The 72,089-nt window shown below is 33.4% G+C and overlaps 5 protein-coding genes, 1 long non-coding RNA gene and 1 pseudogene across 8 annotated transcripts; 4 read left to right on the top strand and 3 right to left on the bottom strand.

Moving 5' to 3' along the window:
- Positions 1-6,729: 6,729 nt before the first annotated feature.
- On the bottom strand, positions 6,730-7,951 carry LOC145934133 (uncharacterized). Its single transcript, XM_083034426.1, has one exon. The coding sequence runs from the start codon at positions 7,864-7,866 to the stop codon at positions 6,730-6,732; it is 1,137 nt and encodes a 378-aa protein (XP_082890552.1). The 5' UTR covers positions 7,867-7,951.
- Positions 7,952-27,161: 19,210 nt separating this feature from the next.
- LOC145933936 (uncharacterized) lies at positions 27,162-33,287 on the top strand. 2 transcript variants are annotated; one of them, XM_083034006.1, is made up of 4 exons: positions 27,162-27,368; positions 32,643-32,844; positions 32,939-33,147; positions 33,230-33,287. In XM_083034006.1, the coding sequence occupies exons 1-3, from the start codon at positions 27,339-27,341 to the stop codon at positions 33,145-33,147; spliced, it is 441 nt and encodes a 146-aa protein (XP_082890132.1). In that variant the 5' UTR covers positions 27,162-27,338; the 3' UTR covers positions 33,230-33,287. The 2 variants fall into 2 exon arrangements, with proteins under 2 accessions (XP_082890132.1, XP_082890131.1); XM_083034005.1 differs by lacking the exon at positions 27,162-27,368 and adding an exon at positions 32,089-32,495.
- Positions 29,374-30,567, bottom strand: LOC145933897 (uncharacterized). Its single transcript, XM_083033927.1, has one exon. It carries the CDS (start codon positions 30,508-30,510, stop codon positions 29,374-29,376), a length of 1,137 nt encoding a protein of 378 aa, XP_082890053.1. The 5' UTR covers positions 30,511-30,567.
- An 11,220-nt stretch (positions 33,288-44,507) lies between the features above and the next one.
- On the top strand, positions 44,508-53,972 carry LOC145934015 (uncharacterized). Its single transcript, XR_014424973.1, has 10 exons — positions 44,508-44,582; positions 45,356-45,558; positions 46,352-46,554; positions 47,348-47,550; positions 48,416-48,618; positions 49,484-49,686; positions 50,552-50,754; positions 51,620-51,822; positions 52,688-52,890; positions 53,750-53,972. It is a non-coding gene; the product is annotated as an uncharacterized LOC145934015 (long non-coding RNA).
- Positions 53,973-56,703: 2,731 nt separating this feature from the next.
- Positions 56,704-61,201, top strand: LOC145933548 (uncharacterized). 2 transcript variants are annotated; one of them, XM_083033345.1, is made up of 4 exons: positions 56,704-56,997; positions 58,769-59,004; positions 60,821-60,882; positions 60,966-61,201. In XM_083033345.1, the coding sequence occupies exons 1-3, from the start codon at positions 56,882-56,884 to the stop codon at positions 60,844-60,846; spliced, it is 378 nt and encodes a 125-aa protein (XP_082889471.1). In that variant the 5' UTR covers positions 56,704-56,881; the 3' UTR covers positions 60,847-60,882; positions 60,966-61,201. The 2 variants fall into 2 exon arrangements, with proteins under 2 accessions (XP_082889471.1, XP_082889470.1); XM_083033344.1 differs by having other exon boundaries at positions 60,758-60,882.
- Positions 61,202-64,190: 2,989 nt separating this feature from the next.
- LOC145934310 (luciferin sulfotransferase-like) lies at positions 64,191-64,973 on the top strand. Its single transcript, XM_083034675.1, has 2 exons — positions 64,191-64,368; positions 64,701-64,973. Exons 1-2 carry the CDS (start codon positions 64,279-64,281, stop codon positions 64,971-64,973), a joined length of 363 nt encoding a protein of 120 aa, XP_082890801.1. The 5' UTR covers positions 64,191-64,278.
- A 7,068-nt stretch (positions 64,974-72,041) lies between these two features.
- LOC145933560 (uncharacterized) overlaps positions 72,042-72,089 on the bottom strand; it is a 16,780-nt pseudogene continuing 16,732 nt past the window's right edge.

Below are 72,089 nucleotides of genomic sequence, written 5' to 3'. Positions count from 1 at the left end.
AGTAAGTAAGCTTATTATAGAAAATCCTGAAATAATCATGTAAAACTAAAAATGTCGGTCCTAGACGTTATTTTAAGATGTTATTTCTCCTACATCTTATTTCTTCTATATATTTACTTAATTATTCTCTCAGTTCTTTAATAAAAAGAATTAAAATATAAAGAACTATAATTATATTCTTCGAAGAAGGTACATGTAAGAAAGTGTTCAGAAAATTTGAATGAAGAAAATAGTCCCTCTTCGTCATCCGGATATGTCAATGTTAACCGATTCAATTTTATCACAGTACCTTATAAATATCTTATTCTTTATTTATCGACCAACTACAGTTTTATTTCCGTACGAGCTGTCAGTGATCTAATATCAGAGGAAATAGTATATTGGACCTATATGAGAGACCTATTTTTATTTCTAGCGAAATAAAAATTCGTCATTAAATTCTGAATTTTCTAATTCGAAAAGTTCATCGACGCTATTCGCGAATCTTTTTTAAGTATATACGCAGATGTTTTCGTTCACACATTACATTGTAAAATAAAGAGAGATTACGAGAGTGAGCAGTTTACATTTATGTTTATGCATATATATGAATATGTATGTACATTTATGTTTATGCATATATATGAATATGTATGTACATTTATGATTATGCATATATATGAATATGTATTGTCACGCTGGGTGATCTTCCTTCTCTCTCTATGCCTAGGCTAGTGAGAAAACGGGCGCTCTCTATTTTTGTGAGGCAACCTGCTTACACCGGCTATACCTCTGGGACGCCGAGAGCTAGGACCGAAGTTACGGATCTAGGGAATGTTGTAGGTCACAGGAGTGGGGTATTAGTTACTAGTTGGGAGTATCGAATCTATTAGCGATATCTTCGATGTCGTTTAAAATAGTTATGACTTGATCGAAAGTTATTTTACCATTCAAATATTCATAGATCAAATTGAGTATTAATTGGTAAATTGTATTGCAAATTAAGCCTTGAAGTTGTTTATTCATCTGGATAATAATAATTCAGGGGCTAATTAATAAACTATGAGTTGATCGATATCAATAGTTCCTTAGTTAGTAGCCCGATGATTATATTTATAATTGAATTTGCATCATCGTTTGTTAATCCTTGGACGTCTAATTCAGTAGATCTGGGTAGCATTTGAATTAATTGGTAGAGGCAATGATGAGAATAATATATTTATAATGAGTTAGATAAGGATTATCGTGAGATAACATGAAGGGGAACTAGAGGGAGTGAGATATCAATATCCGATACGTCTATTCATTTGGTTTTAAATATGAATTCAAAAGGAAGGTCTGGGGGTACAGAGAATGTCTTCGGGCAAGTACGATGGATGCCTCGTTGACGATGGAGATACGCAGGGTGTTGATGGGAGGTTTGTCATCGGGCAAGTACGATGGATGCCTCGACAACGACGGGAAGTAGGGGAAAAGGCAGAGAGTTGCTTGTGTGCTTACGGTAAAAGTATGCGTTGCAACTATAGGTAAAATGAGGATTGGACCACGTCCAGAGTGAAATTAGTTCCGGAATTCTGTTTAAGAATCCTTATGCGATATCTTTCTCCTGTTATCGATTTTTATTAGGTGAGAGAAGGTAATGAAAAGTTGTCTTCGGGCAAGTACGATGGATGCCTCGTCGACGATGGAGATACGCAGGGTGTTGATGGGAGGTTTGTCATCGGGCAAGTACGATGGATGCCTCGACAACGACGGGAAGTTGGGGAAATGGTAGAGAGTCGTCTGGACCTACGAAAGGTACGTCCAACGGCTAGAGGTAAAATGCGGGTTTGGACGACGTCCGAGTGATACCAGGAGTATTGTTTCTACGTTAATGTTGCTAAATTCTGATATTGATACCTTGAATAATTATGAAAAGGTAGTTGGATTCTGATTTGATAAATACTGATTGACAACGGGAAACTGTTAGCTGCATGCAATGCTTAACAGTGGATTTCGTTTATTTGTTTTAGGAGAAGGTAGTGATTGAAAGAGAATTGTCAGTCTAGAGTAACTTAGAATTAAAATTGGCGTGTTAAATAGTCTGGGTAATTATAAGTACTTACCTTGTGATAGACTGTGAACTTCAGGCAGTGGATCGTAATATGCTCGTTCGCCTTTTTCCCTTCTCTAGGACCTCGGTCGCGGGATGTTTGGCAAAATCAACGTATTCGAGTTTTGAAGCACAAGAGTTCTTTATTTAACTTTTACTTTATAATTCTATGCGCGACTAACAAATTGGGTATGTCGACGCAGTTGACGGCAAACGCGTGACTTTATACAGAGTATCGTAAGGTTACAGAAATGATGTACTGTAGAGCTACGGTGGGATCTCGATAATGAGATGCCGTAGAGTTACGGTGAGATGCTAATGATGGTATGCCGCAATGAAGTTAAGAATTAAGGGTTTATATACCCATCAAATCGAGAAAAATCTGAGTGTCGTGTGCAATTCCCTTTTGGTGGGGATTTCTAAGAAAGACGTTTTCTTGGAATATGTCACAATAAATTGTACTAAGAGGTCACGATACGGTGACCCGCAGGAGCGAACGCTCTAGGTGTCAACTATCAATTTACGAGTTTTAGATAATCTGGACCGGATATCGAAGTTAGGCGGTGAGCTTGAGATGAGGAGCGACGATTCCAAGAAGTGTCTAATTTATTATTCTTTTGTGGTTTGAACGCTAGCATCCGATAACGCGAGGGAGATAACGGACGGAAGCGGCTTGTCACCTACGATCGGCACTTAATTACTTGCTGATTGTGAGCTGATTTTAGAGGGGTCTGCGCATAGATACATGTTAAAGTTTCTTGTAGTTCGCCAAATATTCATTTGTACGTTTATGGAATCATTTCTTATATAATTTATTTTATGTTATTAATTGGAATTCTTAATGATTGATAATTTATAATAAAACTTGAGTTTAATGCAATAGGGTAAGATTAAGTTATTTCTAAATTATAGAATTATGATTCCATAACGTAATATCGAGACTTTCTTGTTCTCGTTTGACTTAATTCTGTAATAAAATATTCTCTTTAATTATATCCACTTGGGCCTTATTTATAAGTCTCTTCATTTAATAATTTACTCAATAAATCTTAATAATCTTGGGTTCGTTATCGAAATCATTTAATGACTGAAATAAGGCTTCGTAAATATAATTGCGGATGAAATCTTAAAATATTAAGTGTTTGAACACTTTTAGTAATTCATCGAATGCTTGTCGCAGGCTTGTCGTTACAATGCATCGCAAGATAAGGAATTTATGGAACCTTCCTCATAATAATTCTGTCAGTGATTAAAATACTTCTAAAACTCATTACTATAAGTCTTAAATCGTTAAGTAAAGTTCGACAAGTTATTATGTTTCTGATTTCATAAATAATATTATTATATTGTTTAATTAATATTGAATATTCATATATAGGTGGGTTAGTCATGATTAAAATATATTCTTATTGCTAAGGGTTAGTTTCATATAATAATAACTGGTTAGTTGAAGTATACTGTCACGTCTGGGTGATCTCCCTTCTCTCTCTATGCCTAGGCTAGTGAGAAAACGGGCGCTCTCTATTTTTGTGAGGCAACCTGCTTACACCGGCTATACCTCTGGGACGCCGAGAGCTAGGACCGAAGTTACGGATCTAGGGAATGTTGTAGGTCACAGGAGTGGGGTATTAGTTACTAGTTGGGAGTATCGAATCTATTAGCGATATCTTCGATGTCGTTTAAAATAGTTATGACTTGATTGAAAGTTATTTTACCATTCAAATATTCATAGATCAAATTGAGTATTAATTGGTAAATTGTATTGCAAATTAAGCCTTGAAGTTGTTTATTCATCTGGATAATAATAATTCAGGGGCTAATTAATAAAATGAATTTGATATTTATTTAATCGTCTGTGAATTCGACGCTTATTTGAGCACCAGGGATATGAAGATTATCTAAGCAGACTATGAGTTGATCGATATCAATAGTTCCTTCTAAAACGTCAGTTAGTAGCCCGATGATTATATTTATAATTGAATTTGCATCATCGTTTGTTAATCCTTGGACGTCTAATTCAGTAGATCTGGGTAGCATTTGAATTAATTGGTAGAGGCAATGATGAGAATAATATATTTATAATGAGTTAGATAAGGATTATCGTGAGATAACATGAAGGGGAACTAGAGGGAGTGAGATATCAATATCCGATACGTCTATTCATTTGGGTTTAAATATGAATTCAAAAGGAAGGTCTGGGGGTACGGAGAATGTCTTCGGGCAAGTATGATGAATGCCTCGTCGACGATGGAGATACGCAGGGTGTTGATGGGAGGTTTGTCGTCGGGCAAGTATGATGAATGCCTCGACAACGACGGGAAGTAGGGGAAAAGGCAGAGAGTTGCTTGTGTGCTTACGGTAGAAGTATGCGTTGCAACTATAGGTAAAATGAGGATTGGACCACGTCCAGAGTGAAATTAATTCCGGAATTCTGGTTAAGAATCCTTATGCGATATCTTTCTCCTGTTATCGATTTTTATTAGGTGAGAGAAGGTAATGAGGAGTTGTCTTCGGGCAAGTATGATGAATGCCTCGTCGACGATGGAGATACGCAGGGTGTTGATGGGAGGTTTGTCGTCGGGCAAGTATGATGAATGCCTCGACAACGACGGGAAGTAGGGGAAATGGTAAAGAGTCGTCTGGACCTACGAAAGGTACGTCCAACGGCTAGAGGTAAAATGCGGTTTGGACGACGTCCGAGTGATACCAGGAGTATTGTTTCTACGTTAATGTTGCTAAATTCTGATATTGATACCTTGAATAATTATGAAAAGGTAGTTGGATTCTGATTTGATAAATACTGATTGACAACGGGAAACTGTTAGCTGCATGCAATGCTTAACAGTGGATTTCGTTTATTTGTTTTAGGAGAAGGTAGTGATTGAAAGAGAATTGTCAGTCTAGAGTAACTTAGAATTAAAATTGGCGTGTTAAATAGTCTGGGTAATTATAAGTACTTACCTTGTGATAGACTGTGAACTTCAGGCAGTGGATCGTAATACGCTCGTTCGCCTTTTTCCCTTCTCTAGGACCTCGGTCGCGGGATGTTTGGCAAAATCAACGTATTCGAGTTTTGAAGCACAAGAGTTCTTTATTTAACTTTTACTTTATAATTCTATGCGCGACTAACAAATTGGGTATGTCGACGCAGTTGACGGCAAACGCGTGACTTTATACAGAGTATCGTAAGGCTACAGAAATGATGTACTGTAGAGCTACGGTGGGATCTCGATAATGAGATGCCGTAGAGTTACGGTGAGATGATAATGATGGTATGCCGCAATGAAGTTAAGAATTAAGGGTTTATATACCCATCAAATCGAGAAAAATCTGAGTGTCGTGTGCAATTCCCTTTTGGTGGGGATTTCTAAGAAAGACGTTTTCTTGGAATATGTCACAATAAATTGTACTAAGAGGTCACGATACGGTGACCCGCAGGAGCGAACGCTCTAGGTGTCAACTATCAATTTACGAGTTTTAGATAATCTGGACCGGATATCGAAGTTAGGCGGTGAGCTTGAGATGAGGAGCGACGATTCCAAGAAGTGTCTAATTTATTATTCTTTTGTGGTTTGAACGCTAGCATCCGATAACGCGAGGGAGATAACGGACGGAAGCGGCTTGTCACCTACGATCGGCACTTAATTACTTGCTGATTGTGAGCTGATTTTAGAGGGGTCGCATAGATACATGTTAAAGTTTCTTGTAGTTCGCCAAATATTCATTTGTACGTTTATGGAATCATTTCTTATATAATTTATTTTATGTTATTAATTGGAATTCTTAATGATTGATAATTTATAATAAAACTTGAGTTTAATGCAATAGGGTAAGATTAAGTTATTTCTAAATTATAGAATTATGATTCCATAACGTAATATCGAGACTTTCTTGTTCTCGTTTGACTTAATTCTATAATAAAATATTCTCTTTAATTATATCCACTTGGGCCTTATTTATAAGTCTCTTCATTTAATAATTTACTCAATAAATCTTAATAATCTTGGGTTCGTTATCGAAATCATTTAATGACTGAAATAAGGCTTCGTAAATATAATTGCGGATGAAATCTTAAAATATTAAGTGTTTGAACACTTTTAGTAATTCATCGAATGCTTGTCGCAGGCTTGTCGTTACAATGCATCGCAAGATAAGGATTTATGGAACCTTCCTCATAATAATTCTGTCAGTGATTAAAATACTTCTAAAACTCATTACTATAAGTCTTAAATTGTTAAGTAAAGTTCGACAAGTTATTATGTTTCTGATTCCATAAATAATATTATTATATTGTTTAATTAATATTGAATATTCATATATAAGTGGGTTAGTCATGATTAAAATATATTCTTATTGCTAAGGGTTAGTTTCATTTAATAATAACTGGTTAGTTGAAGTATACGCTCAGGGGTCTCGGATGACGTTTGATTGGTCGGATCGCTAGTTCCTGGTAGCGGCTAGTTAGAACTAGATAACTGGAGACCCTAGATTTGGTATGGTTAGTAATTAATAATATAAATGCTTGATTTTAGTCTAAACAATTATATGTAAAGAGGAAAATCATTAATTATCCTTAAATTTTAAGTATTGGCGCAGGAAAAACAGTAGCGCGCAAAAATAGGGTTTCGCGAAAATGACGGGACGTTACACCTCCCCCCTTATTTAAGAACAAATTGCGATGTATTCGAAGGAATTTGTTCGAGATCTTTTAAACGATCTCTTAAATTCTGATATGAATTAATATCAGAAACATTATTAGTAGTTGCTGATTCGATGTTGGATGAGGCATTATCATTTGGTCTTGAAAACCCATTAATGATTACGGTAGGTTCCCTGGAGAGGTCTTCAGGAGCAGAAGGTGACGGTGGTCCCTTGGCTGGTTTTTTATTATCGGTCTTATCGACAGGTCCTCGTGCGAGATGAAGTAGTAGATGAGTGAGAGAGCTCCAAATGGCTCCAACCAAATGCATGCTCCATCCATAGGCGGAATGTAAGGCATAACCGTGAATAGCTGTATCGACGAAGACTTTTATGATGCGAATAATTATTAGAATGCCAAGGATTCCAGCAGTTGCGGATCCGAATGAAATAAATCCGGTCCATACTCGTGAGGCGGCACTCTCGGCAATTTTATTGAGAGAGGCTTTGTCCAATAAATTATACATGGAGACAGCGTCGGAGTTAATGGAGTATCCCGTAATTCCTCTTGCAATTGTATTTAGAAGAGCGGGTTTCTCTGCGGGGAACATAATGTGATCCCTCAGTTTTTCTATATCTTCTTCGGAGTATATTCCGCTGACAGCGAGGGCTCCTGGCGTCAAATAGTCCCAGGTTAATGTCGTCATTGGTTTTAATTGTTGCGGAGGTAACTGTCTGATTTGAGGTTCAGGTGTAAATTGAACCCATGTATCCTCGATACGGTACATAGTTGGTAATTCAAAACTGCATTCCCTTTGATTTCCATATTTAGAAATTATCCGGGATTTCGGGGTGAGAAACAAGGAAGTGTTGCGGGTGGTTACAGGTAATTCCGTGTAACATTCCTTTGTTTTCCTTACTACAACATCTACAGGTATGCATTTGACGATGTGCGTGGTTTCCCCGGTTGTAACTGCCATATAGCCGGGTCCTTTCATAAGGCGATATGCGAATTCATCTGGTTGAAGAGTAGCGAAAGACAGGGCGTTGGTGATTACCTGTCTTTCTAATTCGCATTTTTGTTGCATAACATTATAATATAATGAAGTCATTTGTTGTCGGATGTGTTTTTCCACATACACGAATTTAGAATTCATATATGTGAATATATCCAGGTTGTCCACGGGGATGATACCTCGGCTGGCGAAGGTATCGCCTTGCTTTGTCTCTAGGATAAAGAGCTTAGGGTGCTCTGTGCGAAATAAAGTGTATCCGCACAAGGGTTGTTCTTTTGTCTTCGTAAGTGCGAACGTGACGTCCTGCGTAGTCAGACTATAAATAATTGGAGAAAGAGGGTTAGTTGAATTATCTGTAATTTTAGTTGCTAAACCCTCATAAAGAACGTCATATTGATGGAAATTGCAAGCAGATGTTGGCAAGGATTTCCAATACGAGTATCCGTTTTCGGAATCGATGCAAAATCCTTCGCTCAAGAGACAAATGGTTCCGGATTTTAATATTATTTTTCCGGAGTTTAATTGTACGGGAACGTGCGATGTCCTCAAGGAGATCTTGATGACGGCTTGAACAACGACGTTGTCCCAGGTTCCGTAAGGGTCGGAGTACTGAGTGCCTTTGCAGGTTCCGTCGTTATTAGTGCGTCCGGCTAAGGTGAGACTGTGATAAGTAGTCTGATTAGCTCTTAGTCCGTGAATGATATTGCTATCTCCGAGAGAGAATGTTCCATCTTGGAATGCCCTTCGGCACACTGTATATCCGGTTTCGTGGATATAATCTGCCTTTCCGTTATGGACTATGGAGACATGCGAGTGCATTCCGCAGTGGTAAATTGTCCGTGATATTTCCACCTTGCACTGGATGACTTCTGCATGATTGTAGTCCGAGAGTTGTAAGAGTTGCATGTAGACGTCAGTCGAATTGGGTTTCCGTATATCAAGATTGCATTCTCCAACATCGAGCAACGATACCGAAGTAATATTCAGGTGTTGTCCGCCACAATCGAATCCAATAAGAGCGTGAATCGGATTAACGAGAACGAGAATCGCGAAGTACGACAACATGTCTGTAATAATGCATAGTGAAGTATATATATATAGATATTCTTAATCTAATTGTTCGTGTATGTGATATTGCTTTAAAATTATGATTATATGTGTATGTTTGTATTCCTATAGCTTTGTAATCAAGTAGGATATATATATATGTGATTATTATTGAATATATATATATTCTTATTCTAATTATACGTAAATATATATATATTGTTTTATTATTATTATTTTTTTTTTTTTTGTGTGCTTTTTGGGTTTTTTTTTCTTTATATATATATCTATATATATATATAGTATATGAGGTATCCTTTTGTCACCGAGTAAAGTATGGAATTATAATAGATTATATGCACGTTTTATTCTAAAATTATGAATATGTAAATTATTTTTTTCCTTTTTTTTTTTTATATATATATGCTATATGTCTTATAACTTTATTTTGCAACTGAGTAAGATATAAGAATTGTACTTGGGTATATATGTACGTTCTATACTTAAGATATATATATTTCATTAAAATTACTTTAATTAGATCAGTTAGAACCAATGCGTAGATGTTAATTATTTAGGGTGAAGCTTATCGTAGCGAGGAATATATACTATATTAACTTACATAGATGCTTAATGATAAAAAAAATTCTCTTCTCTCTTTTTGTTATTATTTTTTTCGAGGACGCTTTCGTATTTTGTTAGTTCTCTGAATCAGGCCGCCAAGCTGCGAGGGTCTGATATTGCATCCATATGTGTAGTTTTTCGCTGGGAAAGGTTGTGTTTTAACGTCTTTGGTAAGTTAGAAAGGGCGTGTCAAGTCGTAAACATATCATAGGTAGAAGTGTATGTGAGTAGAGGGGGAATGGGAGGAAAAAGAAAATGGTTTTCCACGTGCAGGTCAACGAAGAAGAATCGCACAGTCGCACTTTAGTTTTTGCAGTGGTAAGAATGTTGTGAGAAAAGAAAAATTTATAATGGAAATTGAAGTCCCGTATTCGAAAACGAGGGTGGTGATCAGGCGATTACCGATAATTCTGGTGATGGAGTTTGATAAGGAGAACGTAAGTAGTTATTCATGAATGTGTATGAGTCTGTTTTATTATTAATGCTATTACCTCTGATATTAATGATATTTGATATTTGCTTAATAATTTGGAACGGGGCGATCGAGATAGGGAAATATAATAATTAAGGGTTTTCTTTCTCAGCCCGACGTTATTCTTTCTGTGTATCAATACACGAAGAAGGATCGCGAAGATCGGCGAGTGAGAGCCGAAGAGAGACGGCGCTGGGAGGCTTTCCTGGAGGAGGAAGGGGATGATATTTTCTCCCTGAATAAATTATTTGAGGAATGGAGCGAGGAGGAGAGATTGTTCAGAGAGAGATTTCTGATCACCGATGAGATGCTCAGTAAGTTCTTTTAAAAAATTTTTTTTTTATGACGCGGTTTGTTAATATATAATTGATAATTCGATGTATGTAACCTTTATTTGTTTGTTAGAGGACGACTGGGATTGTGGACCACCGTGGAGGGTATGCTTGTGGAAGAACGTAGTGAAGATGAGTAGACTACGTGCTGAAAGAAGGGTGCAGAGAATGATCGATTTTGCGGCGCCGGTGAGGAGGTGTGAGGACGCGGGGTACGATGATTTTGAAGACGCGGAGTACCGTGAAGAAGTTTTACGCCAAGCGGGATTCTATAAGAATTAGGTAAGTAAGCTTTCTTTTACTTTGTTTTGCCTTGGGTTTATCTCATTGCTTGACATTACATTATTTTTGTGCATTGTTTCAGAACTGCCTTGATAGCGTCATCGATTCAGGTTATTCTGAAGAGCGCGCGCGCGATTGCAAACGTATATATTTTTAATAGTTCCTTTATAATAATTATTATCGCATGTATTTTACGTAATTATTAAAATTATGCTTATCGAGAAACTGCGTTATTTTATTTCATACTGCCTTCATAAGTACTTTATATACTCGTAAGATTAGAGGAAACACCGTAGAAGCATTTTATTGTTTATGATTAAGATTCATTAATTAAAATATATATATTCTTATGATTTAAATCCATATATATATGATTCGTAATAAGATTGAAAGAAGCTTAAGAATGCACTTTGTTATATTATTATCGTATTAATTATCGTATATATATATTTTATTATTATTTTTTTTTTATTATTTTTTTTTATTTATTAAATAGGACGAGCACTTTATTATCTACGATCAAGATTAAATAAATCAGATATTTGTCAGCCATATTTGCTTAAGACTAGTTATTTGTCGTAATGTAATTGTTTCGCCAGAATAATTATAGTAGTAAGATCGAAGGAAGCTATAAAGAGACATTTTATCATTTTATATATATAAGATTAAATAGATAGGACACTTTATCGTATTAGGATTAAATAGATAGGACATTTTAAAGTTACTTAAAGTATAGTATATTTTCCAAAATGTTTTCGTTCAATGTCTTCATCAAGTATTAAAATACTTAGAGTTAAAAGTAGTAATATAGAATGTATATTTTATATAATTTTAACGATATATTATCATTTAATATATATATATGTATTATCTCTATAAATTTGAACACTAATAATGATTAAATGCTGCGTATAATTTTCATATTACGTTTTAGACTGTACGTTTAACGAAATGTAGTATAACTAGTTACTGTATCTCCTAATTTTAGTTAATTACGCGGAATTGCATTTGCCTTGGACTTAAGTATTTATAAGGTTATAATAAAGATATAATTTATTCTACACTTTGTTATAGATTAGTGATTTATTTAGTTAATAAATGTTAAGCTAGAGACCGTTTATAGAATTGTCTTAGTTATGACTAGATAACTCATCAAGGTTATAATATAGGTTACATAGGAGTATGTAAATGTTAGAAAATAGATTTTGTTTTAGTAAATAGATTATTTGGTTATTAGGTTGGGGTTCTCAATTCAATTTCGAAGCCAGTGTCGTTATCGTACACCGAGAGGTAAAGAACATCCAGGGTAGCAGTGTCCAGAACTAGAAGTGCGATTTTGTTAGAATAGTATGTTTTAAAGGCGTTCATGAATTCTATATAAGCGATAAAGCAATCGTTACATTGTAAAACAGAGCGTTTTTCTATGGCTATTTCGCTGCTGCAGATTTGACAGTCGGCAGGGCTCATATCTCCGTCTATAACTCCGTGACCAATTATATGTTTATAACCCTTTGGGGTTGTGCGGTTATAGCATTTAATACAAAGTCTATTGCCACTTTCTTCAGCTTGGTAGCCAGATATTCGTAGGCATTTTATTTCATATAATTCTGGAAAGTGCTTTAACAAGGGATGTGGGTTGTATTTAAAATTCTTCCCGATGCACATTTTGCAATTAGTAAGTATAGCGTTAGTATTTATTGTTGTTAAAGTTTTTTTTTTATGCGTATAAAGTAGAAATATTTAGTACGGTTGCTGCATTTAAGCAGAAATTAAGATGGTTTATTGGAAATGGAAAATTTGTTAATTAGTTAATTAATAAAAGATGTCAGGTGATCCGTAAAACAGTGTTGATAAAAAGGAGAACTGTTTCCACCTGAAGTTGATCCGGGGCCTTAGGGGCAGTTCGTAGTCACAGACGATGGAGAGCTGTTAAAGAGGATAACTGCTTTAGGCCCTGGAATAATGTTTCGTTGGCGCTGCCAACATCTGTAAACAAAGATGATACATGTTATTTTATCCTGGTTCAACATGTGCAATTTTTAACTTGTTAACGTGAACAATTCTGGGTTTATTTTTGACTAATAATTTGACGTTGCACTGCGGTAGAACTTCTATAATTTCATGGGGTCCGGTATATTGGTCGGCGAATTTTCCTTTTGCAGGTTCCTTTAGTAAAAATACACGTGATCCTACTTGAAAATTTTGTTCGTTAACTTTTCGATCGTAATAATGTTTACTTCGTTCTTTAGAGTTTATGAGGTTTTTGCGTGCGTCTTCTTGTGTGTCATGTATTCTGTTAAATAAATCAGTCAGATAATCTCGATAGGTAGTCTCTAGATTTCCTTCGACAGGTGGGTGAGCGGAGGGTAATCGGGCTATTCTACCGAAGATTAACTCAAATGGTGGGTATTTAGTTCCTTCATGAACACTAGTGTTATAAGAAAACATTGCCATGTTAATATGACTATCCCAGTCTCTCTCTTTCTGGACCTGAATTTTAAGATATTCTGTCAGTACATGATGTGATCTTTCAAGAGAACCGTTAGATTGAGGATGATAGGCGGTAGTTTTAAAGTGTTGTATATTAAACATTTTAGCTAAATTTCGTATGAGACCAGAGAGAAAATTAGTTCCTTGGTCCGTAAGGATGGCTTTAGGAGCGCCGTATATGCAAATGAAATTTCTAGTGAGTGCAATAGCAATGGATAAAGAATTAGCTTCTCTTAAAGGAACGGCTACAGAATATTTAGTCAATAAATCTTGCATAGTTAATATATATTGATTTCCAGAATTTGTTATAGGGAGAGGACCTACTATATCGAGAGCTACTTTGTCGAATGCGGCCCTAGGTGTATCTGTAATTACCATGGGTTGTCTTGTTTTTACACGTGTTAATTTCTTTAACTGACATTGACGACACCTCTGAATAAGATGCTGTATATCTTTTTTCATAGTGTTCCAATGGTAATAAGGTCTTAATCGGTTATAAGTTTTAGTTACTCCTTTATGACCACCGTGAGCGGAGGAATGATTCTCGATAATGAGCGTTTCGCGTTCTTCGGCAGGGGGAATTCGAACTAAGTTTTCGCAGACTGTAATGTGGATGGGTAATTCTCTCAAAAATTCTTGAATTTGGCTAATCACGTATCGCCATGGTATATCGTCGAAACGATCAGTTTTACTGATACTAAAGGAGGCTAAACGTAATTCGGTTACGGCATCTAAAAGGGAACGCATACAATTTTTTAACGTTTGTTGTTCTAAGCGCGAACGATTATTTAATCTTATAGGAATGGATATTAATGTTTTTGATTTAACTGTTTGTACATTTACTCTTTCAAACGTGAGGTTCTCATATACAGGTAGTAAATTTGCTTGTTGATATTCTTTAGCGCCGTTATCATAAGGAGTTCCATCCATTTGAATAAAAATTACGTGATCGTCTTTTTGTCTTAATAAACAGTCGCGGCTTTCGGTTACTAGAATTAAATCTGTTTCCCGTGGTTCTGCGAGTTGGAGTACTTCTTCATATATGTGATCTCCTTCGCGTAGGTCAATAACTGTTCTTCGTTTATTGTCGCCGTCTTCGCTGCTGTCGTCGTCACTGGAATATTCTTCTACTATTACGTCAGGTTCCTGAGGATGTGGATTAGGTGGAGGAGTCTTAATAACTTCGCAATAAATATTAGGGTTACTAGAAACAGGTTCGACTAATGATTCATTTGGAGGTTCATCATACTCGTGATTTACGAATAGAGGAATGGCGAGATTAATAAGTGGATTTCTGGATAAAGCATCTGCATTATTATTTAAACTCCCTTTCTTATATTGTATTTCGTATTCGTATTCAGCCAATTTTGTTCTCCATTTCCATAATCTGGAGGAAGGGTCCTTAATAGAATGTAACCATACGAGAGGTTTATGATCAGTAATAATAGTGAATTTCTTTCCGTATAAATAAGGTCGAAAATGATTGACGCAATAAACTATGGCTAAGCATTCTTTTTCGATAGTAGAATAATTTTGTTCGGCGTTATTTAACACGCGGGAGGTATAAGCGATAGGTAAATCTTTTCCGATTTGCCCTTGACTGAGTACTCCTCCGACAGCATATCCGGATGCGTCGGTTGTTAAAATGAAAGGTTGAGTGAAATCGGGATATTGAAGTATAGGTTCAGAGCATAAAGAGCGTTTTAGAATGTCGAAAGCCTCTATTTGCTTTTGTTGCCAATTAAACGTATTATTTTTCTTTAGTAGGTCTGTGAGTGGTTTAGCGACCTTGGAAAATTGAGGGATAAATCGTCTATAGTATCCAGCTAATCCTAGAAATTGTTTTATGTGTTTTTCATTTTTCGGAGGGGGAAATCTAACTATAGATGCTATTTTCTTTGGATCGGGCCTGACTCCGTCATCTCCGATAATATGACCGAGGTACGCTACTTCGTGATGTAGAAATTCGCATTTATCGGGTTGTAATTTTAAATTCGCGTTTCTTAGTCTTTGCATCAATTTATTAAATTTAATTTCATGCTCTTCTAGAGATCTGGCGTAAATAACTATGTCGTCCATATATACGAATAATTCATTACCCTGTAATCCAGAAAGAACGTTATCCATTAATCTTTGAAAAGTCGCTGGAGCATTTTTTAGACCGAAAGGCATTCTTTTAAATTGATAATGACCGTATGGGGTTGAAAATGCGGTTTTAGGGGCATCTTTAGGAGCCATGGGGATTTGATGGAAACCGGAGGCTAGATCGAGAACAGAGAAATATTTAGCGGATCCTAATTGATCTAAAATATCAGTTATATTTGGGAGAGGGTATGCGTCTCCTATGGTTTTTTCATTGAGACCGCGATAGTCGATGACCATTCGCCATCTTTTATTTCCCTGCGAATCTGATTTTTTGGGTACTATCCACACGGGGGAATTATAAGGGGATGTAGAATATTCGATTAAATTATTGGATAATAATTCATTAACTTGTTTATTGATCTCGTCTTTGTGGACAGGAGGAAATCGATATTGTTTCGTATGGATAGGGATCTCATTAGTAGTGGGTATGAAATGCTGAGTGGCGTTAGTAGCTCCGAGATTATCGTCAGGAAGATGAAATCTGTCGGCATGATTATGAATTAATGATTTGACATTATTGAACTCCTCGGAGTTTAAATGTTCTAATCGTAGAAGCTGCATGGTAGCAGATGTGCGATCGCAAGAAGCTTCGTCATTGCGAACTTCTTCGAGATATGAAGGGTTATTAATATATAAAGGAGAAGTCGTTACGAGCCCTCGGGTTGCAACGACTTGGGTAGAATTGTCTTCAAAATCTAATTGATCATTATGAATCACTGGGTGCCCTAAGGTTGCAGTGATATTTTCGTATCTAACCTTTTCATTGCATTCAGAAGAAGGACCATCGGTCGTCTCATTCCCTCGGGTTTTGACGACACCGTCTGGGATCGTGGATCCAGACGTATCCGCAAAGTCAAAATCTTCTAATTCGGCAGAAGGGACCTCTACGTGATAAGCACGGTCAGAGGTATTAATAATGGGTAGGTAAGCTTTACCGTTAATATTAGAGACTATAGCTTCTCCGAGATATACATCTTTGTTATACACGAAGCGAGGTATATATCCGTATGATTTATCTGGGTTAGTGATATTAATGAAAAAGGGCGAGACGGATCGCGGTCCGACGCGGAGAAAACTTGCCTCTGAGAATGGAATTCTAATATCGTCGTAATGTAAGCATCGATTTTTATAATCGATAGTAGCGGCGCGTGTTTTCAAAAAGGTGTTTCCTAAAATTCCATCCTGAGGAAAAGTGACGGTATCGGGAATTATATGAAAACAGGTAGGGAGACCAAGAAAATTTATAACAACGGAGCCTAAAGTCGGCATCACTTCTGAAGATAGTCCCTGAAGAGCTAGGACATCTTCTTCGCGAATTTTTATTTTTCGATCAAGACAGTGTCGTTTTATGAGATTTACTCCAGAGCCTGAATCGACCATGAAGAGGCAGTCTCCCTGAAGGTCTGGGGATGAAAGGACAACAGTGGGTAAGCTATGGGGTTTTGCTTTTTCTTCTATTCTTCCAATACTGGTGATAAGGTATGAGTCGGGCTTAGAGGTCGCACTGTAGTAACTGGTGCGCGTTGGAGAAGAGAAGGGCGTCCCGGTTGAGCATCGTTCCGGCGGGCGCCAATTGTTACCGGAACGCTCTGGGCGTTTCCCTGATTATTGTTACTGGTAGAAGGGTGAGGAGGGGAAGAATTATTTCCGAGGGAGCGTCTGTACGCGAGCTTGCGACATTCGTCAATAAGATGTCCGGGGTTTTTACAGTAGCGACAGATTTTCTCGGTAGGGTAATTAGGTCCGGGTTGTCCTGGGATAAGAGGTTTTATAAAGGGGATATTATTTCGTGATGATTTTGATAGAGAGGATTGTTGTGGATCATGAGTTATTGTTTGTTGCAATGGTCCGGATCTATTCGAGAAATCAGCGCGAGGAGGAATGTTAGCTCTATGCATGGACGTAGCCCGTTTGCGCGCATTTTCTGCTTCTAGAGTTTTTGATAATTTTATAGCAGTCTCGAGGACGTGGTCGAGTGAGAAGGCTCCTTCTAATTTAACTCTAATCAACAAATCAGTAGGGAGACCGTTAACGAAACTAGTACTAACACTACGGTCGATGGTATCTTTGGTGGATTCGTCGATATCTCCGTAACAGTCGCTTTCTCCGTCGATTATAGCTGCACGTAATTCTTTTACTCTGGCTATATAATCGAAAATATCTTCGTTAGGTTTCATATAGATGTTTGCGAGTTCACCGCGATACTGATCTACAGATTTATTTGGACCGAAAATAGCTTTTAACTGTTTTGTTAATGAAAAAACAGAGTTATATTCTCTTCCTTCTACTGCGGAGTAAGCATGTCCTTGTAATTTATTAATTATAAGTTGCACTAAGTAATGTTCGTGAATATTGTGGTATTAATTCGCGGGCACGTTCGCAGATTTTACTAAATTGAAAAACAGACATTTTGTGTCCGTCGTATTTAGGGATAGAATCGACTACGTCTTTAAAACGGATCGGAGAAGGTATGTCGACGGGACTAGTCGCATGAGTGTTTTCTGAAGGGAGGTAATCAAAATGAGCTCTTCTTTGATTGGATGCATCAGAAGTCAGACTATTATTAATACGTTGGTTTAAAATCTCTACTTGTCTGGGTAAAGCACTAAGGTGAGAGATTTGCTCAACTAAGGTAGTTAATATTGAGTCATGCTGGTCGTCTGATTTTTTTGTTTCGATTTCTCGTAATAGTGCTTTAAATTCGTCTGTCTTTTCCTGCAGTAATTTGTGTTGTTCTTTGAGTGATTTTTCTTTTTCTGTTAACATTTGACTAAAAATTTCAAGTTCGGATCGTGATACACCTTCCTCAGCCTCGGAGGGAGGATTAGAACTTTGCGATCGTGTAGTCGGCATGGCGCACTTACCTTAGAGAGAAATAAGAGGCTGAAAGAAAATATATTAATAAGATTAGTTACAGTGTTCGGTCGCTTAATCGGGACCGAATAGATGTCGAATTTTATAGATTTTGCGACGGGGATCTGTACGTTCAATTGTTTTGTAATCAGGATATTTGCATTCGAATTCTATTGGCGTTGGGTTGTAATCGATACTCTTATTTTCGTTAGATAGTGGTTCGGGGTCGTTTGTATTATTAGTTAAATTGTATAATTTGGTAAATAAGAGAAGGGGATTTTGGAAAGAGGAGATGGTTTCTTTGATCTGGAAATTAATCCTTTTAATTTGAACTCGACGCCCGCCTTTCCTGGGCATGAGGGAAAATAAAATGTATTTGAAATTTTAACTTATTTCTCAACTGTTGCCACACTCTTCGTCAGCGACAGTTGGTGTTGTTGCCACACTTCGTCAGCGACAACTAAGTCAAATCTCAAATCAAGATAATCATTTAGGAAAGGAATTGAATATAATTGAAAATTCAATCGTAATCGTCTGTTGCCACCCTCTTCGTCAGCGACAGCGATAATTGTTGCCACACTTGTCAGCGACAATTTGATCAAATTTCAAGTTACACTCGTTATTCACTTTCGATTTAAATTTTTAGAATTTTAACGCGAAAGAGGATTAATTCTTGAGACCTTTACACAGGAGGATCCTTATCAGTCCTTTAGGCAATCCCACCGCTGCCACCAAAGTTTTTGGATTGTCACGTCTGGGTGATCTCCCTTCTCTCTCTATGCCTAGGCTAGTGAGAAAACGGGCGCTCTCTATTTTTGTGAGGCAACCTGCTTACACCGGCTATACCTCTGGGACGCCGAGAGCTAGGACCGAAGTTACGGATCTAGGGAATGTTGTAGGTCACAGGAGTGGGGTATTAGTTACTAGTTGGGAGTATCGAATCTATTAGCGATATCTTCGATGTCGTTTAAAATAGTTATGACTTGATTGAAAGTTATTTTACCATTCAAATATTCATAGATCAAATTGAGTATTAATTGGTAAATTGTATTGCAAATTAAGCCTTGAAGTTGTTTATTCATCTGGATAATAATAATTCAGGGGCTAATTAATAAAATGAATTTGATATTTATTTAATCGTCTGTGAATTCGACGCTTATTTGAGCACCAGGGATATGAAGATTATCTAAGCAGACTATGAGTTGATCGATATCAATAGTTCCTTCTAAAACGTCAGTTAGTAGCCCGATGATTATATTTATAATTGAATTTGCATCATCGTTTGTTAATCCTTGGACGTCTAATTCAGTAGATCTGGGTAGCATTTGAATTAATTGGTAGAGGCAATGATGAGAATAATATATTTATAATGAGTTAGATAAGGATTATCGTGAGATAACATGAAGGGGAACTAGAGGGAGTGAGATATCAATATCCGATACGTCTATTCATTTGGGTTTAAATATGAATTCAAAAGGAAGGTCTGGGGGTACGGAGAATGTCTTCGGGCAAGTATGATGAATGCCTCGTCGACGATGGAGATACGCAGGGTGTTGATGGGAGGTTTGTCGTCGGGCAAGTATGATGAATGCCTCGACAACGACGGGAAGTAGGGGAAAAGGCAGAGAGTTGCTTGTGTGCTTACGGTAGAAGTATGCGTTGCAACTATAGGTAAAATGAGGATTGGACCACGTCCAGAGTGAAATTAATTCCGGAATTCTGGTTAAGAATCCTTATGCGATATCTTTCTCCTGTTATCGATTTTTATTAGGTGAGAGAAGGTAATGAGGAGTTGTCTTCGGGCAAGTATGATGAATGCCTCGTCGACGATGGAGATACGCAGGGTGTTGATGGGAGGTTTGTCGTCGGGCAAGTATGATGAATGCCTCGACAACGACGGGAAGTAGGGGAAATGGTAAAGAGTCGTCTGGACCTACGAAAGGTACGTCCAACGGCTAGAGGTAAAATGCGGGTTTGGACGACGTCCGAGTGATACCAGGAGTATTGTTTCTACGTTAATGTTGCTAAATTCTGATATTGATACCTTGAATAATTATGAAAAGGTAGTTGGATTCTGATTTGATAAATACTGATTGACAACGGGAAACTGTTAGCTGCATGCAATGCTTAACAGTGGATTTCGTTTATTTGTTTTAGGAGAAGGTAGTGATTGAAAGAGAATTGTCAGTCTAGAGTAACTTAGAATTAAAATTGGCGTGTTAAATAGTCTGGGTAATTATAAGTACTTACCTTGTGATAGACTGTGAACTTCAGGCAGTGGATCGTAATACGCTCGTTCGCCTTTTTCCCTTCTCTAGGACCTCGGTCGCGGGATGTTTGGCAAAATCAACGTATTCGAGTTTTGAAGCACAAGAGTTCTTTATTTAACTTTTACTTTATAATTCTATGCGCGACTAACAAATTGGGTATGTCGACGCAGTTGACGGCAAACGCGTGACTTTATACAGAGTATCGTAAGGCTACAGAAATGATGTACTGTAGAGCTACGGTGGGATCTCGATAATGAGATGCCGTAGAGTTACGGTGAGATGATAATGATGGTATGCCGCAATGAAGTTAAGAATTAAGGGTTTATATACCCATCAAATCGAGAAAAATCTGAGTGTCGTGTGCAATTCCCTTTTGGTGGGGATTTCTAAGAAAGACGTTTTCTTGGAATATGTCACAATAAATTGTACTAAGAGGTCACGATACGGTGACCCGCAGGAGCGAACGCTCTAGGTGTCAACTATCAATTTACGAGTTTTAGATAATCTGGACCGGATATCGAAGTTAGGCGGTGAGCTTGAGATGAGGAGCGACGATTCCAAGAAGTGTCTAATTTATTATTCTTTTGTGGTTTGAACGCTAGCATCCGATAACGCGAGGGAGATAACGGACGGAAGCGGCTTGTCACCTACGATCGGCACTTAATTACTTGCTGATTGTGAGCTGATTTTAGAGGGGTCGCATAGATACATGTTAAAGTTTCTTGTAGTTCGCCAAATATTCATTTGTACGTTTATGGAATCATTTCTTATATAATTTATTTTATGTTATTAATTGGAATTCTTAATGATTGATAATTTATAATAAAACTTGAGTTTAATGCAATAGGGTAAGATTAAGTTATTTCTAAATTATAGAATTATGATTCCATAACGTAATATCGAGACTTTCTTGTTCTCGTTTGACTTAATTCTATAATAAAATATTCTCTTTAATTATATCCACTTGGGCCTTATTTATAAGTCTCTTCATTTAATAATTTACTCAATAAATCTTAATAATCTTGGGTTCGTTATCGAAATCATTTAATGACTGAAATAAGGCTTCGTAAATATAATTGCGGATGAAATCTTAAAATATTAAGTGTTTGAACACTTTTAGTAATTCATCGAATGCTTGTCGCAGGCTTGTCGTTACAATGCATCGCAAGATAAGGATTTATGGAACCTTCCTCATAATAATTCTGTCAGTGATTAAAATACTTCTAAAACTCATTACTATAAGTCTTAAATTGTTAAGTAAAGTTCGACAAGTTATTATGTTTCTGATTCCATAAATAATATTATTATATTGTTTAATTAATATTGAATATTCATATATAAGTGGGTTAGTCATGATTAAAATATATTCTTATTGCTAAGGGTTAGTTTCATTTAATAATAACTGGTTAGTTGAAGTATACGCTCAGGAGTCTCGGATGACGTTTGATTGGTCGGATCGCTAGTTCCTGGTAGCGGCTAGTTAGAACTAGATAACTGGAGACCCTAGATTTGGTATGGTTAGTAATTAATAATATAAATGCTTGATTTTAGTCTAAACAATTATATGTAAAGAGGAAAATCATTAATTATCCTTAAATTTTAAGTATTGGCGCAGGAAAAACAGTAGCGCGCAAAAATAGGGTTTCGCGAAAATGACGGGACGTTACAATACGCTCAGGAGTCTCGGATGACGTTTGATTGGTCGGATCGCTAGTTCCTGGTAGCGGCTAGTTAGAACTAGATAACTGGAGACCCTAGATTTGGTATGGTTAGTAATTAAGGGTCGGCAGGCGACACGGTGGAGACGCCTGTCGGCCGGCCGGGAACTACGGATTCTTTCATATAAGATATTAGCCAAAATACTGAATGAATCTGATTAAATTTGCGATATTTCTAATCAGTAGAATTGTCCGCAGCCCGCTAAAGAGCTATTTTTTGGAAAAAACGTAAAAATAAAATTTATAATAAATTTGGTGAAATATGCAGCTATCTACGGGTAAGGTTGGGTTAGCCAGGAGTCCGTATTTAATTTATTATAAATTTTTCAGAGCAAAAATGCAAAATTCGACTCTTAGGCGGGCTGCTTTATTATATAAAGAATATATAAAAAAAATTTAATGAAGCTACGTGACTTCTTCGATGCAAAATCTTATATGAACGAATCTCACTAGATCTATATCTAAGAGCAGCTCATGGGGACATTTTCTGGTAACATACTGACAGCTTGACAAGGAGAGAGATAATCGTTCTGTCTTTGTCTCTCTTGCATTACGTATGTAGTAGCGTCCATGTAGGCACAAATACTAATATGTTGAGCACACGGATGCGATTATTGAAAGATAATGTCAACAAGAACCGGCTATCGTATTACCTTTGTTTCTCTGTATATGTAAAACGAGGTTAACGATATCTTAGATCTTGCTCCTAACAATATCTTCCAATAATTGTATCTTATTGTATGCCGTATCTCGCATATATTATGTATCTCAAATTATAGAATAATGATTTATTAAATATTAAAATATATATTTTTTTAAAGGATTATTATATGTATAATTTAGAAAGAATATTTAAAATATTTATAAGTTTATATATATATGTATATATATATGTATATATATATATGTATATATATATGTATATATATATGTATATATATATTATATGTGATTGACAAGTATGTGTTATCTTGATTTCTTATTGATGTTACTGTATAAAAATATCAGCTGCATAAAGAATAATATAAAGAACTTATGAATAACATATAAATAGCTCAATGCAAGGTGTTCGGTCTATCACCCTGAAAACTCGAGTTCAAGTCTATCGGTATATATATATATTTTTTTATATTTATTATTATTGGAATATATAGAAATTATTAAAAATATATATTTTTAAAGGCGATACTTAAGAATTTTTAAATATTGAAAATATTTCAATAATTTTACAACTACAAACACATTGTATATATAAATGCAAAAAATTCGGTAAATAAATTAATCCAGTAATAAATCTATCTCTCTAAATCAGTAATCAATATATATATATATATATATATATATATATATATATATATATATCAGGGATCCGGACCGAAACAAAATTAGGGTTCGGTTTCGGTTACGGTTTAATAAAATATTGAATAACTGTTCCGGTTCTAGTTTCGGTTTTTTGATAAATAAAAAAACCGAAACCGTTTAAATTATGATTTTTTCGGTTACGGTTCCGGTTTTTAAAAATTTTTACTTTTTGTTTTTCTAATTAAATTAATTTCTAAATTATATTACTTTAAAAAATTATTATTAATTTTTATGACATAAATAAACAACACTTCATATTATACATAAAAATATATTTAGATATAGGTATATATAATATAGATACATATATAAATATATTTTCATATGTCATAAAAATTAATAATAATTTTTTAAAGTAATATAATTTATATATACTTTATATATATATATATATATATATATATATATATAACAGAAAATATAATATCTTCACAGCTATCATTATTGCGATAATACATACACGTTTCAGAACACTTAAAAAATAATTATAATTAAGCAATTATTGTAAACGACCCAACTGGCTTAATTGATCTTTCTTAATTCGATATCATATATAAATATACAGACTACGTTTCGACCTTTGGTTCAGGTCCTTATCAAGTCTAAAATTAAAGGATAATACTATATAGAAGGAATCATTTTATAAAAGCATAGCGCAAACCAAGTTGAAAACAACAATTATTATAAAGTAAATGATTAAAACATACCTTACTTAAAATTTTTTTCTTTTTTCAACATGTTACAATTCTCTCATCTGTACTAAACGTTTCGTATAGATGGTAAAAAACGAACTAAGTTAGACTTCCTTTATTATTCTATCATAAATAGGGTTTAAATTCTCTGTGTCTTTATGTAGATTAATCGTGTTGTTAAATTTTTTTATATAAAACATTTCAGCTATCTCTCTTTTCCTAGTATGTGTTTCACGATGTAAAATATTAAAGGTTGTCCATTTAAAGTCATGTAAATATTCATTTCTATGTTTGTTTTAGCAATTATTAGACAAGATTCCCTTAACAATATGTAAGTTCTTATTATGGAAATGTTCATCAGATAACAAAATAGCGTGATCGACTAATTGTAAGTTGTTAATGATGTAACCAAAGCGTTATAAGCAAACATAGAAATGAATATTTACATGACTTTAAATGGACAACCTTTAATATTTTACATCGTGAAACACATACTAGGAAAAGAGAGATAGCTGAAATGTTTTATATAAAAAAATTTAACAACACGATTAACCTACATAAAGACACAGAGAATTTAAACCCTATTTATGATAGAATAATAAAGGATGTCTAACTTAGTTCGTTTTTTACCATCTATACGAAACGTTTAGTACAGAGAGAATTGTAACATGTTGAAAAAAGAAAAAAAATTTAAGTAAGGTATGTTTTAATCATTTACTTTATAATAATTGTTGTTTTCAACTTGGTTTGCGCTATGCTTTTATAAAATGATTCCTTCTATATAATATTATCCTTTAATTTTAGACTTGATAAGGACCTGAACCAAAGGTCGAAACGTAGTCTGTATATTTATATATGATATCGAATTAATAAAGATCAATTAAGCCAGTTGGGTCGTTTACAATAATTGCTTAATTTTATTCTTCACTGGCGACACAAAAATACTCTTATAATTATAATTGTATAATATTGCACTTCGAGGAGACAGTTATCATGACACTTCCGTCATTTGCGCAAAAACAGAAAAAAATACCGAAAAGAACCGTAAACCGAAAATAATTTAACGGTCCGGTTATGGTTCCGGTGTTATAAATTTATCAGAATTTCAATACGGTTTACGGTTTCTGTTCTACTAAAAAACCGGTTATGGAACGGTTATCGGTTTTGGTCCGGGTCCCTGATATATATATATATATATTAGTTATTGATTTATTACAGGATACATTAATTTATTCACGGAATTATTTTGCATTTTTATGTATATGATGGTTGTAAAATAATTGATCTTTTCAATATTTAAAAATTCTTAAAGTTAATCGCCTTTAAAAATATATTTTTTAAAATAATTTTTATATATTCTAATATATTTTTTAAAAAAATCATATTGATAGACTTGAACTTGAGTCTTCAGGGTGACAGACCGAACACCTTGCATTGAGCTATTTATAATATGTTACTCGTATGTTCTTTACATCACGATTTATATGGAGCAAGTATTCTTATACAGTAACATCAATATAATCAAAAAGTAATTAAGTAATACATATTTGTTAGCCTATAAATCTACAATTGCCACTACATGTTAGACAAGAATTAAAATACTCGTTCTCTCCTTGTCTCTCTATCGCGCTGACGATACATAAAATATCGATAAAAAAGTAGAAGTAAAAAAGCAATAAATTGCCAAGTCTAATAAGCGCCCGTGTCTTACATGTTGTATATTAGTTCACTCTGCGAATTATTATTTTATCATTATTATTTATCATTGTACAATTTGGAGACATATATATAAATTTTTGACACTATTTGTTATATATACGCACATATGTGCATAAGCATATATAAAATTTACAAAAAGTGGGTGCTTATTAGCCTTGCTACATTCCTGCCTTCTGCTACGGAAGGCCAGAAAGCATTTTCAGGCCGTATCTCGCGTGTAGCATGTCACGTGATTAGCACGGTAGAGGAACAAGGATAACGTGATTATCGATCCTTGTCTCTCTACCGTGCGTCCGCGTGAGCAATGCAATAGTGTGTACGTGTACGGATATACACCACTACATAGAACCTGAAATTGGTTTTTCAACGTGGTAACACTGAAACCGGAGTTTCGCGTTGTCACCGCGCGAGGTCTCCAACATCAATTCGGAGTTTGCCTGTGTCACGTCTGGGTGATCTCCCTTCTCTCTCTATGCCTAGGCTAGTGAGAAAACGGGCGCTCTCTATTTTTGTGAGGCAACCTGCTTACACCGGCTATACCTCTGGGACGCCGAGAGCTAGGACCGAAGTTACGGATCTAGGGAATGTTGTAGGTCACAGGAGTGGGGTATTAGTTACTAGTTGGGAGTATCGAATCTATTAGCGATATCTTCGATGTCGTTTAAAATAGTTATGACTTGATCGAAAGTTATTTTACCATTCAAATATTCATAGATCAAATTGAGTATTAATTGGTAAATTGTATTGCAAATTAAGCCTTGAAGTTGTTTATTCATCTGGATGATAATAATAATTCAGGGGCTAATTAATAAAATGAATTTGATATTTATTTAATCGTCTGTGAATTCGACGCTTATTTGAGCACCAGGGATATGAAGATTATCTAAGCAGACTATGAGTTGATCGATATCAATAGTTCCTTCTAAAACGTCAGTTAGTAGCCCGATAATTATATTTATAATTGAATTTGCATCATCGTTTGTTAATCCTTGGACGTCTAATTCAGTAGATCTGGGTAGCATTTGAATTAATTGGTAGAGGCAATGATGAGAATAATATATTTATAATGAGTTAGATAAGGATTATCGTGAGATAACATGAAGGGGAACTAGAGAGAGTGAGATATCAATATCCGATACGTCTATTCATTTGGTTTTAAATATGAATTCAAAAGGAAGGTCGATGGTTAAGGAGAATGTCTTCGGGCATACAAAGGATGCCTGTCGTCGACGATGGAAATAACGTAGGGTGTTGATGGGAGCTTTGTCACCAGGCACTATCGCTGGGTGCTCGACAACGAAAGGAAGTTGAGGAAATGGCAGAAAGTTGCTTGTGCCTACGGTAAAAGTATGCGTTGCAACTATAGGTAAAATGAGGATTGGACCACGTCCAGAGCGAAATTAATTCTAGAATTCTATTTAAGAATTCTTACGCGATATATTGTCTCTTGTTATCGATATTATTAGGCGAGAGAAGGTAATGAGAAGTTGTCTTCGGGCATACGAAGGATGCCTATCGTCGACGATGGAAATAACGCAGGGTGTTGAGGGGAGCTTTGTCACCAGGCACTATCGCTGGGTGCTCGACAACGACGGGATGCTGAGGAAATGGTAGAGAGTCGTATGGACTTACGAAAGGTACGTCCAACGGCTAGAGGTAAAATGTGGATTGGACGACGTCCGAGTGATATCAAGAGTACTGTTTCTACACGTTAATATTGCTAGTTTCTGATATTGATACCTTGAATAAATTATGGAAAGGTAGTTAGATTCTAATTTGATAAATACCGATTGACAACGGGAAACTGTTAGCTGCATGCAATGCTTAACAGTGGATTTCGTTTATTTGTTTTAGGAGAAGGTAGTGATTGAAAGAGAATTGTCAGTCTAACGTAACTTAGAATTAAAATTGGCGTGTTAAATAGTCTGGGTAATTATAAGTACTTACCTTGTGATAGACTGTGAACTTCAGGCAGTGGATCGTAATACGCTCGTTCGCCTTCTTCCCTTCTCTAGGACCTCGGTCGCGGGATGTTTAGCAAAATCAACGTATTCGAGTTTTGAAGCACAAGAGTTCTTTATTTAACTTTTACTTTATAATTCTATGCGCGACTAACAATTTGAGTATGTCGACGCAGTTGACGGCAAACGCGTGACTTTATACAGAGTATCGTAAGGCTACAGAAATTATGTACTGTAGAGCTACGGGGGGATCTCGATAATGAGATGCCGTAGAGTTACGGTGAGATGCTAATGATGGTATGCCGCCATGAAGTTAAGAATTAAGGGTTTATATCAAATCGAGAAAAATCTGAGTGTCGTGTGCAATTCCCTTTTGGTGGGGATTTCTAAGAAAGACGTTTTCTTGGAATATGTCACAATAAATTGTACTAAGAGGTCACGATACGGTGACCCGCAGGAGCGAACGCTCTAGGTGTCAACTATCAATTTACGAGTTTTAGATAATCTGGACCGGATATCGAAGTTAGGCGGTGAGCTTGAGATGAGGAGCGACGATTCCAAGAAGTGTCTAATTTATTATTCTTTTGTGGTTTGAACGCTAGCATCCGATAACGCGAGGGAGATAACGGACGGAAGCGGCTTGTCACCTACGATCGGCACTTAATTACTTGCTGATTGTGAGCTGATTTTAGAGGGGTCTGCGCATAGATGCATGTTAAAGTTTCTTGTAGTTCGCCAAATATTCATTTGTACGTTTATGGAATCATTTCTTATATAATTTATTTTATGTTATTAATTGGAATTTTTAATGATTGATAATTTATAATAAAACTTGAGTTTAATGCAATAGGGTAAGATTAAGTTATTTCTAAATTATAGAATTATGATTCCATAACGTAATATCGAGACTTTCTTGTTCTCGTTTGACTTAATTCTATAATAAAATATTCTCTTTAATTATATCCACTTGGGCCTTATTTATAAGTCTCTTCATTTAATAATTTACTCAATAAATCTTAATAATCTTGGGTTTGTTATCGAAATCATTTAATGACTGAAATAAGGCTTCGTAAATATAATTGCGGATGAAATCTTAAAATATTAAGTGTTTGAACACTTTTAGTAATTCATCGAATGCTTGTCGCAGGCTTGTCGTTACAATGCATCGCAAGATAAGGATTTATGGAACCTTCCTCATAATAATTCTGTCAGTGATTAAAATACTTCTAAAACTCATTATTATAAGTCTTAAATTGTTAAGTAAAAGTTCGACAAGTTATTATGTTTCTGATTCCATAAATAATATTATTATATTGTTTAATTAATATTGAATATTCATATATAAGTGGGTTAGTCATGATTAAAATATATTCTTATTGCTAAGGGTTAGTTTCATTTAATAATAACTGGTTAGTTGAAGTATACGCTCAGGGGTCTCGGATGACGTTTGATTGGTCGGATCGCTAGTTCCTGGTAGCGGCTAGTTAGAACTAGATAACTGGAGACCCTAGATTTGGTATGGTTAGTAATTAATAATATAAATGCTTGATTTTAGTCTAAACAATTATATGTAAAGAGGAAAATCATTAATTATCCTTAAATTTTAAGTATTGGCGCAGGAAAAACAGTAGCGCGCAAAAATATGGTTTCGCGAAAATGACGGGACGTTACACCTCCCCCCTTATTTAAGAACAAATTGCGATGTATTCGAAGGAATTTGTTCGAGATCTTTTAAACGATCTCTTAAATTCTGATATGAATTAATATCAGAAACATTATTAGTAGTTGCTGATTCGATGTTGGATGAGGCAGTATCATTTGGTCTTGAAAACCCATTAATGATTACGGTAGGTTCCTTGGAGAGGTCTTCAGGAGCAGAAGGTGACGGTGGTCCCTTGGCTGGTTTTTTATTATCGGTCCTATCGACAGGTCCTCGTGCGAGATGAAGTAGTAGATGAGTGAGAGAGCTCCAAATGGCTCCAGCCAAATGCATGCTCCATCCATAGGCGGAATGTAAGGCATAACCGTGAATAGCTGTATCGACGAAGACTTTTATGATGCGAATAATTATTAGAATGCCAAGGATTCCAGCGGTTGCGGATCCGAATGAAATAAATCCGGTCCATACTCGTGAGGCGGCACTCTCGGCAATTTTATTGAGAGAGGCTTCGTCCAATAAATTATACATGGAGACAGCGTCGGAGTTAATGGAGTATCCCGTAATTCCTCTTGCAATTGTATTTAGAAGAGCGGGTTTCTCTGCGGGGAACATAATGTGATCCCTCAGTTTTTCTATATCTTCTTCGGAGTATATTCCGCTGACAGCGAGGGCTCCTGGCGTCAAATAATCCCAGGTTAATGTCGTCATTGGTTTTAATTGTTGCGGAGGTAACTGTCTGATTTGAGGTTCAGGTGTAAATTGAACCCATGTATCCTCGATACGGTACATAGTTGGTAATTCAAAACTGCATTCCCTTTGATTTCCATATTTAGAAATTATCCGGGATTTCGGGGTGAGAAACAAGGAAGTGTTGCGGGTGGTTACAGGTAATTCCGTGTAACATTCCTTTGTTTTCCTTACTACAACATCTACAGGTATGCATTTGACGATGTGCGTGGTTTCCCCGGTTGTAACTGCCATATAGCCGGGTCCTTTCATAAGGCGATATGCGAATTCATCTGGTTGAAGAGTAGCGAAAGACAGGGCGTTGGTGATTACCTGTCTTTCTAATTCGCATTTTTGTTGCATAACATTATAATATAATGAAGTCATTTGTTGTCGGATGTGTTTTTCCACATACACGAATTTAGAATTCATATATGTGAATATATCCAGGTTGTCCACGGGGATGATACCTCGGCTGGCGAAGGTATCGCCTTGCTTTGTCTCTAGGATAAAGAGGTGCTTAGGGTGCTCTGTGCGAAATAAAGTGTATCCGCACAAGGGTTGTTCTTTTGTCTTCGTAAGTGCGAACGTGACGTCCTGCGTAGTCAGACTATAAATAATTGGAGAAAGAGGGTTAGTTGAATTATCTGTAATTTTAGTTGCTAAACCCTCATAAAGAACGTCATATTGATGGAAATTGCAAGCAGATGTTGGCAAGGATTTCCAATACGAGTATCCGTTTTCGGAATCGATGCAAAATCCTTCGCTCAAGAGACAAATGGTTCCGGATTTTAATATTATTTTTCCGGAGTTTAATTGTACGGGAACGTGCGATGTCCTCAAGGAGATCTTGACGACGGCTTGAACAACGACGTTGTCCCAGGTTCCGTAAGGGTCGGAGTACTGAGTGCCTTTGCAGGTTCCGTCGTTATTAGTGCGTCCGGCTAAGGTGAGACTGTGATAAGTAGTCTGATTAGCTCTTAGTCCGTGAATGATATTGCTATCTCCGAGAGAGAATGTTCCATCTTGGAATGCCCTTCGGCACACTGTATATCCGGTTTCGTGGATATAATCTGCCTTTCCGTTATGGACTATGGAGACATGCGAGTGCATTCCGCAGTGGTAAATTGTCCGTGATATTTCCACCTTGCACTGGATGACTTCTGCATGATTGTAGTCCGAGAGTTGTAAGAGTTGCATGTAGACGTCAGTCGAATTGGGTTTCCGTATATCAAGATTGCATTCTCCAACATCGAGCAACGATACCGAAGTAATATTCAGGTGTTGTCCGCCACAATCGAATCCAATAAGAGCGTGAATCGGATTAACGAGAACGAGAATCGCGAAGTACGACAACATGTCTGTAATAATGCATAGTGAAGTATATATATATAGATATTCTTAATCTAATTGTTCGTGTATGTGATATTGCTTTAAAATTATGATTATATGTGTATGTTTGTATTCCTATAGCTTTGTAATCAAGTAGGATATATATATATGTGATTATTATTGAATATATATATATTCTTATTCTAATTATACGTAAATATATATATATATTGTTTTATTATTATTATATTTTTTTTTTTTTTTTTTTTTTTGTGTGCTTTTTGGGGTTTTTTTTTCTTTATATATATATCTATATATATATAGTATATGAGGTATCCTTTTGTCACCGAGTAAAGTATGGAATTATAATAGATTATATGCACGTTTTATTCTAAAATTATGAATATGTAAATTATTATTTTTTTCTTTTTTTTTTTATATATATATGCTATATGTCTTATAACTTTATTTTGCAACTGAGTAAGATATAAGAATTGTACTTGGGTATATATGTACGTTCTATACTTAAGATATATATATATTTCATTAAAATTACTTTAATTAGATCAGTTAGAACCAATGCGTAGATGTTAATTATTTAGGGTGAAGCTTATCGTAGCGAGGAATATATACTATATTAACTTACATAGATGCTTAATGATAAATAAAAATTCTCTTCTCTCTTTTTGTTATTATTTTTTCGAGGACGCTTTCGTATTTTGCTAGTTCTCTGAATCAGGCCGCCAAGCTGCGAGGGTCTGATATTGCATCCATATGTGTAGTTTTTCGCTGGGAAAGGTTGTGTTTTAACGTCTTTGGTAAGTTAGAAAGGGCGTGTCAAGTCGTAAACATATCATAGGTAGAAGTGTATGTGAGTAGAGGGGGAATGGGAGGAAAAAGAAAATGGTTTTCCACGTGCAGGTCAACGAAGAAGAATCGCACAGTCGCACTTTAGTTTTTGCAGTGGTAAGAGTGTTGTGAGAAAAGAAAAATTTATAATGGAAATTGAAGTCCCGTATTCGAAAACGAGGGTGGTGATCAGGCGATTACCGATAATTCTGGTGATGGAGTTTGATAAGGAGAACGTAAGTAGTTATTCATGAATGTGTATGAGTCTGTTTTATTATTAATGCTATTACCTCTGATATTAATGATATTTGATATTTGCTTAATAATTTGGAACGGGGCGATCGAGATAGGGAAATATAATAATTAAGGGTTTTCTTTCTCAGCCCGACGTTATTCTTTCTGTGTATCAATACACGAAGAAGGATCGCGAAGATCGGCGAGTGAGAGCCGAAGAGAGACGGCGCTGGGAGGCTTTCCTGGAGGAGGAAGGGGATGATATTTTCTCCCTGAATAAATTATTTGAGGAATGGAGCGAGGAGGAGAGATTGTTCAGAGAGAGATTTCTGATCACCGATGAGATGCTCAGTAAGTTCTTTAAAAATTTTTTTTTTTTTTATTGACGCGGTTTGTTAATATATAATTGATAATTCGATGTATGTAACCTTTATTTGTTTGTTAGAGGACGACTGGGATTGTGGACCACCGTGGAGGGTATGCTTGTGGAAGAACGTAGTGAAGATGAGTAGACTACGTGCTGAAAGAAGGGTGCAGAGAATGATCGATTTCGCGGCGCCGGTGAGGAGGTGTGAGGACGCGGGGTACGATGATTTTGAAGACGCGGAGTACCGTGAAGAAGTTTTACGCCAAGCGGGATTCTATAAGAATTAGGTAAGTAAGCTTTCTTTTACTTTGTTTTGCCTTGGGTTTATCTCATTGCTTGACATTACATTATTTTTGTGCATTGTTTCAGAACTGCCTTGATAGCGTCATCGATTCAGGTTATTCTGAAGAGCGCGCGCGCGATTGCAAACGTATATATTTTTAATAGTTCCTTTATAATAATTATTATCGCATGTATTTTACGTAATTGTTAAAATTATGCTTATCGAGAAACTGCGTTATTTTATTTCATACTGCCTTCATAAGTACTTTATATACTCGTAAGATTAGAGGAAACACCGTAGAAGCATTTTATTGTTTATGATTAAGATTCATTAATTAAAATATATATATTCTTATGATTTAAATCCATATATATATGATTCGTAATAAGATTGAAAGAAGCTTAAGAATGCACTTTGTTATATTATTATCGTATTAATTATCGTATATATATATTTTATTATTTTTTTTTATTATTTTTTTTTTATTTATTAAATAGGACGAGCACTTTATTATCTACGATCAAGATTAAATAAATCAGATATTTGTCAGCCATATTTGCTTAAGACTAGTTATTTGTCGTAATGTAATTGTTTCGCCAGAATAATTATAGTAGTAAGATCGAAGGAAGCTATAAAGAGACATTTTATCATTTTATATATATAAGATTAAATAGATAGGACACTTTATCGTATTAGGATTAAATAGATAGGACATTTTAAAGTTACTTAAAGTATAGTATATTTTCCAAAATGTTTTCGTTCAATGTCTTCATTAAGTATTAAAATACTTAGAGTTAAAAGTAGTAATATAGAATGTATATTTTATATAATTTTAACGATATATTATCATTTAATATATATATATGTATTATCTCTATAAATTTGAACACTAATAATGATTAAATGCTGCGTATAATTTTCATATTACGTTTTAGACTGTACGTTTAACGAAATGTAGTATAACTAGTTACTGTATCTCCTAATTTTAGTTAATTACGCGGAATTGCATTTGCCTTGGACTTAAGTATTTATAAGGTTATAATAAAGATATAATTTATTCTACACTTTGTTATAGATTAGTGATTTATTTGGTTAATAAATGTTAAGCTAGAGACCGTTTATAGAATTGTTTTAGTTATGACTAGATAACTCATCAAGGTTAGAATATAGGTTACATAGGAGTATGTAAATGTTAGAAAATAGATTTTGTTTTAGTAAATAGATTATTTGGTTATTAGGTTGGGGTTCTCAATTCAATTTCGAAGCCAGTGTTGTTATCGTACACCGAGAGGTAAAGAACATCCAGGGTAGCAGTGTCCAGAATTAGAAGTGCGATTTTGTTAGAATAGTATGTTTTAAAGGCGTTCATGAATTCTATATAAGCGATAAAGCAATCGTTACATTGTAAAACAGAGCGTTTTTCTATGGCTATTTCGCTGCTGCAGATTTGACAGTCGGCAGGGCTCATATCTCCGTCTATAACTCCGTGACCAATTATATGTTTATAACCCTTTGGGGTTGTGCGGTTATAGCATTTAATACAAAGTCTATTGCCACTTTCTTCAGCTTGGTAGCCAGATATTCGTAGGCATTTTATTCATATAGTTCTGGAAAGTGCTTTAACAAGGGATGTGGGTTGTATTTAAAATTCTTCCCGATGCACATTTTGCAATTAGTAAGTATAGCGTTAGTATTTATTGTTGTTAAAGTTTTTTTTATGCGTATAAAGTAGAAATATTTAGTACGGTTGCTGCATTTAAGCAGAAATTAAGATGGTTTATTAGAAATGGAAAATTTGTTAATTAGTTAATTAATAAAAGATGTCAGGTGATCCGTAAAACAGTGTTGATAAAAAGGAGAACTGTTTCCACCTGAAGTTGATCCGGGGCCTTAGGGGCAGTTCGTAGTCACAGACGATGGAGAGCTGTTAAAGAGGATAACTGCTTTAGGCCCTGGAATAATGTTTCGTTGGCGCTGCCAACATCTGTAAACAAAGATGATACATGTTATTTTATCCTGGTTCAACATGTGCAATTTTTAACTTGTTAACGTGAACAATTCTGGGTTTATTTTTGACTAATAATTTGACGTTGCACTGCGGTAGAACTTCTATAATTTCATGGGGTCCGGTATATTGGTCGGCGAATTTTCCTTTTGCAGGTTCCTTTAGTAAAAATACACGTGATCCTACTTGAAAATTTTGTTCGTTAACTTTTCGATCGTAATAATGTTTACTTCGTTCTTTAGAGTTTATGAGGTTTTTGCGTGCGTCTTCTTGTGTGTCATGTATTCTGTTAAATAAATCAGTCAGATAATCTCGATAGGTAGTCTCTAGATTTCCTTCGACAGGTGGGTGAGCGGAGGGTAATCGGGCTATTCTACCGAAGATTAACTCAAATGGTGGGTATTTAGTTCCTTCATGAACACTAGTGTTATAAGAAAACATTGCCATGTTAATATGACTATCCCAGTCTCTCTCTTTCTGGACCTGAATTTTAAGATATTCTGTCAGTACATGATGTGATCTTTCAAGAGAACCGTTAGACTGAGGATGATAGGCGGTAGTTTTAAAGTGTTGTATATTAAACATTTTAGCTAAATTTCGTATGAGACCAGAGAGAAAATTAGTTCCTTGGTCCGTAAGGATGGCTTTAGGAGCGCCGTATATGCAAATGAAATTTCTGGTGAGCGCAATAGCAATGGATAAAGAATTAGCTTCTCTTAAAGGAACGGCTACAGAATATTTAGTCAATAAATCTTGCATAGTTAATATATATTGATTTCCAGAATTTGTTATAGGGAGAGGACCTACTATATCGAGAGCTACTTTGTCGAATGCGGCCCTAGGTGTATCTGTAATTACCATGGGTTGTCTTGTTTTTACACGTGTTAATTTCTTTAACTGACATTGACGACACCTCTGAATAAGATGCTGTATATCTTTTTTCATAGTGTTCCAATGATAATAAGGCCTTAATCGGTTATAAGTTTTAGTTACTCCTTTATGACCACCGTGAGCGGAGGAATGATTCTCGATAATGAGCGTTTCGCGTTCTTCGGCAGGGGGAATTCGAACTAAGTTTTCGCAGACTGTAATGTGGATGGGTAATTCTCTCAAAAATTCTTGAATTTGGCTAATCACGTATCGCCATGGTATATCGTCGAAACGATCAGTTTTACTGATACTAAAGGAGGCTAAACGTAATTCGGTTACGGCATCTAAAAGGGAACGCATACAATTTTTTAACGTTTGTTGTTCTAAGCGCGAACGATTATTTAATCTTATAGGAATGGATATTAATGTTTTTGATTTAACTGTTTGTACATTTACTCTTTCAAACGTGAGGTTCTCATATACAGGTAGTAAATTTGCTTGTTGATATTCTTTAGCGCCGTTATCATAAGGAGTTCCATCCATTTGAATAAAAATTACGTGATCGTCTTTTTGTCTTAATAAACAGTCGCGGCTTTCGGTTACTAGAATTAAATCTGTTTCCCGTGGTTCTGCGAGTTGGAGTACTTCTTCATATATGTGATCTCCTTCGCGTAGGTCAATAACTGTTCTTCGTTTATTGTCGCCATCTTCGCTGCTGTCGTCGTCACTGGAATATTCTTCTACTATTACGTCAGGTTCCTGAGGATGTGGATTAGGTGGAGGAGTCTTAATAACTTCGCAATAAATATTAGGGTTACTAGAAACAGGTTCGACTAATGATTCGTTTGGAGGTTCATCATACTCGTGATTTACGAATAGAGGAATGGCGAGATTAATAGGTGGATTTCTGGATAAAGCATCTGCATTATTATTTAAACTCCCTTTCTTATATTGTATTTCGTATTCGTATTCAGCCAATTTTGTTCTCCATTTCCATAATCTGGAGGAAGGGTCCTTAATAGAATGTAACCATACGAGAGGTTTATGATCAGTAATAATAGTGAATTTCTTTCCGTATAAATAAGGTCGAAAATGATTGACGCAATAAACTATGGCTAAGCATTCTTTTTCGATAGTAGAATAATTTTGTTCGGCGTTATTTAACACGCGGGAGGTATAAGCGATAGGTAAATCTTTTCCGATTTGCCCTTGACTGAGTACTCCTCCGACAGCATATCCGGATGCGTCGGTTGTTAAAATGAAAGGTTGAGTGAAATCGGGATATTGAAGTATAGGTTCAGAGCATAAAGAGCGTTTTAGAATGTCGAAAGCCTCTATTTGCTTTTGTTGCCAATTAAACGTATTATTTTTCTTTAGTAGGTCTGTGAGTGGTTTAGCGACCTTGGAAAATTGAGGGATAAATCGTCTATAGTATCCAGCTAATCCTAGAAATTGTTTTATGTGTTTTTCATTTTTCGGAGGGGGAAATCTAACTATAGATGCTATTTTCTTTGGATCGGGCCTGACTCCGTCATCTCCGATAATATGACCGAGGTACGCTACTTCGTGATGTAGAAATTCGCATTTATCGGGTTGTAATTTTAAATTCGCGTTTCTTAATCTTTGCATCAATTTATTAAATTTAATTTCATGCTCTTCTAGAGATCTGGCGTAAATAACTATGTCGTCCATATATACGAATAATTCATTACCCTGTAATCCAGAAAGAACGTTATCCATTAATCTTTGAAAAGTCGCTGGAGCATTTTTTAGACCGAAAGGCATTCTTTTAAATTGATAATGACCGTATGGAGTTGAAAATGCGGTTTTAGGGGCATCTTTAGGAGCCATGGGGATTTGATGGAAACCGGAGGCTAGATCGAGAACAGAGAAATATTTAGCGGATCCTAATTGATCTAAAATATCAGTTATATTTGGGAGAGGGTATGCGTCTCCTATGGTTTTTTCATTGAGACCGCGATAGTCGATGACCATTCGCCATCTTTTATTTCCCTGCGAATCTGATTTTTTGGGTACTATCCACACGGGGGAATTATAAGGGGATGTAGAATATTCGATTAAATTATTGGATAATAATTCATTAACTTGTTTATTGATCTCGTCCTTGTGGACAGGAGGAAATCGATATTGTTTCGTATGGATAGGGATCTCGTTAATAGTGGGTATGAAATGCTGAGTGGCGTTAGTAGCTCCGAGATTATCGTCAGGAAGATGAAATCTGTCGGCATGATTATGAATTAATGATTTGACATTATTGAACTCCTCGGAGTTTAAATGTTCTAATCGTAGAAGCTGCATGGTAGCAGATGTGCGATCGCAAGAAGCTTCGTCATTGCGAACTTCTTCGAGATATGAAGGGTTATTATATATAAAGGAGAAGTCGTTACGAGCCCTCGGGTTGCAACGACTTGGGTAGAATTGTCTTCAAAATCTAATTGATCATTATGAATCACTGGGTGCCCTAAGGTTGCAGTGATATTTTCGTATCTAACCTTTTCATTGCATTCAGAAGAAGGACCATCGGTCGTCTCATTCCCTCGGGTTTTGACGACACCGTCTGGGATCGTGGATCCAGACGTATCCGCAAAGTCAAAATCTTCTAATTCGGCAGAAGGGACCTCTACGTGATAAGCACGGTCAGAGGTATTAATAATGGGTAGGTAAGCTTTACCGTTAATATTAGAGACTATAGCTTCTCCGAGATATACATCTTTGTTATACACGAAGCGAGGTATATATCCGTATGATTTATCTGGGTTAGTGATATTAATGAAAAAGGGCGAGACGGATCGCGGTCCGACGCGGAGAAAACTTGCCTCTGAGAATGGAATTCTAATATCGTCGTAATGTAAGCATCGATTTTTATAATCGATAGTAGCGGCGCGTGTTTTCAAAAAGGTGTTTCCTAAAATTCCATCCTGAGGAAAAGTGACGGTATCGGGAATTATATGAAAACAGGTAGGGAGACCAAGAAAATTTATAACAACGGAGCCTAAAGTCGGCATCACTTCTGAAGATAGTCCCTGAAGAGCTAGGACATCTTCTTCGCGAATTTTTATTTTTCGATCAAGACAGTGTCGTTTTATGAGATTTACTCCAGAGCCTGAATCGACCATGAAGAGGCAGTCTCCCTGAAGGTCTGGGGATGAAAGGACAACAGTGGGTAAGCTATGGGGTTTTGCTTTTTCTTCTATTCTTCCAATACTGGTGATAAGGTATGAGTCGGGCTTAGAGGTCGCACTGTAGTAACTGGTGCGCGTTGGAGAAGAGAAGGGCGTCCCGGTTGAGCATCGTTCCGGCGGGCGCCAATTGTTACCGGAACGCTCTGGGCGTTTCCCTGATTATTGTTACTGGTAGAAGGGTGAGGAGGGGAAGAATTATTTCCGAGGGAGCGTCTGTACGCGAGCTTGCGACATTCGTCAATAAGATGTCCGGGGTTTTTACAGTAGCGACAGATTTTCTCGGTAGGGTAATTAGGTCCGGGTTGTCCTGGGATAAGAGGTTTTATAAAGGGGATATTATTTCGTGATGATTTTGATAGAGAGGATTGTTGTGGATCATGAGTTATTGTTTGTTGCAATGGTCCGGATCTATTCGAGAAATCAGCGCGAGGAGGAATGTTAGCTCTATGCATGGACGTAGCCCGTTTGCGCGCATTTTCTGCTTCTAGAGTTTTTGATAATTTTATAGCAGTCTCGAGGACGTGGTCGAGTGAGAAGGCTCCTTCTAATTTAACTCTAATCAACAAATCAGTAGGGAGACCGTTAACGAAACTAGTACTAACACTACGGTCGATGGTATCTTTGGTGGATTCGTCGATATCTCCGTAACAGTCGCTTTCTCCGTCGATTATAGCTGCACGTAATTCTTTTACTCTGGCTATATAATCGAAAATATCTTCGTTAGGTTTCATATAGATGTTTGCGAGTTCACCGCGATACTGATCTACAGATTTATTTGGACCGAAAATAGCTTTTAACTGTTTTGTTAATGAAAAAACAGAGTTATATTCTCTTCCTTCTACTGCGGAGTAAGCATGTCCTTGTAATTTATTAATTATAAGTTGCACTAAGTAATGTTCGTGATATTGTGGTATTAATTCGCGGGCACGTTCGCAGATTTTACTAAATTGAAAAACAGACATTTTGTGTCCGTCGTATTTAGGGATAGAATCGACTACGTCTTTAAAACGGATCGGAGAAGGTATGTCGACGGGACTAGTCGCATGAGTGTTTTCTGAAGGGAGGTAATCAAAATGAGCTCTTCTTTGATTGGATGCATCAGAAGTCAGACTATTATTAATACGTTGGTTTAAAATCTCTACTTGTCTGGGTAAAGCACTAAGGTGAGAGATTTGCTCAACTAAGGTAGTTAATATTGAGTCATGCTGGTCGTCTGATTTTTTTGTTTCGATTTCTCGTAATAGTGCTTTAAATTCGTCTGTCTTTTCCTGCAGTAATTTGTGTTGTTCTTTGAGTGATTTTTCTTTTTCTGTTAACATTTGACTAAAAATTTCAAGTTCGGATCGTGATACACCTTCCTCAGCCTCGGAGGGAGGATTAGAACTTTGCGATCGTGTAGTCGGCATGGCGCACTTACCTTAGAGAGAAATAAGAGGCTGAAAGAAAATATATTAATAAGATTAGTTACAGTGTTCGGTCGCTTAATCGGGACCGAATAGATGTCGAATTTTATAGATTTTGCGACGGGGATCTGTACGTTCAATTGTTTTGTAATCAGGATATTTGCATTCGAATTCTATTGGCGTTGGGTTGTAATCGATACTCTTATTTTCGTTAGATAGTGGTTCGGGGTCGTTTGTATTATTAGTTAAATTGTATAATTTGGTAAATAAGGGAAGGGGATTTTGGAAAGAGGAGATTGTTTCTTTGATCTGGAAATTAATCCTTTTAATTTGAACTCGACGCCCGCCTTTCCTGGGCATGAGGGAAAATAAAATGTATTTGAAATTTTAACTTATTTCTCAACTGTTGCCACACTCTTCGTCAGCGACAGTTGGTGTTGTTGCCACACTTCGTCAGCGACAACTAAGTCAAATCTCAAATCAAGATAATCATTTAGGAAAGGAATTGAATATAATTGAAAATTCAATCGTAATCGTCTGTTGCCACCCTCTTCGTCAGCGACAGCGATAATTGTTGCCACACTTGTCAGCGACAATTTGATCAAATTTCAAGTTACACTCGTTATTCACTTTCGATTTAAATTTTTAGAATTTTAACGCGAAAGAGGATTAATTCCTGAGACCTTTATACAGGAGGATCCTTATCAGTCCTTTAGGCAATCCCACCGCTGCCACCAAAGTTTTTTGGATTGTCACGTCTGGGTGATCTCCCTTCTCTCTCTATGCCTAGGCTAGTGAGAAAACGGGCGCTCTCTATTTTTGTGAGGCAACCTGCTTACACCGGCTATACCTCTGGGACGCCGAGAGCTAGGACCGAAGTTACGGATCTAGGGAATGTTGTAGGTCACAGGAGTGGGGTATTAGTTACTAGTTGGGAGTATCGAATCTATTAGCGATATCTTCGATGTCGTTTAAAATAGTTATGACTTGATCGAAAGTTATTTTACCATTCAAATATTCATAGATCAAATTGAGTATTAATTGGTAAATTGTATTGCAAATTAAGCCTTGAAGTTGTTTATTCATCTGGATGATAATAATAATTCAGGGGCTAATTAATAAAATGAATTTGATATTTATTTAATCGTCTGTGAATTCGACGCTTATTTGAGCACCAGGGATATGAAGATTATCTAAGCAGACTATGAGTTGATCGATATCAATAGTTCCTTCTAAAACGTCAGTTAGTAGCCCGATAATTATATTTATAATTGAATTTGCATCATCGTTTGTTAATCCTTGGACGTCTAATTCAGTAGATCTGGGTAGCATTTGAATTAATTGGTAGAGGCAATGATGAGAATAATATATTTATAATGAGTTAGATAAGGATTATCGTGAGATAACATGAAGGGGAACTAGAGAGAGTGAGATATCAATATCCGATACGTCTATTCATTTGGTTTTAAATATGAATTCAAAAGGAAGGTCGATGGTTAAGGAGAATGTCTTCGGGCATACAAAGGATGCCTGTCGTCGACGATGGAAATAACGTAGGGTGTTGATGGGAGCTTTGTCACCAGGCACTATCGCTGGGTGCTCGACAACGAAAGGAAGTTGAGGAAATGGCAGAAAGTTGCTTGTGCCTACGGTAAAAGTATGCGTTGCAACTATAGGTAAAATGAGGATTGGACCACGTCCAGAGCGAAATTAATTCTAGAATTCTATTTAAGAATTCTTACGCGATATATTGTCTCTTGTTATCGATATTATTAGGCGAGAGAAGGTAATGAGAAGTTGTCTTCGGGCATACGAAGGATGCCTATCGTCGACGATGGAAATAACGCAGGGTGTTGAGGGGAGCTTTGTCACCAGGCACTATCGCTGGGTGCTCGACAACGACGGGATGCTGAGGAAATGGTAGAGAGTCGTATGGACTTACGAAAGGTACGTCCAACGGCTAGAGGTAAAATGTGGATTGGACGACGTCCGAGTGATATCAAGAGTACTGTTTCTACACGTTAATATTGCTAGTTTCTGATATTGATACCTTGAATAAATTATGGAAAGGTAGTTAGATTCTAATTTGATAAATACCGATTGACAACGGGAAACTGTTAGCTGCATGCAATGCTTAACAGTGGATTTCGTTTATTTGTTTTAGGAGAAGGTAGTGATTGAAAGAGAATTGTCAGTCTAACGTAACTTAGAATTAAAATTGGCGTGTTAAATAGTCTGGGTAATTATAAGTACTTACCTTGTGATAGACTGTGAACTTCAGGCAGTGGATCGTAATACGCTCGTTCGCCTTCTTCCCTTCTCTAGGACCTCGGTCGCGGGATGTTTAGCAAAATCAACGTATTCGAGTTTTGAAGCACAAGAGTTCTTTATTTAACTTTTACTTTATAATTCTATGCGCGACTAACAATTTGAGTATGTCGACGCAGTTGACGGCAAACGCGTGACTTTATACAGAGTATCGTAAGGCTACAGAAATTATGTACTGTAGAGCTACGGGGGGATCTCGATAATGAGATGCCGTAGAGTTACGGTGAGATGCTAATGATGGTATGCCGCCATGAAGTTAAGAATTAAGGGTTTATATCAAATCGAGAAAAATCTGAGTGTCGTGTGCAATTCCCTTTTGGTGGGGATTTCTAAGAAAGACGTTTTCTTGGAATATGTCACAATAAATTGTACTAAGAGGTCACGATACGGTGACCCGCAGGAGCGAACGCTCTAGGTGTCAACTATCAATTTACGAGTTTTAGATAATCTGGACCGGATATCGAAGTTAGGCGGTGAGCTTGAGATGAGGAGCGACGATTCCAAGAAGTGTCTAATTTATTATTCTTTTGTGGTTTGAACGCTAGCATCCGATAACGCGAGGGAGATAACGGACGGAAGCGGCTTGTCACCTACGATCGGCACTTAATTACTTGCTGATTGTGAGCTGATTTTAGAGGGGTCTGCGCATAGATGCATGTTAAAGTTTCTTGTAGTTCGCCAAATATTCATTTGTACGTTTATGGAATCATTTCTTATATAATTTATTTTATGTTATTAATTGGAATTTTTAATGATTGATAATTTATAATAAAACTTGAGTTTAATGCAATAGGGTAAGATTAAGTTATTTCTAAATTATAGAATTATGATTCCATAACGTAATATCGAGACTTTCTTGTTCTCGTTTGACTTAATTCTATAATAAAATATTCTCTTTAATTATATCCACTTGGGCCTTATTTATAAGTCTCTTCATTTAATAATTTACTCAATAAATCTTAATAATCTTGGGTTTGTTATCGAAATCATTTAATGACTGAAATAAGGCTTCGTAAATATAATTGCGGATGAAATCTTAAAATATTAAGTGTTTGAACACTTTTAGTAATTCATCGAATGCTTGTCGCAGGCTTGTCGTTACAATGCATCGCAAGATAAGGATTTATGGAACCTTCCTCATAATAATTCTGTCAGTGATTAAAATACTTCTAAAACTCATTATTATAAGTCTTAAATTGTTAAGTAAAAGTTCGACAAGTTATTATGTTTCTGATTCCATAAATAATATTATTATATTGTTTAATTAATATTGAATATTCATATATAAGTGGGTTAGTCATGATTAAAATATATTCTTATTGCTAAGGGTTAGTTTCATTTAATAATAACTGGTTAGTTGAAGTATACGCTCAGGGGTCTCGGATGACGTTTGATTGGTCGGATCGCTAGTTCCTGGTAGCGGCTAGTTAGAACTAGATAACTGGAGACCCTAGATTTGGTATGGTTAGTAATTAATAATATAAATGCTTGATTTTAGTCTAAACAATTATATGTAAAGAGGAAAATCATTAATTATCCTTAAATTTTAAGTATTGGCGCAGGAAAAACAGTAGCGCGCAAAAGTATGGTTTCGCGAAAATGACGGGACGTTACACATATATATGAATATGTATGTACATTTATGTTTATGCATATATATGAATATGTATGTACATTTATGTTTATGCATATATATGAATATGTATGTACATTTATGATTATGCATATATATAAATATGTATGTACATTTATGATTATGCATATATATGAATATGTATGTACATTTATGTTTATGCATGCATATGAATATGTATGTACATTTATTTAAATAATACCATAAAGAAACAAATGTAACGCGTGCTTTGTAATATTCTAATAATAAAAGTGCGAGATAGTCTGTACAGACTGAAAGCATTTACTTTAAAAGATCAAAAGAAAAAAACAATAACACTCATGATTAGCAGAAACAGTAAACCGTTGAAAGCATAACGTAAAGCACTCACTGAGCCATTTCTTCTGCTGAAAGCAGCCTATACAGTTGTGTGTGGTTTTTTCGTATCAAGAGAATAAAGTGATTTATATTTGAATTGTTAGAACGTTAAAATGCCAAGCGAGGTAATAACTTTGCAGCTTGGCCAATGTGGCAATCAAAGTATTACATGTTATTTTGTCTCATATAATATAAATCCTTTTCATACGTTTTATAATTTTTTGATACAAATGCTACGATATTTCCAAACACTTGCAAATATGAAAATAACGAATATCTTTATCGTCTTTTTTTTTACATTATGCCTCAATTTTACAAACTTAAAATTTCTCTTTTATTATAATTTGTAATAAAACCTATATATTTTCTTTCTTAGAATAAAATTTATATATTTTTATACATTTTATTTATAGTTGGATTTGAGTTTTGGAAGAGATTATGCACAGAGCATGGAATCAGCCCAGAAGGAATCTTGGAAGATTATGCAATAGAGGGAACGGATAGAAAGGATGTCTTTTTTTATCAAGCAGATGATGAGCATTACGTACCACGAGCTGTGTTATTAGATTTAGAGCCCAGGGTTATTCATACTATTATGAATTTTCCATATTCAAAGGTAGTACGCATCTGGAATATGTATGTACATTTATGATTATGCATATATATGAATATGTATGTACATTTATGTTTATGCATATATATGAATATGTATGTACATTTATGATTATGCATATATATAAATATGTATGTACATTTATGATTATGCATATATATGAATATGTATGTACATTTATGTTTATGCATGCATATGAATATGTATGTACATTTATTTAAATAATACCATAAAGAAACAAATGTAACGCGTGCTTTGTAATATTCTAATAATAAAAGTGCGAGATAGTCTGTACAGACTGAAAGCATTTACTTTAAAAGATCAAAAGAAAAAAACAATAACACTCATGATCAGCAGAAACAGTAAACCGTTGAAAGCATAACGTAAAGCACTCACTGAGCCATTTCTTCTGCTGAAAGCAGCCTATACAGTTGTGTGTGGTTTTTTCGTATCAAGAGAATAAAGTGATTTATATTTGAATTGTTAGAACGTTAAAATGCCAAGCGAGGTAATAACTTTGCAGCTTGGCCAATGTGGCAATCAAAGTATTACATGTTATTTTGTCTCATATAATATAAATCCTTTTCATACGTTTTATAATTTTTTGATACAAATGCTACGATATTTCCAAACACTTGCAAATATGAAAATAACGAATATCTTTATCGTCTTTTTTTTTACATTATGCCTCAATTTTACAAACTTAAAATTTCTCTTTTATTATAATTTGTAATAAAACCTATATATTTTCTTTCTTAGAATAAAATTTATATATTTTTATACATTTTATTTATAGTTGGATTTGAGTTTTGGAAGAGATTATGCACAGAGCATGGAATCAGCCCAGAAGGAATCTTGGAAGATTATGCAATAGAGGGAACGGATAGAAAGGATGTCTTTTTTTATCAAGCAGATGATGAGCATTACGTACCACGAGCTGTGTTATTAGATTTAGAGCCCAGGGTTATTCATACTATTATGAATTTTCCATATTCAAAGGTAGTACGCATCTGGAATATGTATGTACATTTATGATTATGCATATATATGAATATGTATGTACATTTATGTTTATGCATATATATGAATATGTATGTACATTTATGATTATGCATATATATAAATATGTATGTACATTTATGATTATGCATATATATGAATATGTATGTACATTTATGTTTATGCATGCATATGAATATGTATGTACATTTATTTAAATAATACCATAAAGAAACAAATGTAACGCGTGCTTTGTAATATTCTAATAATAAAAGTGCGAGATAGTCTGTACAGACTGAAAGCATTTACTTTAAAAGATCAAAAGAAAAAAACAATAACACTCATGATCAGCAGAAACAGTAAACCGTTGAAAGCATAACGTAAAGCACTCACTGAGCCATTTCTTCTGCTGAAAGCAGCCTATACAGTTGTGTGTGGTTTTTTCGTATCAAGAGAATAAAGTGATTTATATTTGAATTGTTAGAACGTTAAAATGCCAAGCGAGGTAATAACTTTGCAGCTTGGCCAATGTGGCAATCAAAGTATTACATGTTATTTTGTCTCATATAATATAAATCCTTTTCATACGTTTTATAATTTTTTGATACAAATGCTACGATATTTCCAAACACTTGCAAATATGAAAATAACGAATATCTTTATCGTCTTTTTTTTTACATTATGCCTCAATTTTACAAACTTAAAATTTCTCTTTTATTATAATTTGTAATAAAACCTATATATTTTCTTTCTTAGAATAAAATTTATATATTTTTATACATTTTATTTATAGTTGGATTTGAGTTTTGGAAGAGATTATGCACAGAGCATGGAATCAGCCCAGAAGGAATCTTGGAAGATTATGCAATAGAGGGAACGGATAGAAAGGATGTCTTTTTTTATCAAGCAGATGATGAGCGTTACGTACCACGAGCTGTGTTATTAGATTTAGAGCCCAGGGTTATTCATATTATTATGAATTTTCCATATTCAAAGGTAGTACGCATCTGGAATATGTATGTACATTTATGATTATGCATATATATGAATATGTATGTACATTTATGTTTATGCATATATATGAATATGTATGTACATTTATGTTTATGCATATATATGAATATGTATGTACATTTATGTTTATGCATATATATGAATATGTATGTACATTTATGCTTATGCATATATATGAATATGTATGTACATTTATGATTATGCATATATATGAATATGTATGTACATTTATGTTTATGCATGTATATGAATATGTATGTACATTTATTTAAATAATACCATAAAGAAACAAATGTAACGCGTGCTTTGTAATATTCTAATAATAAAAGTGCGAGATAGTCTGTACAGACTGAAAGCATTTACTTTAAAAGGTCAAAAGAAAAAAACAATAACACTCATGATCAGCAGAAACAGTAAACCGTTGAAAGCATAACATAAAGCACTCACTGAGCCATTTCCTCTGCTGAAAGCAGCCTATACAGTTGTGTGTGGTTTTTTCGTATCAAGAGAATAAAGTGATTTATATTTGAATTGTTAGAACGTTAAAATGCCAAGCGAGGTGATAACTTTGCAGCTTGGCCAATGTGGCAATCAAAGTATTACATGTTATTTTGTCTCATATAATATAAATCCTTTTCATACGTTTTATAATTTTTTGATACAAATGCTACGATATTTCCAAACACTTGCAAATATGAAAATAACGAATATCTTTATCGTCTTTTTTTTTACATTATGCCTCAATTTTACAAACTTAAAATTTCTCTTTTATTATAATTTGTAATAAAACCTATATAGTTTCTTTCTTAGAATAAAATTTATATATTTTTATACATTTTATTTATAGTTGGATTTGAGTTTTGGAAGAGATTATGCACAGAGCATGGAATCAGCCCAGAAGGAATCTTGGAAGATTATGCAATAGAGGGAACGGATAGAAAGGATGTCTTTTTTTATCAAGCAGATGATGAGCATTACGTACCACGAGCTGTGTTATTAGATTTAGAGCCCAGGGTTATTCATACTATTATGAATTTTCCATATTCAAAGGTAGTACGCATCTGGAATATGTATGTACATTTATGATTATGCATATATATGAATATGTATGTACATTTATGTTTATGCATATATATGAATATGTATGTACATTTATGTTTATGCATATATATGAATATGTATGTACATTTATGTTTATGCATATATATGAATATGTATGTACATTTATGCTTATGCATATATATGAATATGTATGTACATTTATGATTGTGCATATATATGAATATGTATGTACATTTATGTTTATGCATGTATATGAATATGTATGTACATTTATTTAAATAATACCATAAAGAAACAAATGTAACGCGTGCTTTGTAATATTCTAATAATAAAAGTGCGAGATAGTCTGTACAGACTGAAAGCATTTACTTTAAAAGGTCAAAAGAAAAAAACAATAACACTCATGATCAGCAGAAACAGTAAACCGTTGAAAGCATAACATAAAGCACTCACTGAGCCATTTCCTCTGCTGAAAGCAGCCTATACAGTTGTGTGTGGTTTTTTCGTATCAAGAGAATAAAGTGATTTATATTTGAATTGTTAGAACGTTAAAATGCCAAGCGAGGTGATAACTTTGCAGCTTGGCCAATGTGGCAATCAAAGTATTACATGTTATTTTGTCTCATATAATATAAATCCTTTTCATACGTTTTATAATTTTTTGATACAAATGCTACGATATTTCCAAACACTTGCAAATATGAAAATAACGAATATCTTTATCGTCTTTTTTTTTACATTATGCCTCAATTTTACAAACTTAAAATTTCTCTTTTATTATAATTTGTAATAAAACCTATATATTTTCTTTCTTAGAATAAAATTTATATATTTTTATACATTTTATTTATAGTTGGATTTGAGTTTTGGAAGAGATTATGCACAGAGCATGGAATCAGCCCAGAAGGAATCTTGGAAGATTATGCAATAGAGGGAACGGATAGAAAGGATGTCTTTTTTTATCAAGCAGATGATGAGCGTTACGTACCACGAGCTGTGTTATTAGATTTAGAGCCCAGGGTTATTCATACTATTATGAATTTTCCATATTCAAAGGTAGTACGCATCTGGAATATGTATGTACATTTATGATTATGCATATATATGAATATGTATGTACATTTATGTTTATGCATATATATGAATATGTATGTACATTTATGTTTATGCATATATATGAATATGTATGTACATTTATGTTTATGCATATATATGAATATGTATGTACATTTATGCTTATGCATATATATGAATATGTATGTACATTTATGATTATGCATATATATGAATATGTATGTACATTTATGTTTATGCATGTATATGAATATGTATGTACATTTATTTAAATAATACCATAAAGAAACAAATGTAACGCGTGCTTTGTAATATTCTAATAATAAAAGTGCGAGATAGTCTGTACAGACTGAAAGCATTTACTTTAAAAGGTCAAAAGAAAAAAACAATAACACTCATGATCAGCAGAAACAGTAAACCGTTGAAAGCATAACATAAAGCACTCACTGAGCCATTTCCTCTGCTGAAAGCAGCCTATACAGTTGTGTGTGGTTTTTTCGTATCAAGAGAATAAAGTGATTTATATTTGAATTGTTAGAACGTTAAAATGCCAAGCGAGGTGATAACTTTGCAGCTTGGCCAATGTGGCAATCAAAGTATTACATGTTATTTTGTCTCATATAATATAAATCCTTTTCATACGTTTTATAATTTTTTGATACAAATGCTACGATATTTCCAAACACTTGCAAATATGAAAATAACGAATATCTTTATCGTCTTTTTTTTTACATTATGCCTCAATTTTACAAACTTAAAATTTCTCTTTTATTATAATTTGTAATAAAACCTATATATTTTCTTTCTTAGAATAAAATTTATATATTTTTATACATTTTATTTATAGTTGGATTTGAGTTTTGGAAGAGATTATGCACAGAGCATGGAATCAGCCCAGAAGGAATCTTGGAAGATTATGCAATAGAGGGAACGGATAGAAAGGATGTCTTTTTTTATCAAGCAGATGATGAGCGTTACGTACCACGAGCTGTGTTATTAGATTTAGAGCCCAGGGTTATTCATACTATTATGAATTTTCCATATTCAAAGGTAGTACGCATCTGGAATATGTATGTACATTTATGATTATGCATATATATGAATATGTATGTACATTTATGTTTATGCATATATATGAATATGTATGTACATTTATGTTTATGCATATATATGAATATGTATGTACATTTATGTTTATGCATATATATGAATATGTATGTACATTTATGCTTATGCATATATATGAATATGTATGTACATTTATGATTATGCATATATATGAATATGTATGTACATTTATGTTTATGCATGTATATGAATATGTATGTACATTTATTTAAATAATACCATAAAGAAACAAATGTAACGCGTGCTTTGTAATATTCTAATAATAAAAGTGCGAGATAGTCTGTACAGACTGAAAGCATTTACTTTAAAAGGTCAAAAGAAAAAAACAATAACACTCATGATCAGCAGAAACAGTAAACCGTTGAAAGCATAACATAAAGCACTCACTGAGCCATTTCCTCTGCTGAAAGCAGCCTATACAGTTGTGTGTGGTTTTTTCGTATCAAGAGAATAAAGTGATTTATATTTGAATTGTTAGAACGTTAAAATGCCAAGCGAGGTGATAACTTTGCAGCTTGGCCAATGTGGCAATCAAAGTATTACATGTTATTTTGTCTCATATAATATAAATCCTTTTCATACGTTTTATAATTTTTTGATACAAATGCTACGATATTTCCAAACACTTGCAAATATGAAAATAACGAATATCTTTATCGTCTTTTTTTTTACATTATGCCTCAATTTTACAAACTTAAAATTTCTCTTTTATTATAATTTGTAATAAAACCTATATATTTTCTTTCTTAGAATAAAATTTATATATTTTTATACATTTTATTTATAGTTGGATTTGAGTTTTGGAAGAGATTATGCACAGAGCATGGAATCAGCCCAGAAGGAATCTTGGAAGATTATGCAATAGAGGGAACGGATAGAAAGGATGTCTTTTTTTATCAAGCAGATGATGAGCGTTACGTACCACGAGCTGTGTTATTAGATTTAGAGCCCAGGGTTATTCATATTATTATGAATTTTCCATATTCAAAGGTAGTACGCATCTGGAATATGTATGTACATTTATGATTATGCATATATATGAATATGTATGTACATTTATGTTTATGCATATATATGAATATGTATGTACATTTATGTTTATGCATATATATGAATATGTATGTACATTTATGTTTATGCATATATATGAATATGTATGTACATTTATGCTTATGCATATATATGAATATGTATGTACATTTATGATTATGCATATATATGAATATGTATGTACATTTATGTTTATGCATGTATATGAATATGTATGTACATTTATTTAAATAATACCATAAAGAAACAAATGTAACGCGTGCTTTGTAATATTCTAATAATAAAAGTGCGAGATAGTCTGTACAGACTGAAAGCATTTACTTTAAAAGGTCAAAAGAAAAAAACAATAACACTCATGATCAGCAGAAACAGTAAACCGTTGAAAGCATAACATAAAGCACTCACTGAGCCATTTCCTCTGCTGAAAGCAGCCTATACAGTTGTGTGTGGTTTTTTCGTATCAAGAGAATAAAGTGATTTATATTTGAATTGTTAGAACGTTAAAATGCCAAGCGAGGTGATAACTTTGCAGCTTGGCCAATGTGGCAATCAAAGTATTACATGTTATTTTGTCTCATATAATATAAATCCTTTTCATACGTTTTATAATTTTTTGATACAAATGCTACGATATTTCCAAACACTTGCAAATATGAAAATAACGAATATCTTTATCGTCTTTTTTTTTACATTATGCCTCAATTTTACAAACTTAAAATTTCTCTTTTATTATAATTTGTAATAAAACCTATATAGTTTCTTTCTTAGAATAAAATTTATATATTTTTATACATTTTATTTATAGTTGGATTTGAGTTTTGGAAGAGATTATGCACAGAGCATGGAATCAGCCCAGAAGGAATCTTGGAAGATTATGCAATAGAGGGAACGGATAGAAAGGATGTCTTTTTTTATCAAGCAGATGATGAGCATTACGTACCACGAGCTGTGTTATTAGATTTAGAGCCCAGGGTTATTCATACTATTATGAATTTTCCATATTCAAAGGTAGTACGCATCTGGAATATGTATGTACATTTATGATTATGCATATATATGAATATGTATGTACATTTATGCATATATATGAATATGTATGTACATTTATGTTTATGCATATATATGAATATGTATGTACATTTATGTTTATGCATATATATGAATATGTATGTACATTTATGCTTATGCATATATATGAATATGTATGTACATTTATGATTGTGCATATATATGAATATGTATGTACATTTATGTTTATGCATGTATATGAATATGTATGTACATTTATTTAAATAATACCATAAAGAAACAAATGTAACGCGTGCTTTGTAATATTCTAATAATAAAAGTGCGAGATAGTCTGTACAGACTGAAAGCATTTACTTTAAAAGGTCAAAAGAAAAAAACAATAACACTCATGATCAGCAGAAACAGTAAACCGTTGAAAGCATAACATAAAGCACTCACTGAGCCATTTCCTCTGCTGAAAGCAGCCTATACAGTTGTGTGTGGTTTTTTCGTATCAAGAGAATAAAGTGATTTATATTTGAATTGTTAGAACGTTAAAATGCCAAGCGAGGTGATAACTTTGCAGCTTGGCCAATGTGGCAATCAAAGTATTACATGTTATTTTGTCTCATATAATATAAATCCTTTTCATACGTTTTATAATTTTTTGATACAAATGCTACGATATTTCCAAACACTTGCAAATATGAAAATAACGAATATCTTTATCGTCTTTTTTTTTACATTATGCCTCAATTTTACAAACTTAAAATTTCTCTTTTATTATAATTTGTAATAAAACCTATATATTTTCTTTCTTAGAATAAAATTTATATATTTTTATACATTTTATTTATAGTTGGATTTGAGTTTTGGAAGAGATTATGCACAGAGCATGGAATCAGCCCAGAAGGAATCTTGGAAGATTATGCAATAGAGGGAACGGATAGAAAGGATGTCTTTTTTTATCAAGCAGATGATGAGCGTTACGTACCACGAGCTGTGTTATTAGATTTAGAGCCCAGGGTTATTCATACTATTATGAATTTTCCATATTCAAAGGTAGTACGCATCTGGAATATGTATGTACATTTATGATTATGCATATATATGAATATGTATGTACATTTATGTTTATGCATATATATGAATATGTATGTACATTTATGTTTATGCATATATATGAATATGTATGTACATTTATGTTTATGCATATATATGAATATGTATGTACATTTATGCTTATGCATATATATGAATATGTATGTACATTTATGATTATGCATATATATGAATATGTATGTACATTTATGTTTATGCATGTATATGAATATGTATGTACATTTATTTAAATAATACCATAAAGAAACAAATGTAACGCGTGCTTTGTAATATTCTAATAATAAAAGTGCGAGATAGTCTGTACAGACTGAAAGCATTTACTTTAAAAGGTCAAAAGAAAAAAACAATAACACTCATGATCAGCAGAAACAGTAAACCGTTGAAAGCATAACATAAAGCACTCACTGAGCCATTTCCTCTGCTGAAAGCAGCCTATACAGTTGTGTGTGGTTTTTTCGTATCAAGAGAATAAAGTGATTTATATTTGAATTGTTAGAACGTTAAAATGCCAAGCGAGGTGATAACTTTGCAGCTTGGCCAATGTGGCAATCAAAGTATTACATGTTATTTTGTCTCATATAATATAAATCCTTTTCATACGTTTTATAATTTTTTGATACAAATGCTACGATATTTCCAAACACTTGCAAATATGAAAATAACGAATATCTTTATCGTCTTTTTTTTTACATTATGCCTCAATTTTACAAACTTAAAATTTCTCTTTTATTATAATTTGTAATAAAACCTATATATTTTCTTTCTTAGAATAAAATTTATATATTTTTATACATTTTATTTATAGTTGGATTTGAGTTTTGGAAGAGATTATGCACAGAGCATGGAATCAGCCCAGAAGGAATCTTGGAAGATTATGCAATAGAGGGAACGGATAGAAAGGATGTCTTTTTTTATCAAGCAGATGATGAGCATTACGTACCACGAGCTGTGTTATTAGATTTAGAGCCCAGGGTTATTCATACTATTATGAATTTTCCATATTCAAAGGTAGTACGCATCTGGAATATGTATGTACATTTATGATTATGCATATATATGAATATGTATGTACATTTATGTTTATGCATATATATGAATGTGTATGTACATTTATGATTATGCATATAGATGAATATGTATGTACATTTATGTTTATGCATATATATGAATATGTATGTACATTTATGTTTATGCATATATATGAATATGTATGTACATTTATGTTTATGCATATATATGAATATGTATGTACATTTATGATTATGCATATATATGAATATGTATGTACATTTATGTTTATGCATATATATGAATATGTATGTACATTTATGATTATGCATATATATGAATATGTACGTACATTTATGATTATGCATATATATGAATATGTATGTACATTTATGTTTACGCATATATATGAATATGTATGTACATTTATGTTTATGCATATATATGAATATGTATGTACATTTATGATTATGCATATATATGAATATGTACGTACATTTATGTTTATGTTCTGTTTTATGTATTTAAGTTAGAAGAATATGTTTTACAAAGAGATCAGTGGAACCTTATAGTAATGCAAAATTTTATGTGATAAATTCGTAAATTAAAAATAGAATGTGCATATTTATATTTATCAGTATATAATTTTACTTTTATGCATTGACAAAAGCATTTCTTTCTTCTAAGTTTGGGATTTTTAATTGCAATTTATTTAAATAATACCATAAAGAAAGAAATGTAATGCGTGTGCTTTGTAATATTCTAGTAATATTCTAATAATAAAAGTGCGAGATAGTCTGTACAGACTGAAAGCATTTACTTTAAAAGGTCAAAAGAAAAAAACAATATCATGATCAGCAGAAACAGTAAACCACTGAAAGCATAAGAAAAGCATCAAGAAAATATAGTGATTTATATTTGAATTGTTAGAACGTTAAAATGCCAAGCGAGGTGATAACTTTGCAGCTTGGCCAATGTGGCAATCAAAGTATTACATGTTATTTTGTCTCATATAATATAAATCCTTTTCATACGTTTTATAATTTTTTGATACAAATGCTACGATATTTCCAAACACTTGCAAATATGAAAATAACGAATATCTTTATCGTCTTTTTTTTTACATTATGCCTCAATTTTACAAACTTAAAATTTCTCTTTTATTATAATTTGTAATAAAACTTATATATTTTCTTTCTTAGAATAAAATTTATATATTTTTATACATTTTATTTATAGTTGGATTTGAGTTTTGGAAAAGATTATGCACAGAGCATGGAATCAGCCCAGAAGGAATCTTGGAAGATTATGCAATAGAGGGAACGGATAGAAAGGATGTCTTTTTTTATCAAGCAGATGATGAGCATTACGTACCACGAGCTGTGTTATTAGATTTAGAGCCCAGGGTTATTCATACTATTAAGAATTTTCCATATTCAAAGGTAGTACGCATCTGGAATATGTATGTACATTTATGATTATGCATATATATGAATATGTATGCACATTTATGATTATGCATATATATGAATATGTTTGTACATTTATGATTATGCATATATATGAATATGTATGTACATTTATGATTATGCATATATATGAATATGTATGTACATTTCCGGAAAAGCGACATGTTATTGACAATGTCAATAACATGTCGCTTTTCCGAAGCGAGAAAATACATGCTGATTGGCTATCTTGTTGCTACGCGCTTGCTTCGTTCGTGCGACTTCCTTCACTGGTTTAATTTGACAGCTCTTTTAGAAAGGGGATTTGTTGCCGTCACATTCTCAAAATTTTTATTAAAATTCTCTTTCTTTAGATGATTTGGCTTATTAATTAGCGCAATATTTTGTTTAAAATGAATCCAATGTGTCTGATATGTAGGAACAAAATAAATCTCTCGTCTAATAAGATGTTTTTCACGCACTGTGGACACGTTTTCCACTACGTATGCTTGAGTCAATGGCTCCAAAGGTAAAACTTTTACTATAAAATGCATAGAAAAACAAAAAATTATTAGAGAAAATGTGATATCTATTTCCTTTATATTAATAAATCTATTTATTGGCTATATAGATTGTTTTTGACCTGAAATTATTGAACGTCCCCGGTTTGTTAATATTAAGGCTCCTGCAGACTCGCCGACCATGTCCGAATCGTGACGTCGAAGCGAGAAAATACATGCTGAAAATTCTTGCGAATTATTTTTAAATAAAAAGATATTTCGATGAAATAACACTACAAATCTCTTTGGCACACTTATAAAATTTACCGAAAACTCTTTTTTTCCTTTTATAATCAATCAACAGCTGTAAAATGACTGTAATATGAGGCCTAGTCTGATCTTTGCACATGCGCAGTCATTCCACATGTCAAAGTCTAATGTAAGTAAATGTTTCATTATTTTACGGCTGTCGATTGACTGTCAAGAGAAAAGGATAGTCTTCGGTAAATTTTATAAGTATGCCAAAGAGATTCATAGTGTTGTTTCATCGAAATATCTTTTTATTTAAAAATAATTCGCAAGAATTTTCAACGTGTGGTTTCTCGCTTCTGACGTCACAATCCAACATGGCTACGGCGAGTCCCCAGGAGCCTTAATACTTTAATTGTGCAAAAGGATTTATCAATCTGTATAGTCAATCAAAATATTAGTAGTTGAACTCATATTAAGACGAACTCCGACGAGTTTGCCTGCTTTACCGATAGAGATTCGACTATAAATCTATTTATTGGCTATACAGATTGTTTTTTACCTGAAATTATTGAGCGTCCCCGGTTTGTTAATATTAATACTTTAATTGTGCAAAAGGATTTATCAATCTGTATAGTCAATCAAAATATTATTGAATATAATAGTTGAACTCATAAATTTATGAGTGAAAATCCTTTTGCACAATTAAGTATTAATTATATTAATTTCACGCGTAATTCACAATCAAACGTATCACGTTTCCAGAACCACATATTTAACTAAAATTTCGCAAATTTTTTGAAGATGGCTACTAGGTTGTCTTTTTAAGTTTTACACCCCCATCCACCCACCCACGCACCCACCCACGTACTCACATATTTATTGATTAATTTTTACGAAATCTTACCACATACATATAATTTGCAAAACGCTAGGAAAGAGAATAAAAGAAAAATAAAGAGCGATGAAGCGTGCGCAAGAGAGAAAGAGAATCTGTTTCTATAAAATACACTTTCTTCCCATTCCTCTCTCAAAAAAATTTTCACACAGATGTGTTTTGTAAGGTAGCTCCATATATAATTAAAATTTCTATAAATACTATGTTCTTGCTCAATTTTCAGAGTGTTCCCCAAGCCCCAAAAATTTTTTTATGGTTTTATCATATTTAGGAGATCAAAATCTACAAAAAAACACTATTGCTTTTACTAATATTTCTGGGGGCCAAAATCGGTAATCTTTTAACATCCTCCTTTATGAGTGTGTGGATGGGTGCGTGGGTAGGGGTGTGAAACTTATAAAAACCACATTGCGCACTCCCCGAAAAATTTGAAACATTAAAAAAATCCAAACTCTTTTACGACAAATGTTGTTTACAAAGAGATTTTGTAAAATGAAAAATTGTGTGAAAACTAATAATAGCGAGGTCAGTGTTGGGTAAAAACTTTGAGGCCTGCGCTTCGCGCGGGCCGAAAAGCTAGTTTTGAAATAAAATCTGATCTCATTATCAGTGACATATTCATATATTGTTAAGTATATTATATATTGTTGCAGATCGAAAACTTGTCCACAATGTCGCAGAAGAACAACTAAGTGCCAAATATATAGAATATACTTTAATTTTCCACACAACAAGAATATGGATAATTCATCGCCCTCACAGCCAAGAAAAGAAAATAATAGTCTACTTCACGCACACATCAATAAAAATGGAATTTCATTGGATCTATTGCATACCGCAATTAGTTCAAGAGGCCGTAAAATCGTACCACCATTATGTTATTGGGCAGGTAAACAAATGCACAATTAATAATAAAAATTAAATAGGATTTGCGAAATTAATCAACCAAAACTAGCCAGTAATTAATTTTTATTAAAAAATCCACAACGTTTCGACCATGTGGTTGTGGTCCTTTTCAAGTGGGGACACTAAAAAATTTTTATTTTAAAGATTCTACATGTCATTATAAACAAAAATGCTTTTTGGAAAAATTACGACAACACACAGAATTATTACGGAGATCAACCTACTTATATGAATTTAGTCATAGTTAGATCTCATTATAAAGAGTAATCGTTAGAAGTTTTATAAAATGTATAAGTCAAAAAATTGAAAGTGCGAGAAAGCAATCAACATATTCCGACAGGGGATCGTCACAGTCTGATAACTTTTTCAAGTTATATATTCAATAGTACTTTTTTGATTATTTCTAAATTTCTTCGATGCAAACGCTCATCTGATAGTAGAATAATTGCTTTCCCAACGAAATCATAAAACGGTATTTACATAAAAGAATTAGATTTTTAAAGTATAACAAAAAGCTAATTGACGCAGACGGATATAATTATAATTCTTGGAAGCTCAGCACCAGGCGTTTTAGTGATGACAGTGATGATACGCCACAGTCTTTAGAGAAAGATAACAAAAATGAATCACCTTACATCTCGATACCATTTGTAAGAGATATTAGTGATAATATCTCACATTCTCTAAGGAAATTTGGCTTGAATACGATCTATAGATTACCCAAAAAATTAAACACCGTTATTATGGCCGGTATTCATAGTCCTTATATTTAAGATCATCAATGGATGCTACGCAGCCATTTGATTGGTTGAATGGGATCTTAAGTCAACTACAAACTAGACTTAAGACAATCTTAAATTAAGATGATCTTAAGATCGGACTATGAATACCGGCTTAAATGTGGCAAGGATGTCTTGACTAGCGATCGCGCGACTAACGTCGTCTATAAAATAAATTGCAATGACTGCTCGGCTTCATACATAGGGCAAACAAAGAGACATCTTAATACGCGAGTAAAGGAACATTGTAACAATATAAAATTACATCATACGTCGCATTCTGTTATAAGCAAACATCGGTCGGAATTCGATCATGACTTTGATTGGAATAACTATAATATTTTACACACCGAAAAACATGTAAGAAAGAGAGAGATAGCAGAAATGTTTTTTATTAAAAAACAAAACAACATAAACTTTCAAAAGGATACAGAAAATCTAAACGATATATATAACAGAAGAATAAAGGTCGTATGAAACAAGCTAACGAAAAAGTTATCAGACTGTGACGATCCCCTTTCGGAATATGTTGATTGCTTTCTCGCACTTTCAATTTTTTGACTTATACATTTTATAAAACTTCTAACGATTACTCTTTATAATGAGATCTAACTACGACTAAATTCATGTAAGTAGGTTGATCTCCATAATAATTCTGTGTGTTGTCGTAATTTTTCCAAAAAGCGTTTTTGTTTATAATGACATATGTAGAATCTTTAAAATACAAATTTTTTAGTGTTTTCACTTGAAAAGGACCACAACCACATGGTCGAAACCCATTGTGGATTTCTGAATAAAAATTAATTACTGGCTAGTTTTGGTTGATTAATTTCGCAAATCCTATTTTACTGACCAGCGATTGCCAACAAAAAGTAAATATTTATTAAAAATTAAATAGATTTTTTTATAAGAAACAAAATAAATAGATATTTATACGCACTCGTATTTCTTACATAGGTGAACGAATATCTTTGAAGGATAATAACCCAGTATATATACCGCCTAGTATTTAATTTGCAGGATCGTCAATAATTTTCAAAATTTAATTGCATAAAGTAGCAATTTAGAAGCAAATGCAAAAGGTACATATAACAAATATAATTTATATACAATATTTTTCAACAAGAATATGTTTACTATCTTGCGCTTTCGCTGTCCATTATAGAGTGTTTACCATGGATGTAAGAAATACCTGGATGGAGCATGACGGGGGTGAAACACAAAGAGTGAGAGGAGTGAAATGTCTATTGACACGGATGAGGCATCTAAAATGACAGCGGCGGATAATATCACGGAATGCGATTTATTTAGCGTCTTGGAAGAAAGATTTCTCACTCGAAACAAATGAATAAAATTTAAATATTTATATATATTTGTATTTATACATATATATTTATATATATTACATATATTAAATACCCACACAGCACATGATATCGTACGAATATTCTATATTCATTCTGTGAATGTACGTACTGTACGTAATATACTGAGAACATCTCTATAATATCTTGTGTAGTATATTATTTTTCGTATATTCACAGGATATTATCAGAACATCTTGTGTAGTATATTATTTTTTGTATATTCTCGTATATTCTCAGAATGTACTTTTAATATCTCTTATAGTATATTATTTTTCGTATATTCTCATAATCACCGACTAGGTACTAGTAAAGACGGTCAGCCCTGGTAAATTTCTGTCTCTACCAAATGGGCTCGGTGGGCCCGTCATACGGTCGGTAATGATTATATTAGTTATTCTCTCCAACCTGTATACGGAGGATAACTAACAAGAACATTTTACCGACTTTACCTTACCAAATTCCTATCTCATTATATTTATATATGAATATATAATTATTATAATTATGTTGAATATAAACTATATAATGACACTAATATAAATAAAAAAAATAATATATAAAAATAATATAATTATAATAAAACAATAATAATATTAATAATTATTAATAAATAAATTAAATTAAAAAAATTAAAATTAAAATAATATACAAATTTAAAAAATACATATATCTATATATATAATTATCGTATTTGAATATTTTGAATAATCTCTTTAAAACATTGTTTAGAGATTATTATTAATATATATTTTTTTAAAATTTATATAATATATATATTATTTAGTATATACGAGGGCGGTTCGATAAGTACTTAGCCTACAAAAGAAAAACGAAAATTTTGGAAAAGTGGCGATTTATTTCTCAACATAGTCTCCTTTTAGCTCGATACACTTGACCCAGCGATGCTCCAACTTCTTTAACCCATCTGAAAAATACGTTTTCTCGAAGTCTGCAAAGTAGGCCTCCGTCGCGGCGATGACCTCCTCATTCGACTCAAATTTCTGCCCGGCGAGTGACTTTTTCAAGTTTGGAAACAAAAAAAAGTCGCACGGGGCCAAATCTGGAGAATACGATGGATGGGGCAGCAGTTCGTAGTGCAATTCGACCAATTTGGCCGTGGCGACGGCGGAGGTGTGAGCCGGTGCGTTGTCATGGTGGAAGAGCACTTTTTTCTTCGCCAAATGGGGCCGTTTTTTCTGCAATTCGGCGTCGAATCGGCCCAATAATTCGGCATAGTAGAGCCCTGTGACCGTTTTGCCCTTCTCCAGGTAGTCGATGTAGATCACACCTTGTGAATCCCAGAAAACTGTGGCCATCACCTTTCCGGCCGATAGGACGGTCTTCGCCTTCTTCGGAGCACGTTCGCCGGGTGAAGTCCACTGTTTCGACTGTTCCTTGGTCTCTGGTGTGTACCAGTGGATCCGTGTTTCGTCGACGGTCACGAAACGACGCAGAAACTCCTTCGGATTGCGCTTAAACAGCGTCAAACACTGCTCTGAAATGGTCTCACGGTTGCGCTTGTTGTCCGGAGTGAGCAAACGCGGCACCCATCGCGCCGACAGCTTTCTCATGCCCAAAATTTCATGCAGGATATGACCCACGCGGTCTTTTGAGATGCCCACTGTTTCAGCTATCTCGCGCACCTTCAATCGGCGGTCTGCCAATACGAGATCGTGGATTTTTGTCACGTTATCCTCCGTGGTAGCCATTTTCGGGGCACCTGAGCGTGGCTCATCAAAAACCGACGTGCGACCACGTTGAAACTCGTTAAACCAATTTTTGACGGTCGCCATCGAAGGAGAAGAGTCACCGTACACAGCATCCAAGCGCTCTTTGATTTCGCTGCGCGATTTCCCTTCCAAAAACAAGAATCGAATCACCGACCGATATTGCTCTTTTTCCATTTTTCTAAAATCCGTGGACACGCTCGCTCCCACACGCGGTCAAAACAAAACTACGAGTCCGATTCGGTTGAAATTTTGACAGTAGCCGTCTACGAGAATGTACTACACGATAGTAAATCTCTCTTGTGATACTGGCACCATCGGGCGGTGAGGCTAAGTACTTATCGGACCGCCCTCGTATTTCTCTCTCTCTCATTATTATCATTATTTTTTATTTTATTTATTTTTCTATTTGTTTTATTTATGTGACAATAAATGGTTTTCTTGCATTAAACATTTTATATTTTATATTACATATTTTTAAATATACTATAATTTTATTAAATTAATGAGATTTTTGAGATTAAAATGTCATCAATTACAACATAAATTGGATAATTCTTCACTGAACAAATAATTAAAATTACATATATAATTAAAAATTACTCGATTTATGTCGTGTTTGATATCATTTTAATGTCATTTAATTTCATCATTGATGATACGTCATCTCGCTTGTTCTTTATTCGTTTTCGCTCTGACGACAACGGGAATCTTTCCTTATCTACAATAATCACGATTGAAAACATTTTATACATAAAAACTAAAACTTTTAATTTACATTTTATCGGTTTGAAAATAATTTTAATGGATTAATAAAATTTTAGCGATTAAAATGACACCAAACACGACATAAATCGGATAATTTTTCATTACTTAATAATTAAAATTTTAATTACATTTTTAATAAAATTCATCCAATTTATATCATGTTTGGTGTCATTCTAATTAGAAAAATCTCATCAATTTCGGAACTTTGTGCAAAATCAGCTTTCACCACGTTTCATCAAGACTCATCTTCCTTTCGAACTACTGCCGACAGTCGCAAACAGTGATTGCAAAGTAAGTGTGTGTATGTGTGTGTCGAATAATGCAATTTACGAATAAATTTTTTCGGAAGTGTTATTTTTATCCCTAGATTATCAGCATCGCGAGAAATCCAAAAAATTTGGTCGTTTCGTGGTTTAATTTTCTAAAAGATTTCAAACAGATCCAGTACCAGGGAACCTTCGAACAGTTGTGTAATGATTTCATGAACAATCACAGTAAGTTTTGTAAAGCTTCGCGATCGATTTTCTTAATTAATATAATCTATTTTTATCTATTTTCCGATTATATATTTTATTTATATTTCTTAATTTATATCTCTTCCATAATTTCAGCGATTATGTCTTCATATTGGGAGCATGTAAAATTGACTTGGGCGATTAGACACAAACCAAATATTTTATTTCTTTTCTATGAAGATGTGACAAAGGTTTGCAAAAAAAAATCATAAATTTAAGAAAATAATATCTGAAGTATAATAAAGAGAATCGGTGCGCACATTTTCATTTTCTACACAAAACAATATAATTTTATTTCGGTTGTTGTTTATTAAGATTTTCACTTTGATTTATTTAACGATTTATTAAACATTTTTTAAATTTCATTCTAATATCTCGAGAATTTAAATATATTAAATTATAAATTCCAGAAATCATATTTATAACAAAAATAACGCGCCTCTGAAAATAAAGGTATTATATTATGTTTATGATTTAAAAATATTATGTAATTTATAGTTTATCTTATCTCTTTTGCACACAGAATTTAGTCGAAAACATTAAAAAAGTCACCGCATTCTACGGCAAAACCTACAATCATGAAGAAATCGCTAAATTAGCGGAGCATTTAAATATTGAAAATTTCCGCAAGAATCCTATGGTGAACCAACCAGCACCTGGTGCACAAATGAAACCCGAATTATTTATCGGACAAGGAACAACGAACAATAAGAAAGAGTATTTTACGCCCGAACAAAAATTTAACAAATGGATCATCGATAACTTGAAAGATACGGATCTAATTTTTCCTGATTAAATTTGTCGCACGATATTTATCAACACAAATGATAATTTCATTTTCATATCACATATTTGGTTAAATAATGTGCATATATAATTTTTATACGAATAAAGTGTGACAAAAAAATTTGTTATTTTTCAACTTAATTCTTAATAGTTAATAGTTTTAAATATGCAATATCGCTGATTTTTGCACTTATCAAAAAGAGAATGAGAAACTTTCTACTAAATGGAAAAAGTAAATTAAAATTGGAGGTTTATTAATAAAAATTACTTCACGGATTGTGTGTATGCAATTTTATTTTACAAATATTAATTGAATTATATCGTGGACTGCCTTTGCTTTTACCGAATTTTTTTATTTTATATTGCTATAGCTAATAGTTAATAAAGAAGGAATAGATATAGAATAATTATATATAAATAGTTGATTTTGATGGATTTCACTTAGTGCTACATAGAATGTATGTAACAACTGAATATGATCGTATATATGTTTACTGATAATGCGTATGTATATGTCATAACAGCTAGAATGATTAAAGAACAAATAAAAATTATTTATAACTCAAGTCAGTATTATCCCTTTTGGAAAAGTGTTCTTTCTTATATATTTTAAAATTTAGATTTATATACAGCTCTCTGAAATAGAGATAAGAAGACCTATGCATATTGATTGATATACATATATATATAAAAAATTTACAGATTTTCGCGTGAAGAATTTATTTATTCTTATTTACAAAGCACTAACTCTCCAACATCGGATGTTACATTCTATATATATTCGACTTAGAAAATATATCTTCAATCCTAAGAAGACTCATTAACAAAGAGGCAAGACAATAGCAGGTCATGATATTTCTTTAAGTCAACTTCAAAATCGTTCGAGATATATATGTATGTTTTCTACTTTCTTTTTTTCTTCCTATTAGATGAAGAGACTGTAAAGAATCTCTCAATGGAGAGTATCATAAGCATATATTGAAGAAGGGCACCAAAATTGATCCTCTCATGCCCGAAATTGTGCCTTTTATTAGCGAGCACTGCAGGAACTGTTTTCTTAAAGTGCGCAAAAAAAAACGCAGAAAATAAATATTAAATGAAGGGATAACACAAGTTAATTCTAATATATACAAAATTACACGTAACTCGTCACAGAGATGTTAAAAAATAAATATTAAAGCAAAAACAAATATATGCTCCCTTCAAATACATCTTTGCATAAAATTAACAATAATTAATTATCTTGAATTTTTAACATCAAAAATTTTAATTATTTCTGTTCTCTATTCCAAAGCATCAAAATACATTAAACAATTTCTGAGATAATCCAATTAACATACAATAAATAATTTATACAATAAATTTTAGTGTAATTATCAATTTGTTATGTCTAATATATAATTTCGGACTCAATAATATAAGGATAATTATATATGTCCAGAAAATTTTAAACAGTATCTTGATAAAATCGCGCCATATTTAGAGAGAGCATAAAAGTTATTTACAATATTTTAGGGTACATTAATGCTTACGTATTATGCGTTTTACGTTTTGCGCGGGAAGACTCATATATATACTCAGAGATTTAGAATATAATCGAAAAATCTGCCATACAAAAATATATATATACTAGCGTTTCGGACCGCGCTTCGCGCGGTCCTCAAAGCTTTTATAATTCGGACCGCGCTTCGCGCGGTTCTCATAAAGCCTTTATAAAACCTGATTTAACACAAAAGATTAATTGTTCTGTCTGTATTACCGCGAACTACTTCCATATTTTTTGACCGATTTTCACGAAATTTATATCAAATGTTGCAAATTTTTCGAAGATGACTACTATTATTTTTTTTCACTCCCTGATATTGTATTTTGCGTCTTGTTTTGCATAAACTTAAATATTTATAATTAAAATTTTGTTTGCTTATATTAATTTTTTTTTGTTATTTTAATTTCCACACAATTTAATATGTTTTAAATCTGAAACATTAGTTTAGTAAATATATATACATACAAATTTTTTTTTTTTTTATTATTTAATTATTATACCAATTTTTTTTCCTTACTCAAATATTTTTTGATTACGTCTAATGTACCCACCGCTAACCTGCTATTATTAGCTCTCATACAATTTCATAATTCTTCAATTTACAAAATTTCTCTGTATATTACATTTTTTGTAAAACATTTTTCACTTCCTTCAATTAGATGTCCTTGATTGCTAAATTCATCAATCTTAATTTTTACACTTTCCCTTTTGGTTGCTCTAGAAAATGCCACATAAAGTTGACCATGAGCAAATACAGGATGTGGCAAATAAATCCCAATTTTTTCTAAACTCTGTCCTTGTGATTTATTTATTGTCATAGCAAATGATACTCGAATAGGAAACTGTCTTCATTTAAATTTAAATGGCAATTCCAAATCACTTGTAATTAAATCTATCCTTGGAATGATGACAATCTGTCCTCGAGCAGGACCAGTTAGAACCTCCGCATAAATTAGATTATTTTTCAAATTAGTTACAATAAATCTTGTTCCATTACAAAGTCCTTTCTTAGTATTTAAATTTCTTAATAGGATTATTATAGCACTGACTTTTATTTTAAGTCGATGAACTGGCATTCCAGAAGGTGTCAGAGAGTTCAAAAACTTAGTTGGAAAATTTAATTGCTCCTGTGGATCATCACTTACAATAAAGTCAATTGAGAGATATTCCTTTTCCTCTCCTTCCATTTGACAAAGGATTGTGTCATTAATTTTAAAAGTATCTTCATTTTTAGGACAAAGTATCGCTCGATCTGTATTTTCTCTAATCCGTTCCATGGTGATTCTATCACCAAAAATTTCATTAATAAGAGATTCTTTTGATATAAAATCTTTGGGGATTTCAATTTTATCGAGATGTAGTCCATCCGTATTTGATAATTTACCTTTTCCGAGTTGCATTAGCCAATTTGAAAATTCCTTTTCTTCCGCAGTTCTCATATTTTGTTTTAATTTAACTTGAGTTACGTTCCTCCATATAGGATTGTATTTTACAATCGATTCAATTATAGCATAATTTTCGAAATTTTGTTAACAATTTCATGCAAATAGATAAAAAAATATATGATTGCGTAGGTGGGTGCGTGGGTGGTTGCGTGGGTGGGCAAAACTTTAAAATAACCATAATGGTCATACCTTAAAAATATCGAAAATTTTACTAACAATTTCGAAAACATCGGTTAATAAATATGTGATTGCTTGGGTGGGTGAGTGGGTGAAGGTGTAAAACAAAAAAAATCACATATAGTAGCCATTTCCGAATAATTAGCGAAATTTTGGAACCAATTTATTGAAAATCGGTTAACAAATGTATGAGTGCGTAGGTGGGTGCGTGGGTGGTTGCGAGGGTGGGTTAAAAAAATCACATATAGTAGCCATCATCGAAAAATTTGCTTAATTTTTTTTACGAATTTATTGAAAATCGGTGAACAAATGTATAAGTGCGTTGGTTGGTTTTTTGGGTTGTTGCGCGGGTGGGCAAAACCCACGCAACCACCCACATTCAATGTTTTGGAACACCATAAACACATTGGCGTAAATGGAGTAAAAATCTGTGAAAAAATTATTTTCTGGAAAACATACCCTCCTCTTTGAGAAAAAAAAAATTTTTTTAAAAATTAAAATAAACCCCACAGCAGCCACCCCCGAAAAATTTGTAACATTTTGGTACCTGTTTCACAAAAATCGGTCCACAAATGTGGAAGGAGTTCGCGTACATACAGACAGACAGACAGACGGACGGCACTTATATATATAGATGCGTACCACATTTCTTTCAACTGTTCTTTGTAGTTAATGTCACACATCTCTAATTACTACGTATAATTGTATAAATCGGCTTCTAATTAATCAAGATGTCTAAAGACATAAACGAAAATGCGTGCAACACCAGTGAGCATAATGTAAGTAAATTTTAATTTCAAAGAGAGACAGAGAGAGATAAATAGATAGATAGAGAGAGAGAGAGAGAGAGAGAAAGAGAGAAAGAGAGAAAGAGATAATATGGTTAGGTTAGATATATATCTTCTTTCCCTTTAGCCTCCTTCTTCCTCTCTCTCTCTCCCGCCACAAAACATAACAAAAATTTATTTACATAAATAAATAATTATTTATTTATATAAATTAATTATTATTAATATTATTAATATTATTTTTTTATTATTAATTTATTATTAAATAAATATTTTATTGTTATTAATATTATAAATATTATTTTTTTTATTATTTATTTATTAGTTTTTTAGTTTTATTATTGTTTGTTATTTTTATTATTTATGATGTTAGTTTATTAATTTTTTTAAATTAAGTTTTGTAAACTATAATTTTTACATATAATATTACTGTTATTGTTACGTATCCCATATTGCAAATTGTAGAAAATTTAATTATTAATATTATATTTGGGCATATCTCAAACAAAAGTTGTAATATTTATTCTATTAATTTTGAAAAAATAATTAAATTAGCGTATAGAAATTTAAAAAGCAGCGAATTTTATTAAATAATAATTAACAAATAAAAATTTTTAATATATAATTTTTATTAAATATCTAAACATGTAAAAAATACACATATTTAATAATTTAAATAATTATTTTATACCAAATTATATTTTTTTAATTTGTTTATCCTTTTTTTCATCATTGTCATTATTATCTTCTTTCCGCTTTTTATTTTTTTTCTGAAATTTATCTTTAAATTCATTCTTCATACACTCCTCCTTCTTTAGCTCCTCTCGTTTTTCAAATTCTTCTAATGGCATTATTAATACATGATCTAGCCCATCTTCAAGTACTGAAATTTTTTATTTATATATATAGATTAGGTTATATCTTTATATATATGTAATAATATTAATTTAAATAAAACGATTGACAAATTTATAAAAAAATATTTTATTTAAATAAATTAATTATTGTTTATATTTTTACCATTTTGAAATTCTTCAATTTCTGTTGATATATTTAATTGATTCATCGTTATATTTTTAATTTCAAATCCATTTGTTTTATTTATCAGAACATTTTCTATTTCTTTCGGTATATTATTTTCTTCCACAATTGAATTTTCAAATTCATTTGTATTTATATGATCATCTTCAATTACTGAAATTTTTTAATTAAAAAATATATTAGATTATATGTTAATGTGATAATATATTAATTTAAATAAAACAATTAACAAATTAAAAAAAAATATTATTTTATTTAAATAAATTAATTATTATTTATATTTACCATTTAGAAATTCTTCAATTTCTTTTTCTATTTCTTTCGGTATATTATTTTCTTCCATGATTGTATTTTCAAATTGATTTGTATTCGTTTGATCAATGATGACATTTAATATGTGAAACCAGCTACTTATATATATAGATATAGATAGATAGATAGTCATTTCTGAAATGACATGTAAATAAAACTCATCACCTCTAAGGGGTGATTTTTGCAAAATCTCACTGAACAAAATAATTTAAAAATTTTTACGATTTAAAAAAAACAATACATTAATAAATAAATGCTCTTACTTAATAACACCATTTAACAATCACGCCACTACCAAAAGATGATTTTATTAAAATTATATGTTTCTCTTTTATAACTACAAAGTTTTTTAACATAAAATAACATTTTTTAAATGCGCACGCGCGTGAGTAGATGCGTGGGTGGGTGAGTTGGGCTGTAAAATTAAAAAAAACCACATAGTAGCCATCTCTAATAAATTTGCTAAATTTTGCTACCAATTTCTTGAAAATCGGTCAATAAATTTGTAAATGCGTGAGTGGGTGCGTTGGTGGGTGCGTATGTAGACAAAATTAAAAAAAAATCACATTCAGTAACCATTTTTGAAAAATTTGCGAAATTTTAGTACCAATTTAGTGAAAATCGTTTAATAAATGTGTGAATGCGTGTGTGGATGCGTGGGTGGGTGCGTAAGTAGACAAAACTAAAAAAATCACATATAATATTCATCCCCGAATAATTTTCGAAATTTTGGTACCAATTTCGTGAAAATCGGTTAACAAATTTATGAGTGCGTGGGTGGGTGTGTGGGTGGTTGCGTGGGTTAGCAAAACTTAAAAAATTAAAAATTTGAAAATTTTAATACCAATTTCGAATCGTTCACCAATTTCGTGAAAATCAGCGAACAAATGTATTAGTAGGTGGGTGGGTGCGTGGGTGGTTGCGAGGGTTTGTTAAAAAAAATCACATATAATAGTCATCCCCGAATAATTTTCGAAATTTTGTTACCAATTTCATGCAAATAGATGAAAAAATATATGATTGCGTGGGTGGTTGCGTGGGTGGGCAAAACTTTAAAATAACCATAATGGTCATCCCTTAAAAATATCGAAAATTTGACTACCAATTTCGAAAACATCGGTTAACAAATATGTGATTGCTTGGGTGGGTGCGTGGGTGAAGGTGTAAAACAAAAAAAATCACATATAGTAGCCTTCCCCGAATAATTAGCGAAATTTTGGAACCAATTTATTGAAAATCGGTTAACAAATGTATGAGTGCGTAGGTGGGTGCGTGGGTGGTTGCGAGGGTGGGTTAAAAAAATCACATATATAGTAACCATCACCGAAAAATTTGCTGAATTTTTTTACGAATTTATTGAAAATCGGTGAACAAATGTATAAGTGCGTTGGTTAATTATTTGAGTGGTTGCGTGGGTGGGCAAAACCCACGCAACCACCCACATACAATGTTTTGGAACACCCTAAACACATTGGCGTAAATGGCGTAAAAATCTGTAAAAAAATTATTTTCAGGAAAACATACCCTCCTTTTTGAGAAAAAAAAAATTTTTTTTTAAATTAAAATAAACCCCACAGCAGCCACCCCCGAAAAATTTGCAACATTTTGGTACTTGTTTCACAAAAATCGGTCCACAAATGTGGAAGGAGTTCGCGTACATACAGACAGACAGACAGACGGACGGCACTTATATATATAGATATATATATAATCTGTTTAAAACAGATTTCTTTATAACTACACGCGAGAAATTTTGGCAAGCAAACAAAATGAATTTATGGACAGCGTGGCATAACGTTAAAACGTTAAAACGTTTC

Source organism: Prenolepis imparis, unplaced genomic scaffold (assembly GCF_030444845.1).
Source record: "Prenolepis imparis isolate NDT839.2.m4 unplaced genomic scaffold, iyPreImpa1.0 SCAF_3, whole genome shotgun sequence".
Taxonomy (NCBI): Eukaryota; Metazoa; Arthropoda; class Insecta; order Hymenoptera; family Formicidae; genus Prenolepis; species Prenolepis imparis.
Note: the sequence above shows the minus strand (reverse complement) of the source record. Positions and strands in the feature narration are given on the sequence as shown.

Coding starts and splice junctions, on each gene's coding strand:
- LOC145934133 (XM_083034426.1), bottom strand. CDS start 7,866: ATGAATTCTAAATTCGTGTATGTGGAAAAACACATCCGACAACAAATG.
- LOC145933897 (XM_083033927.1), bottom strand. CDS start 30,510: ATGAATTCTAAATTCGTGTATGTGGAAAAACACATCCGACAACAAATG.
- LOC145933936 (XM_083034005.1), top strand. CDS start 32,409: ATGGAAATTGAAGTCCCGTATTCGAAAACGAGGGTGGTGATCAGGCGA. Junction 32,496..32,642: donor TGGAGTTTGATAAGGAGAAC/GTAAGTAGTTAT, acceptor TTTCTTTCTCAG/CCCGACGTTATTCTTTCTGT. Junction 32,845..32,938: donor GATCACCGATGAGATGCTCA/GTAAGTTCTTTA, acceptor TTTGTTTGTTAG/AGGACGACTGGGATTGTGGA.
- LOC145933548 (XM_083033344.1), top strand. CDS start 56,882: ATGAATCCAATGTGTCTGATATGTAGGAACAAAATAAATCTCTCGTCT. Junction 56,998..58,768: donor TTGAGTCAATGGCTCCAAAG/GTAAAACTTTTA, acceptor ATATTGTTGCAG/ATCGAAAACTTGTCCACAAT. Junction 59,005..60,757: donor ACCATTATGTTATTGGGCAG/GTAAACAAATGC, acceptor TTTCTTACATAG/GTGAACGAATATCTTTGAAG.
- LOC145934310 (XM_083034675.1), top strand. CDS start 64,279: ATGTCTTCATATTGGGAGCATGTAAAATTGACTTGGGCGATTAGACAC. Junction 64,369..64,700: donor TCTATGAAGATGTGACAAAG/GTTTGCAAAAAA, acceptor TTTTGCACACAG/AATTTAGTCGAAAACATTAA.